The sequence below is a fragment of the Coenobita brevimanus genome, chromosome 62 (genome assembly GCF_032717465.1).
Source record: "Coenobita brevimanus isolate Jiangsu-jjx chromosome 62, ASM3271746v2, whole genome shotgun sequence".
NCBI lineage: Eukaryota > Metazoa > Arthropoda > Malacostraca > Decapoda > Coenobitidae > Coenobita > Coenobita brevimanus.
Window position 1 is genome coordinate 26,213,538 of NC_137015.1, and position 72,089 is coordinate 26,285,626.

The window sequence follows — 72,089 nt, forward strand, 5'->3', positions numbered from 1 at the left end:
TTCGGCCCCAGTCCAGAGGGCCAAACTCCAGCCCCGAGCCCTGGGAGTGCGGGTCCCTTTGCCACTCACAGCCCTGGACGAGAGATCCCTTGGCTCATGAATACGGCGGCCCCTGGCGGAACTCAGCCCCTTCAGTAGTGAGGCTGAGCTGTTCCCGCCGCCCTTGTACCTGACCGCCACCACGCCCAGTCCCGATAGTGAATGACAGTGAAAGTACAGTGAAAGTGATACAGTGAAGCGAGGGCAGAACAGTGAGTTGCTAAAAATACGGGAAGTCAGAAGTAAAACCTGTCAGTGTTAATGTAAAAGAAAGGTTGAATGGGTAAGGTAACCGTGAGACAGTGAACACAGCCGGCAGTGAATAAAGTGTCCGTTTGAATGAACGTAATCCCATCACAGTGACGTAGCCTCACGTTAAGATCAATCAGAGGCTCCTAGAACCAAAGTAATATTTAACTGCGTAACAGACAAACGAAGTAGACAGCCAAACAGTCACAACAGTGCCTCGGCCCCAGTGAACGGAACTCCACCTAACAGATAAAGTCTAGACTCCCTACGAGTGACAGTGCTTGATTCCTCTGCCCTAGGACTCCTGATCTTAGTTAACGTACTTTTCACTTTTGCCTGATCTTGTCCCAAGTAGTATCCTGCGTGATACTGCTACCCACGATCAAGACATAAGTTTTAAAATTGCCCAGAATATTTATTCTTGTGATATCTACCCGTTCCACTTGTAGAATTTAGCAATACACGTGTAAGATTGTTGCCTTGAGTTTTTTGTCCTGTCTCTCTCTTATTTTTCTAAGTTCCGGTCTAGAAAGAGAACCCAGCTACACACTAGGCGTTAGAGGGACCGGAAGCCGACCCTAAAACACCTACCATTACATTCTGAATGTTCTTTCTTGTTTGATATTTTGAGGGATGAACGAATGTATATTTTTCTTGGTACTCTGATGACAGCTTTCCTACTGTTGTGTTTTCTTGCTCCTGTTTTTGAAGTCTACCCATCACATTAATCCCCTCAATATCCACCTGCATAAAATAAAAAAAAGACCATCGAATTAAAGGGGTAAAAAAAAAAAAAAAAAAGCTATATTTGTTCACTCGTTCACCAGACTACAGGACAAATGCCTCGTCTCTGTTCTCTTGCCGTCAGCCATCCAAGATCAGTATTGCAAATGCCAGCAACAGTATTTTTAACTAGACCAACAAACATTTTAATCTTTTCACGGCACTTGTTATCTATGATGTAAATGCTGGTACGTCAGTCCTTGTTCAGACACAAGGTGATCTCAGGTGGGAAGCGTGGCATGATGTCAGTACAGTTGGGATCTCTTTGTTTCTTTACACTATCATAAAACTACCTCCACAGATCTCCCAGCCTTCCTTGGTGGGGTAGTCTGTTATTTTAAAGCCCCAACACACACACACACACACACACACACACACACACACACACACACCTAGAAATAATACTAAGCTACTCTTAAATGAACAACCTGATGAGCGTTATATTTGACAGGGAATCAAGAACACTCACAGTCAGCAATTTACCGCGCTTTTCTTGCAATTTTTGTCACATTCCCTGTTGTCATATAAGCAGTCACAATCGGTCACTCGGTCACAGCGTTCAGTCCCGTCGCACGTCTGGGGTTCCTAACTTATAAACAGCGACTGTGAGCCTCTTCGCTAATGCTGGTTAGTCAGTCAAGTGAGCAATGATATAGGTTCTGACGCTGTTTTAACTAGGAGAGTGTATATGAGTGAGATGAAGGAGGAGACAGGGAGGAGAAGTCCGAGGATGAGATGGTGGGATGGAGCAGAGAGGTATATGAGAGTGGGGTGGGGGGTTATGAGCTAGGAGGAGGGCAGCAAAATGGCAGGGAACAGCTCGACTGGCATTGTGATGTACGGACTGCCGGATTTAGATTTCAGGGATTAAATTTTTCGAGACGCTATAATCACAGAGGAGGCATTGGCTAGGTTAGGTTAGGTTAGGATTAAACTGGAGGTAGACTTGCTCGTGTGTCCAAATTTCAAAATATAACACTACCGCTACACAGCATTTCGAAAACTTTACTCCGTGAACTCTATATCCGGCAATCCGTAAAATCACAATGCAGCAGCTCGACATGGAGGCGATTTGTTAGTGGCCATCCATTACGGGACTGAGGCATCTGGCAGTAGATTGATGGATAGTCCATAGCATCTTTTGTACTTCATTCTGGGTACATCCAAGAGATTTTATTTAGCTTGTGGTAGGGTTACCGGACTGGGGTGGATAGATATCACCTTCATTAAACCCTTCACTACTACTGTAGGGCGTTCACCAGGTGTGAATAAAATCGTCAGGTAGCAGCGGGATACAAATAAGAACTACGTCCTCGGGCTGAAGAGATTAAGTATGTACTGAACTTAGCGACTGATTGTGTCCACTGTACACTTACCATCAATTTTTCCTTTACACTTCAGGGAATCCAAGATAATGAAACGCGACTCTGAACCTCATTAATTGCAATGGTAAATTAAACATAGACCTCACTTGTTTTTGACACAGATTCCAACTAGTGAACATAAGAGCTTCTAATCTCGAATGCACACTCAGTCGATGGTCCCTTTATGCATTTGGGGTTCCGACTTGAGGTTCAAAAACCGTATCTATTACTGGTAAGATAGGGAAAATCCCGTCAGTTTTAACGGAGATTTTATGGTGTAAAGAAATTACTACAATTGACCTTTGTTGTACATCCTTAAATAATAGTTCATTTGCTCAAGTATGGGTTTCGGACTCGTGGATGAAGACTGAACTTCTAGCGTTACTGTTTAGCAAAGAAAGATCTCACAATGTGTTGGCAGAATAAAGTGTAAAGAAATTTTTGGCTGCCTCCGAGCCCCTTAATTGTGACTTTCTTATTTTTTCTCCCTTTTTATAAGCAAACGTTTCGACACATGTGCAGGAGTGGAAAAGAAAATGAACTGCTTCTCTGCTGTTCTCGACTGTTCAGTCAGTCAACAGTCCCTCTGTGCATATGGATTTGCAACCTCATGGAACGAGACTCCGACTTCGAACATTACTGGTTGCTTAGGCAAATCCTTATTAGCTTTTGACGTATTCGAAACTGTATAAAGAAATTATTATCGAATTCAACTATACACCCACATTTAATAGTTCTTTTACACTTATTAACCACTTGATTTCTATAATATACCTGTTACATTCTTGCTAGCACGAAACAAAGTAATTCTCTTCGAGCCACCCCTATCGTAGTGAGGAGGTTAATGCAACCCGTGTCAAAATCACGGGTTTTAAAAGTCTCTTCTAAGCTGAATGAAATCGTCTGGAGACACCAAAATTACGAATGAAAAATTATACTGACTGGGGTTCATTATTAGTGTCTGTATGTCGTTCACCTTAACTAGACGGAGATTTTCGTTGTGCAGCCATTTTCCCATGGCTCCACCACTACGGTGGGCGCGCAGCACCCGTCTATACCTCATACCAATTAATCTGGCCAGGCATGTATGGCAACACTGTTCCTGCCGAGATTCTGATTGGCTGGAGGTGTTTGTTCGATTTCGTTGTTGCTTAAACCGATACTCTCTTTATTATCAGAGGTGATACTGAGTTTGTCGACAGTACAATCGCCAAAAGCAATAAGAAATCCGTTATATACTTAACAACAATGAAATTTGCGTAGGAAGATAGAAATATGAGTCAACAAAGTATTATAACAGTCCAAGTCAAGGTCAGCATTCGAACAATTCCATTAAATCTCTGACACTTCGTAATTATAACAAAAAATTAAGGAAACCTGCTTAATCTAAGCGTTGGTGTAACAAACATTAAAATTTTAAGATCAGTCCGTACTGTGATAATAGAGGAGATATAATCATATAGTTTTCCTTTAGCCTACTTTGATTTTTGCAATTTTTTCAAACCTCCCTCCCCGCACAACTCGTCTTTTCATTAGAATTTTTAATTATTCAGAGTCGTGGCACGATTTAAGAGTGCGGACTGATCTTGAAATTTAAATGTTTGTTACACCAACGCTTAGATTAAGCAGGTTTCCTTAATTTTTTGTTACATTATCGAGTGTCAGAGATTTAAAGGAACTGTTCGAATGCTGACCTTGACTTGGACTGTTATAATACTTTGTTGACTCATATTTCTATCTTCCTACGCAAATTTCATTGCTGTTAAGTATATAACGGATTTCTTATTGCTTTTGACGATTGTACTGTCGACAAACTCAGTATCACCTCTGATAATAAAGAGAGTATCGGTTTAAGCAGCAACGAAATCGAACAAACACCTCCAGCCAATCACAATCTCGGCAGGAACAGTGTTCCCATACATGCCTGGCCAGATTAATTGGTATGAGGTATAGCAACAAACACTCATCCTTTTTCTGTCCACCTCTCTAATGAAGGAGTTAACCGTTACTCTCAGTCGTTCATATATTCAACGGGTCAACTCTGGAACTGTCTCTGTGTGTATTTCCTACTGCCTATGATCTCCAGTCTTTCAAACGCAGTGTGCCCAGGCATCTCGAAATGAACGGATCTTAAATTTGTCTCTACTATCTTGTTTTTGTTTTATTCTTGGAGGGACAGTTTGAGGGCTCCTGCCCTTTGGCTCCTCCTTCTCTGCATAAGAAAAATAAAAGCTCAAAAGCAGAAAACGAGAATACGGCCAGTCTGCCACAGCATTTTTCGTGAACAAAATATTTTAATATTAACCTCATGTTATAGCTCAGCATTCAAGCTCGAGATAAGGCAGTTTTACGCCTATTTAAAGTGAACAGAGTATAGTAAGACAGGATCAGTTTTTTATACAGATAGGACATAATGAAAAAAAAAAAATGCTGAATGGCTGAATGATGTCATCGTGGTGAATAGGTAAATGACACTGATTCTAATTCCATCAGTCTGAAGGGGTGTCTCTGGGACTGAATAAAATCGTCTGACTGTAGCAAGTGTAAAAAGACGTAATCGTACTGAAGGGGTTAATAGCCGAGTCAGCTTCCAATCACCTTCTTCGTTAAATATTTTCTCCGCACTGTTTGTTACTTATTTCACTTAATCACCTGGAGCAGGAAGAAATAAATAGTTGCTCTTTCCATCACTCTCTTTATTTTGAAGACGTTGCCAACTACACAAAAAAATACCTAAGCATAATTTCATACATTAACGTATATATCTAAATAAATCAACAGGTACGTCAGTAGATGATTTTCAAAAAATGACCAATTGCGTGATGTACTTTACTGATTTCTAAGTTTGTCAGAAAATAATTTATGTCCATTTTTTTTTTTTTCTTGAAGATTATAATATTTTTTTGCGGCATATATTATGCTGTTTTTAGTACTAGCATCATGAAATTTTTACGTTACAGGAAAAAGGTAACTGTTGGCAATAGCCATCAACTATTTTCTTCAGAACATGCAATAAGCAGTTTCTTAAAACAGACGTCAGAAAATTTTATATATATATATATATATATATATATAGATATATATATATATATATATATATGAATACTTCCCCAGTATTCCCTGCTTGTCGTAAGAGGCGACTAAAAGGGACACTTTTATCTACATTCTTTTTGCTCTCTTTCTTTCCCTTGTACTTTGTCTGTCCAAACCCTCTGCATTTTACCTTCATTTAGTTAATTTCCTCTCTCCACTGTCTGGTTCCTGCGAGTCACTGGCATTGGCTCCAGGTTAAAAAAAAAATTTACTGCCTAAGAAATCTTGATGAACTCTGGTGACGAAGCAATGGCCCTCAGTTCCGTGCAGCCCTTAAGTGGGCAGGGGGTGCTAAGAATCCCACGGTGTAGAAATAAGTTCATAAATCCAAAAAGAACCTTAAGAATAGGAAACTGGAATGTTCGAACTCTCAATCAGGCTGGTAAAATGGAAGAACTTATTTCAGTGTTCAAGGAATACAAGATGGATATTTGTGCTCTTACAGAAACGAGGTTGCTTGGAGTTGATAAAATGAATTTGGAAGATGGTATTACTATGTTGGTTTCTGGTAGGAGTGATGGAAATCATTACCAAGGAGTAGGCTTACTGCTGAGTAGAGATGCTTGCAAGGCACTATGTGAGTTTGAACCAATTAATGAGCGCTTGCTTTATGCTCGCTTAAAATCTGACCATGGTAATATCAGTATGGTTGTAGGGTACGCTCCGACAAATGAGGCTGCTGATGAAATGAAGGATGACTTTTATGAGAAGCTGCAGGATGTAGTGAATAGAGTGGCAAGACATGATGTGTTAGTTTGCATTGGTGATTTTAATGCGATTGTTGGCAGTAGTAGGGATGGCTTTGAAGATTGTATGGGTAAGGAGGGTGTTGGTATAAGAAACGAAAATGGGGTGCGACTTGCAAGCTTTTGTTTGGCAAATGACCTTATCATTGGTGGAACTATCTTTGAGCATAGAAAAATACATAAGACTACTTGGATTTCACCATGTGGTAAATATTGTAACCAGATTGACCACACTGCAATTAGCAGAAGGCATAAAAGTTATTTGCAAGATGTTTGCGTAAGGAGGGGGGCAGATATAGGTAGTGATCATCAACTAGTTGTGTCAAAGATTAAAATAAAACTTAAGAGAAACGTTAATGGTAATTGTACAGGAGGTAATAATTATGATTTTGATGAGCTGAGAAGTGATGAGAGCACGAGGGAAACGTTTCGGTGCGAATGTAGAAACAGGTTTCTAGTCCTGCAGACTTTGATGGAATCTGAAGACAATGATATTAATCAAATGTGGAGAGAGGTAAAAGAGGTTTTGCATGAGAGTGCTAAGGTTACTATTAAGAAAAAGGGAAAAGCGAGAAGGAAAAAGTGGATGTCAGATGAAACATGGAATGTAATTCAGAAAAGGAAAGAGGCTAAGTTAAGAAGTGAAGAACATGTTGATGGCCAGGTAGTTGAAGTACTTAGAGCAAAGTACTGGAGTTTACATTCTGAAGTAAAAAGACTCGTTAGACGTGATAAGAGGAGACTATATGATGAAAAGGCGACAGAGACAGAAATTAAATTACGTAAAAATGACGGTCAGAGCACAAGAGTAGCGTATCAGGCCATAAAGGATTTAACTGGGACTGAAAGGAGAAGGAAGGAAATACCTGTACGAGATAGAAATGGTAATTTGATGACTAAAGATTTGGATATAAAAGGAAGATGGAAAGAGCACTTTGAATCTGTTCTAAATAGACCAATCCCAGCTGAAGAGGACATTTTGCCAGCCGAGAGAGATTTGCAGATGGAAACAGGGGATATAACTTTGGAAGAGGTAGCAAAATCTATAAAGGAGTTAAAGAATTTTAAGGCTCCAGGTGAGGATGGAATATTCCCTGAAATGCTTAAGGTGGAAAATGACGAGTTGATGAATGCGCTTTTGAAACTTTTTAATGTGGCTTGGGATAATGGTGGAATTCCAGAAGAGTGGAAAAATGGAGTGATTATAAAAAAAAGAAAAAAAAAAGGGAGATTTAAGTGTGTGTGGCAATTGGAGGGGGATAACTTTGACACCTGTAGTTGCAAAAGTCTTTTCCAAAATCTTGTTGAACAGAATAGAGCCAGTAATTGATAAAATTTTAAGAGAAGAACAAGCGGGATTTAGAAAGGGTCGAGGTTGTAATGATCAGATTTTTATTGTAAGGCATCTAATGCAACAAGCTAATGAGATGAAAATGCCACTTAACATGTGTTTTGTGGATTTTGAAAAGGCGTTTGATAGTGTTTCACGTGGAGCTATGTTGAAAATTATGAGAGTCTATGGTATACCAGAAAAGTTTGTAAATATTATTAGAAGCCTGCATGAAGGTACTTTTTGTAAGGTAATGGTGGGTGGTTCTTTGAGTGATCCATTTCAAGTTAGGTCGGGAGTGATTCAAGGAGGAGTTCTTTCGCCATTGTTGTTTGTTTTGGTTATGGATTATGTTATGAAAAAGGTTGTAAGGAGAACAGGTGCAGGAATTAACTGGACAGAAAATAAGAAGCTGATGGATTTGGACTATGCTGATGATATTGTACTGATTTGCGGAAGTATTTACGAGATGCAGAGGGTGCTCGATTGTCTGGTGGAGGAAGGAGAAAAAGTGGGATTGGTAATAAATTGTGGAAAGACTGAAATTATTAATATGAACGTGGAGAACCAAATCGATTGTGTAACTGGGAATAATGTGGTGAAGAATGTAGAAAACTTTAAATATCTGGGAACGATTGTATCATCTAATGGATCATTAAACAATGAAATTGAGGAGAGGATTAGACAGGCTTGGCGAGCTGTTGGAATGTTAAAATCTGTTTGGAATAATAATATGCTTTCGGTACATACTAAAGTGAAAATTTACAAGTCCATGGTTAGACCAATTTTAATTTACGGGCATGAGTCATGGTACAGTACAATTGCAACAGATCAGAAAGTATTAGGATTTGAGAATAAAATACTGAGAAGGATTCTTGGGGTAAAGTGGCAAGACAGAGTTACAAATGAAAGAGTAAGGGATATTACGAGAGTGGAACCAGTTAATGAATATGTGAGACTGTCTCGCTGGAAGTGGCTGGGGCACATATACAGAAAAGAAGGTTGTTTAATACAGGATGTGCCAGAGTGGATTGCTAGAGGAAGAAGAGGTAGAGGTAGGCCGAGGGAAACCTGGTTGAGGACAATGAAAAAAGAAGCAGGAGAGGAGTGTTGGTGGGACCTGAAGGAGATGGCAAGAGACAAATATTGGTGGAGAGAGTTCATTGAGGCCCTATGCATCCCGTGGGGTGCCACAGGAAATGACTGATATATATATATATATATATATATATATATATATATATATATATATATATATATATTTACGGAACAGAGAAAGATAATGTATACTTTAAGTGAGAATACTAATAATCACTACTGTCCCGTAAAGGTCCAGGTTCAAAATAAAAGAGTTAGGTAAAATTACAAGTTAAAGTTTAATGCTCAAACTAACAACAAATATTCAGGACTCATAAGGATAATGTAATAGCAAAAAACAGGTTAGATATATGGTTAACTGCAATAGCCTCTATTAACACGAAATTAGCATGAGTAAATTTATCTAAGTCAGCCCTGTTAAAATGAGATACCAGATAATACTCAGTGAATGCCAGATATATTATTACAGATACAAAATATTATTAATGATGGCTGACAATAAGAACCTTACATGAATTACAAAAACCTTACTAGGCCTAAGAATTAACCTTACGCTACACAGTACAAGAAAAAATGCAACAACAGTTATACTCAAATTACACACAGCTGCTAGATGGTTGGAGACTTCCTGAGCACTCACAATAATAATAATAACTGTACAGGGGAGGACAGAGATGTGAGCAAAATGAGGAGTAGATCTAAGTGGCCATAATGCAGAGACTGAGCTCATTATATAGGGGCCGGCAGAGCTTGATACAACTTGTAAGAAGGACGCGCAAATGAAGCCATGGGGACAAAGAGTTGACAATCCTGCTCTGAACAACAGAAAGAACGACTTACTCTACTATAATGGTAGAAGGGGGGACTGAGGCAGAACACGCTCGTGATCAAACATGCAGCATACTGTGCGTTAAAATTACACAAAGGATGATGAAATCATAGGCTATGTAACACCTCCCCACAAAGAAAAAGAAATTTACAAAGGAAATTTCTTATTACTCTAAAACAATCTGTCTAAAGTCTAGATAAGCAATCTGCAATAACATTTTCTTTCCCCTTGACATGTATGTCTAATGAATACTCCTGAAGAAGTAGACTCCATCTTGTCAATCTCTGATTTTTATCTTTAAACCTACTAAGGGATTTCAGTGGGTTATGATCGGTATAAATGACTATGGGGTCAAAACCAGAACACAAATAAAATGAAAAATGCTGTAAACCCAAAATCAAGGCCAAAAGCTCTTTCTCAATAGTTGAGTAGTTCTTTTGAGGTGGAGTGAACTTCTTACTGTAATAAGATACAGGGTGCTCAATACCCTGATCATCCTCTTGCAGCAAAACAGCCCCAGCTCCTGTATCACTTCCATCAACAGACATCTTAAAAGGCTTAGCAAAATTTGGAGTAGCGAGCACTGGCTGACTTAATAGGATAGCTTTAAGTTTGCTGAAAGAGGATTCACAGTTATCGGTCCAGACAAATTTAACTCCCTTTTTCAGTAGGTCTGTAAGTGGCGATACAAGAATAGAAAAGTTAAGAACAAATCTCCGGTAATAACCTACCATTCCCAAAAATCTTTGTAGCTCTTTCCTACTTTTAGGTCTGGGAACATCACTTATAACCTGAACCTTAGCTCCTGGTGGTGCAACATGTCCATCACCAATTACGTACCCAAGGTACTGAACTTTAGCTTGACCAAACTCACACTTTGATAAATTAGCTACAAGATTAGCCTGAACCAAACGCTCAAGAAATTTACTGACATGGCATAGGTGATCTTTCCAGTTGTCACTGAAGATTAGTACATCATCAATATAAACAACACACCCTGCCAAACCCTCTGTTACAACATTCATGAGCTTCTGAAATGTGGCTGGTGCATTCTTCATACCATATGGCATTACAGAACATGCAAAAGTCTTTCCTAGTGTTACAAAACATGAGATCTCCCTAGCACGTTCAGTCATAGGTACTTGCCAGTATCCCTTTAACAAATCAAACTTACTTATGTACCTAGCCTTTCCGATCTTGTCTATGCAATCTTCCATGCGAGGGAGAGGGTAAGTGTCTGTTTTGGTTATCTGATTAACACGTCTGTAATCGATGCAAAGCCGCTGTGACCCACCTGGCTTAGGGACTAGAGTGACAGGAGAACTCCACTCGCTCTGACAGGGCTCAATCATCTTGTGGTCCAACAGGTAGCCAAGCTCCTTCTGGATGAGAGGAACTTTCACTGGGTTCACACAGTAAGGAGGCTTTGCGTCTCCAACATCGACATCATGCATGAACACAGTGGTTCTTCCTGGAGTAGCACGGAACACTTGCGGGTACTCCTGCAGTAATGCCAAAAACTCCTGCCTTTCCTCGGGAGGTAGATGAGAAAGCTTAGTCTGGAGATCATTCATGATATCAGGATTCTTCCCCAAACTATCACTCAGGCTCATACTGCATGGGAGAGCTTCACTTGCAGACTCGGGTGGAACAGCTACAGTGCAGACTGGATTATTTTCGTCCCGCCTGTGATATAACTTTAGCATGTTGATGTGACATAGTTGCTTGTTCTTTCTACGATCTGGTGTGGCGATGACATAGTTGACATCACTGAGTTTCTTCTCCACGAAATAAGGACCACTAAACTTGGCTTGAAGAGGTTGCCCATGCACTGGTAGCAGAATCAAAACCTGATCTCCTGGCTGAAAGTGGCGTAACCTGGACTTCTTATCATACCAAGTCTTCATCTTCTCCTGAGCAGCTCCTAAATTCTCTCTCGCCAGCTGTAAAGCAGTGGACAGCCGTTCTTTGAACTTCATCACATACTCCAGCAGGTTGACGTCATCTTCCTCCAACAGCCAGCATTCCTTGAGTAGCTTAAGGGGTCCTCTTACTTCATGGCCAAACAGTAGTTCAAAAGGTGAGAAGCCCAGTGATTCATTTGGAGAGTCTCTTGCAGCAAATACAACGAATGGAAGACCTTTATCCCAGTCTTTCTGATGTTCCAAACAGTATTTCTTGAGCATCGATTTGAGTGTTTGATGATATCTCTCCAACGCTCCTTGAGTCTGGGGATGGTAAGCTGAAGACGTGATCTGGGTGATGCCCAACTCTTTCAGAGACTGCTTGAAAACATTTGACATGAAATTACTTCCCCGGTCTGACTGTACCTCCTTGGGCAGACCAAACTTTGTGAAGAACCCTAGCATTTCCTTAATCACGTTCTTTGCTGAGATATTTCTGAGTGGAATGGCTTCAGGACAACGAGTAGCCATATCAATCAGGGTCAACACATAAGAAAATCCTGAAGAAGTCTTAGGAAGAGGGCCCACAATATCCACCAACACACGGGTGAATGGCGCCTCAAAAGCAGGAATGGGAACTAGAGGTGCAACCTTTTCGGTCTGATTACACTTCCCCACAACTTGACAGGTGTGACAAGACTTACAATACCAGGAAACATCCCTGAAGATACCTGGCCAGTAGAAGTGTTTCAAAATGCGTGCCACAGTCTTCCTCACTCCAAGGTGTCCTGCCAAACTGGAATCATGAGCCACTCTAATGATATCCTGCCTACAAACACGAGGGATGACAACTTGATGTACAACCTCCCATTCACAGTCGGCTGATGCTGTTGGGGGTCTCCACTTCCTCATAAGTACTCCTGACTTTATATAATAACAAGTAGAAGCACCAGCTGACTCTTCCTCACTGCAAGCAGAGTTAGCTAGACCTTTCAACTCAGGGTCAGCAACCTGCAACTCAACCAACTCTTGACGAGACAAATTATCAACACTACGGGGTACTGCCTCATCTGGTGAGTGGTCCAAATTAGCAAGAAAAGTGTCAGCTAGGATAACATCATCATCATCATTATCCTCTAAGCCACCAGTACCTTTAGACTTAGCCCTAGTGACAGCACATGCAGGGAACACATCAGGGACATCACAATCCTGGGCCGCAGCCACTGGCTCACTAGACAACTGAGAAGCTGGACACACTTGACTTCCACCAATATCATTTCCAAGTAAGAAAGTTACACCTGACATTGGGAGTGTCTCAACCAACCCAACCATAACGGAACCATTAACAAAACCAGACTCTAAATTCACTCTGCACAGAGGGACAGAGAAGTAATTATTCCCTACACCTTGTAAGATTACAGTTTCATCAGAGGAAATAACATTAGAGCCTAAAACACTGGTCAGCATAAGGGATTGGCAAGCACCTGTATCACGATATATTTCAACTGATTTCCTGTCATTACTGTCCAGAGGACTGACAAAACCATCAGACAGGAAATTAGCACATGAACTCTTGACAGTGTCACCCACGTTACTGCTCAATAGAGGAGCTCCATCATGAGAATTTAAGTTACCCCTCAAAGCAGGTTCAGTTAACTCAGTTAAAGAATTATGGGAACTCTCAAGGGTGGACACTAGACCAATTGACTGAATATTTAAAGACTCCATTTTGTTCACATCACGCTGTCTCCTGAAACATTTCTCCGTAGTATGACCAAGCTTACTACAATAAGTACATTTATTTTTCTGAAATCTAGAGGTGAAGCTGGTATTTACTTCCTGAGAAATATCATCTTTATTCTCTTTCCTGTTACCTGTACTCTGAGTAGAGGCAACGTACTTACTCTCAGCTTTCCCTTTTCCTCTAGAATATCTCTTGTGAGTGAGAACATATTCATCAGCTAAAACTGCAGCATCAGACAAATTATCTATTCTTTTCTCATCAAGATATAGGCATACATCTTTATAAATACACCTTTTGAAGTCCTCCAGCAAAATCATCTGCTTAAATTTACCAAAATCAGAATCCACATTCTTAGAATTTAACCACTGCTCTAACAGATCTTCTTTGATTTTTGCATACTCAACATGGGATTGCTTATCTTGCTTGTAAGTTGTCCTAAATTTTACTCTATAGGCTTCAGGAACAAGCTCATAGGCCTTAAGAATCAAGCTCTTAACTACATCATAATTATCAGATTGATCCTGAGGCAAAGATGCATAAGTTACTTGAGCTTTACCGGTGAGAACAGTTTGAAGGAGTACTGGCCAATACTTTTTGGGCCAATTAAAACCTGTAGCTACCCTCTCAAACAACTGAAAATACTTTGTTAAATCAGATTCATTAAAAGGAGGGACAAGTTTAACATTTTTAGCCACATCAAAATCATCAGAGCTAGATGATCCAGTTCCACCTTGTTTCATGCGATACTCATGGTCTGCCTGAATCCTGGCAAGTTCAATTTCTGCCTGTATCTGTGCCTCCTGAATACAAGCCTGAGACTCCGCCTCCTTAGCCTGAGACTCAGCCTCCTTAGCACGTGCTTGAAATTCAGCCCCCTTAACACGAACCTCCTGCGGGGCTAGCTGTAACTTAGCTAATTCAATCTGCATTTGCTCATTTGGAGGAGTTACATTAAACAAGCTTTTATTAATCATGCCAACAATTTGATCTTTAAAATGATGAGAGTGAACTGCAATTCCCAATTGTTGAGCAACAAGCTTAAGTTCATTCTTTGTTCTGTTTTCTACATCACACACTGTTTGCACACTTGACAAAAAATCTTTGGCTTCATCGAGCGTAGTAATAGTAGACATCATGAATAAATCACAGTCACAAAATATCAAGCAATATCCTTATGATAATATCCTGAATATCCTGATAAGGGGTCGCCAAATTTATGTTACGGAACAGAGAAAGATAATGTACACTTTAAGTGAGAATACTAATAATCACTACTGTCTCGTAAAGGTCCAGGTTCAAAATAAAAGAGTTAGGTAAAATTACAAGTTAAAGTTTAATGCACAAACTAACAACAAAACATTCAGGACTCAAAAGGATAATGTGATGGCAAAAAACAGGTTAGATATATGGTTAACTGCAATAGCCTCTATTAACACGAAATTAGCATGAGTAAATTTATCTAAGTCAGCCCTGTTAAAATGAGATACCAGATAATACTCAGTGAATGCCAGATATATTATTACAGATACAAAATATTATTAATGATGGCTGACAATAAGAACCTTACATGAATTACAAAAACCTTACTAGGCCTAAGAATTAACCTTACGCTACACAGTACAAGAAAAAATGCAACAACAGTTATACTCAAATTACACACAGCTGCTAGATGGTTGGAGACTTCCTGAGCACTCACAATAATAATAATAACTGTACAGGGGAGGACAGAGATGTGAGCAAAATGAGGAGTAGATCTAAGTGGCCATAATGCAGAGACTGAGCTCATTATATAGGGGCCGGCAGAGCTTGATACAACTTGGAAGAAGGACGCGCAAATGAAGCCATGGGGACAAAGAGTTGACAATCCTGCTTTGAACAACAGAAAGAACGACTTACTCTACTATAACGGTAGAAGGGGGGACTGAGGCAGAACACGCTCGTGATCAAACATGCAGCATACTGTGCGTTAAAATTACACAAAGGATGATGAAATCATAGGTTATGTAACAATATATATATATATATATATATATATATATATATATATATATATATATATATATATATATATATATATATAACAGGTAGCAGAAAAATCAGAGGAACAGGTAGGACAAGCTGTTAGTTAATGTCTTTAAGAGGTTGGCATATTAGGTGCATTTTAGAGACAGGAAATTTTGAGCCGCAAGACGGATATTTTTAGTGGAAGGACTGTACGCTATTATCGTAGGGGAAGGCTATTCTCTGGCTCCTCTTTCTTACGAATTATTATAAACATTAGCCAATTGTACCTTAATATTTTTCCGCATGCCAATTAATTTTTTTTTAATACCGATTTATGCTATAAGATCTGAATCAACACGGATACACAAAAAACAGTAAAGCACTAGCAAGGGGGAGGTGCAAAGGAGCTTATAGAGTGCACGAAAATGTGACTTCAGGAATATTGTCAATCATACAGGGGCGGATCCAGTATTAAGCAAAAGGGGGAGGGGATCCAGATTATCAGGGAAGTAGCCGAGATTATTAATTGTGACGGTGGCCAGAGGAGTGTCAGTGGCACTGGTAGGATATATGTGCTTATATTCGGAATTTAAACCAAGAACATCTACAGTAAGTTGGCTGAGACGCAACATCTTTTCTGCTGAATAAAAAAGGAAACAAGTTATTAATCTAAAATAGGTTTTATAAAACAACATAGTGATTTTAATTTTAAAAAATCTTGTATTGTGTAAACAATGCCCACAAGAGTAGTTCTTAGCTCCGTTATGGTTGTAACGGAAAATAATCAAATGTCAACGATTATTCAGTCCGAAAAACAGTTCAAAATGACTATGTTTACAGTAATACAAAGCACTATGTTAATTTGTATCCGATTAATGCCCCATATATAAACGTTTCCCCCGATTATTGGTCTGGTTATTATTTTGGGTGATGGAGGGGGGGGGACTGAGGCCATGGTCCTCCTTACAACTCCCTTGGTTCCATTTTTTTTTTTTTATCTATTCCGTGGTGAAAATCATGAATTCAGAAAATTAATATGAATGGAATTAGACCTACACATATAGCATTTTTTTTTTTTTAAGCCAAAGAACTACTGAGCTCTCGCCAGAGACTTAGATATACTATATACGGTATATATATATATATAATATATATATATATATATATATATATATATATATATATATATATATATATATATATATATATATATATATATATATATATATATATATATATATATATATATATATATATATATAATCTCTAAATTACCTGTCGACAACACTGTGACAGCCGTAAGCTTAAAGCTAATGTAGCGCCTTTCCTAAAGCCCCAATATCAAAACGGTGTGCTAAAAGTTTAAATAGGGAAAGGTTTCCCTCAATTTGTAGGAGTTGTTGCAAAACTTTCAACGGCAAGCATGCTATGACTTTTGCAAGCCCTATATTTAATTATTCGAAACGGTGTAGCCCTGTACCTGTAGAAAACTTGAAAAATTTAAATAATTTTAAGAAAAAAAATATTTTAATATGCTCATAATATAAAGCAGGTGTACAGTGCAAATGAATTATTTGTTACTAAAACCAGCGGGCTGTACCTTACTGGGTAAAAGGACAAGGGCAAACAGAGGCTCTAACCTCAGCGCCTTCCATGGAGTTGCGACAACTGCGTTCCCGTTCCAGATCGCTCAGATCACGTGACCCTTGCCCACAGGCACCATGTTGCTTCCAAGTGACGCGGGCAGTAGGGGAGGGCAAATTGAATGTCCACGGTTTTTGCTTTTAGTTGTGATTAATTGGATTTTCTCATTAGATAAGCCTCGCTGTGTTGCCTGGGGATGATGATGTAGGCTACAGATTACCCAGAAATACTCAAAGAAAAAGGATTGGGAAATACGAGTCCGGTGGGAAAACTGGGCAGCAAATGATGTCATTTGTGTTTGGTAAGTTTAAATTTGTATTTTACGAAAGATATTGCTTGTAATACTAACATTTGATCCCTGAAACACTTCTTTATCATAGAAATTCAATAATCTTTAGGATATCCCCGGCATTCTTGTACGTTATGGTCATACTCGTATGTTTAAAGTAGAGGGACAATCAGTGGAGCGCATCTCTCCAACAAGGGCAACGTGATTTCCAAACCACTTTTCATAATAGGTTAGGTTTTCTCATCACTGATTAGGGTTTCACAAATAATGTTTTTCGGATCCAGAATCTGTAATACAATCCGTATCGGCCCCAAAGGTTAATCGATTGTTCCTTGAGACATGGCTACTTACCCACCAAATTTGGTCCAAATCTCTCTCTCAGTTTTTCAGTAATCCTGCTAACAAACAACCAAACAGGGGTGAAAACATATTCTCCTAGTCGGAGAGGACAAAATGTGGTATGCCACACCTGCCGACTCCACCAGTGACACGAGATTTGACTGATAAGCTTATTGATTCAATAACATCTGCTTCATAATTCAGCAATAATTCACATTATTTGTGTTTTCGAGAGACTGTCAAGAATTTGCTAGGAATTCATGTTCTCCCAATAATGGTATTAAAGAATTGCACTAGCTTGGTATATCAAAAAAAAAAAAAAAAAAAAAAAAAGCTGTAAGAATCATGAACATTTTTTTTTTTTTTTAATGTGATGAAAGACAAAATATCTTATTCCACTGCTTTTGGGAGATAAATATGAGTTACTCCATACGTCATCGTAGAAAACAAAACTTCTTAATACATAGAAAATGAAATTGATAAAAACTTTGAGGGCAAAACTAAAAGTTTGTAGATCGTCACACCCATACAGACATCCTCCAATGTTTTCATGTTATGAGAAAGGTACTAAAGCGCAAACACTTTTGGTTATATTACCCAGTGTTAGAAGGATATTACAATGGGTGTTGAATTTAGAATCATTAGTGTTCAGGGCAGTTTTTTTTCGATAGTTACATCCAACTTCGTCATTCTCTACACATATTCCTATTAATAAGCACTGTCATAAACAGTGTGAACAATCATAAAATTATATATATAACGCCAAAAATGTCAAAACTCATCATATTATTCAGTAATGAAAATGAGATAAAAATGATGGATATAAATTCAGCGGACATCAGAGTGATTGTGCGAGCGTTGGGAACTGGGTTGGGAGGCAATGGTGCCTTGCCGCAAGCCCGCAACTCTTTCTGTAGCGCTCAGATCTGATTCCCTCACTAATCCTGACTCCTTGCGTTCATTGCGCATGCGCAGCCGGCTGCCAGACGTACGACTCAATCGCAGCAGAAGCCCTGCAGAGAGAAGAACTAGCGGGATGATTGGTTATTTCGTACGTCAGTGGACTCGGGAATTTTGCCAACTAAATCCGTGCTGATTACACAGTTCAGTCCCATAAGTTTTACCACTTACTCTTACTTGCCATTATCAGGTCTCTTTCTCCTCTGAACCGTGTACGATGTGCCTAATTCGGTGGGCCAAAAATAAGTTAAGGACGAATCCTCAGTAAACAAAAGTAGTTGCGTGTTGAGGAAGACAGATTACCCACTGATATTTTCATTTTGATTGTAGTTATGCCTCTATTAAAGCTATTACAAGAGATTTACATGGCTTACATGTAGTTTCTTCGAAATTATGTGTGAATGTAATCAGTGGTTTCGAGATGGTTAAGTCATTGCCAACGATAACGAAGTCGCATAAGCTGTTGATCATGGTGAAGCATAGGTAGAAATGTTAATATATACGAAATAACAAACAGGTTACATATAGTATATATTTAAATGGAATTCCAAGAGATTTTGTTCAGACACCATTTGACTATATTCAGTGACTATAATTGTGGGAAACTTCCAGAAACCACGAGATATTGCACTGTTAATAAAGCATAATAACCAGTGTGTTTTCTTGTCATTGGCTGCCATCCCTCCAACTCACACACCCCATTTCATATATTTCTCTCCATTCCATCCCTCCAGCTCATCCTTGGTATCTCCTCTCATACCCTCCAAGTCAGACTCTCAACTGACTTCTTACCTTGGCCAAAACATATTATTTGTATTATCTAAAATGCCAGCCACCGGACCTCCCACCTCGCCACCCCCCACCCCACCACCGGGCCGCTACCACACAACCACTTCAGGAGGACACAACGGTGGGGCTAGTGACCCAGGTCAAGAGGGTCACTGGGACACTACTGTCCTGAGCCCCTGTTCCCCGCAACTGCCCCAACACCAGGTGACTGGAGAAAGTCAACTACCTTGCGGGCGGGACAACAATCGTCAGAATTGGGGTGGGACTGAACCAGATTCAGTCCCACGTAACACCGTATTGACGGCTATTGTTACACCCTCTAGGGCAGGAGGCCCAAGGCTACGGCCTAAAAGAGTGTACCAGGGTAGAGAGACCCAAGGCTACGGCCTTAGTACACTCCGGAGAGAGTTGCCCCAGTGGATCCCTCTCCTGGTGTTCTATCCTACGGGAGCAACACCGAGCCGACGGTCCCTATACGTGGCGGGGAAGGAGCGGCCCTGTACGCCCTTCAGTTGCTTCTCATCGGGAAGATCGGCTCCCAGCTATGGCCAAAGTATGTATCAGGGTAGAGACCCCTGCTATCGAACGTGCAGCTTTTCCCTACTACAGGAGCAACATCGTGACGGTCCCTATACGTGGCGGGGAAGGAGCGGCCATGTACGCCCTTCAGTTGCTCCTTGTAAGGCGGGTAGGCATACGGCCCCGGCCAAAGCACGTACCAGGGTAGAGAAGCCCCTGAAGGTAGCCTCAGTACGTACCGGAGAGAGTGTGGCCCCTGTGCCCCCTACTCCTGCTTTTCCCATCCTACGGGAGCAACACCACGCCGACGGTCCCTATACGTGGTGGGGAAGGAGCAGCCATGTATGCCCTTCAGTTGCTCCTTGTACGACGGGTAGGCTCACGGCCACAGCCAAAATATGTACCAGGGTAAGGCGACCCAAGGCTCCGGAGAGGACACGGGCTACATTAGTCCTTCTCCTGCCTCATCCCCCTGTGGGAGCCCTTCATCACCACCCGGGAATGTTGCCCTAGAGGTGTCGCTAGAGTGGTGGCAAGTCCCGATATTGGACCTACCTCCTATGCCTGGGAGATCCTTGTTCCTGCCCGAGACCTGACGGAGAAGTTGCTGCAGCCCAGCCCTGTCATCGCCTCTCCCCACAGGTGCCTGCAGTCCCAGGACCCCCAGGCCAGACCCACAGGCTCCCAACAAGGGTGACTCAGGCTCCCTCACCCCACGGAGCCTGAGACGACAGGCCCGATTCCTCCAGCTGTTCGGCCCCAGTCCCGAGGGCCACCTCTCAGGTCAAGGCCCCCAGACAGGAGGGCCTCCCTGCACCCCACTGACGAGGCTCCGACTCGAGGGCCACCTCTCAGGTCGAGACCCCCAGACAGGAGGGCCTCCCTGCATCTCACCGACGAGTGTGACCCGGGCAGTGACTCCCCTGTGGGTGATACGTTGCCCTCTGCAGGCCAGGTCCCCCTAGGGTTCTCCCCTCACACCCCTGTTACGGAGTGAACATTACCCAGGAGATACATGTAAATAGTGACGCCCCTTGTGCCAAGAACAAACCAGGGGAAATAACAGTGAACAGTGACTGAGTGAAGACCAGTGTAAAACCAGTGACAGTTACTATTAGTCCAAAAGAACTCAGTGCCTGGCAGGACAGAGAATGAACATTAACGTAATTATATGAGTCCCCCAGTAAAAGAACTTTCTGTGACTGAATAGAGACTAGGGTGCACGGGCAAATCAAAAGCCTGTGTGTAAGTGTCGCCGCAACTAAGTGACTGTGTCAATTGTCGAGATCCGCACCCTGTGTTATTTATAGTAGTATTTCCCCCACGGACTTCCAATCTTGCTTATTCCCTTTGTTGTCGACTTAGTGTATATCCTGCCTAAAAGTGACATATGGATAATCTATCTATCTATCTATCTATTGCTAGACGCCTCAATCCCGTTTGGGGTGGCCACAAACAAATCGCCTCCAAGTCGCCCTATCCCCCGCCATTTCGCTGCCCTGCTCCCAACTCACACACCCCCCTCTCTCATATACCTCTCCACCCCATCCCTCCATCTCATCCTCAGGCTCCCCCTCCCTCTTCCCCCCTCCACGGATAATAACATATATAATTCAGGACATCAATGTATGTGCATTGTACTGTGTACTAAGTGTGACTGTATCTCGTGGTGTTGAAGGTTAACTCTGTGTCCCTGTCCCCTGTATCTCATATATCACTCTGTGTTTTATTGTAACGGTTAGAATTAAGGCAATAGATGTGTTAAGATATACTGCTTGGTTTTTATGTCCTGTTCCTTTGTGGGTGCTTTACTTCTGGTCTGGAAAGAGGACCCCGCTTCAGTCGCTAGTGTTTTTAAGACGAGAAGTCGACCTAAAAACACCAGCATAACACTATCATTTTCATTTACATATTTTTTGTTGCAGGTAAAAACAGCAACAGTTATACGTTTGGAAGGCCTCTTTATTTAAATTGAATTGAATAGGTAAGAACCATTCTGATATACCAGAAGTAGGTTAGTTAAATAGATGTAGAGTTTAAGTTGAAATTCATGGTTAAACACTAATACTAATTATAATTTTTTGCGGTGGTTGCATTTTATATACAATGCCTGCCGCCGGACCTCCCACCTCGCCACCCCCCACCCCACCACCGGGCCGCTACCACACCACCACCCCAGGAGGACACAACGGTGGGGCTAGTGACCCAGGTCAAGAGGGTCACTGGGACACTACTGTCCTGAGCCCCTGTTCCCCGCAACTGCCCCAACACCAGGTGACCGGAGAAAGTCAACTACCTTGCGGGCAGGACAACCATCGTCAGAATTGGGGTCGGACTGAACAATATTCAGTCCCAGGTAACACGGTGTTGACGGCTATTGTTACACCCTCAAGGGCAGGAGGCCCAAGGCTACGGCCTAAAGAGTGTACCAGGGTAGAGAGACCCTTGGCTACAGCCTTAGTACACTCCGGAGAGAAAGTGTTGCCCCTGTGCATCCCTCTCTTGCTGTTCTATCCTACGGGAGCAACACCATGCCAACGGCCCCTATATGTGGCGGGGAATGAGTGGCCACTGTATGCCCTTCAGTTCCTTCTCGTCGGGAAGATCAGCTCCCGGCTACAGCCAAAGTACGTACCAGGGTAGAGAGGCCCTTGGCTATCGTACGTGCAGCTTTTCTCTACTTCGGGAGCAACACCGCGCCGACGGCCCCTGTACGTGACGGGGAAGGAGCGGCCACTGTATGCCCTTCAGTTGCTCCTTGTAAGGCGGGTAGGTTTACGGCCCCAGCCAAAGCACGTACCAGGGCAAAGAGGCCCTTGAAGATAGCATCAGTACGTACTGGAGTGTGGCCCCTGTGCCCCCTACTCCTGCTTTTCCCTACTACGGGAGCAACACCATGCCGACGGCCCCTATACGTGGCGGGGAAGGAGCGGCCACTGTACGCCCTTCAGTTGCTCCTTGTATGACGGGTAGGCTCACGGCCACAGCCAAAGTATGTACCAGGGTAAGGCGACCCAAGGCTCCGGCCTCAGGATGTACCGGAGAGGACATGGGCTACGTGAATCCTTCTCCTGCCTTTTTCCCCTGTGGGAGCCCTTTGTCACCACCCAGGAGTGTTGCCCCGGAGGTGTCGCTAGAGTGGTGGCAAGTCCCGATACCAGACCTACCTCCTACGCCTGGGAGATCCTTGTTCCTGCCTGAGACCCGACGGAAAAGTTGCCACAGCCCAGCCCTGTCGGCGCCTCTCCCCATAGGCGCCTGCAGTCCCAGGATCCCCAGGCCAGACCCACAGGCTCCCGACAAGGGCAACCCAGGCTCCCTCACCCCACAATGCCAGAGATGACAGGCTTGACTCCTCCAGCTGTTCGGCCCCAGTCCCGAAGGTCACCTCTCAGGTCGAGGCCACCAGACAGGAGGGCCTCCCTGCACCCCACCGACGAGGCTCCGACTCGAGGGCCACCTCTCAGGTCGAGGCCCCCAGACAGGAGGGCCTCCCTGCACCTCACCGACTAGTGGGACCCGGGCAGTGACTCCCCTGCGGGTAGTATATTGCCCTCTGCAGGCCGGGTCCCCCTAGGGTTCTCCCCTCACGCCCCTGCTACGGAGTGAACATTACCCAAGAGATACAGGTAAATAGTGACGCCCCTTGTGCCGAGAACAAACTAGGGGAAATAACAGTGAACAGTGACCGAGTGAAGACCAGTGTAAAACCAGTGACAGTTACTATTAGTCCAAAAGAACTCAGTGCCCGGCAGGACAGAGAATGAACGTTAACGTAATTGTATGAGTCTCCCACTAAAAGAACTTTCTGTGACTGAATAGAGACTAGGGTGCACGGGCAAATCAAAAGCCTGTGTGTAAGTGTCGCCGCGACTAAGTGACTGTGTCAAGTCGCGATCCGCACCCAGTGTTATTTATAGTAGTATTTCCCCCACGGACTTATAATCTTGTTTATTCCCTTTGTTTTCGACTAAGTGTATATCCTGCCTAAAAGTGACATACGGGTATTAACATATATAATTCAGGACATCAATGTATGTGCGTTGTATTGTGTACTAAACGTGACTGTATCTTGTGGTGTTGAAGGTTAACTCTGTGTCCCTGTCTCCTGTATCTCAAATATCACTCTTTGTTTTATTGTAACGGTTAGAATTAAGGCAATAGATGTATTAAGATATACTGCCTGGTTTTTATGTCCTGTTCTTTTGTGGGTGCTTTACTTCCGGTCCGGAAAGAGGACCCCGCTTCAGTCGCTAGTGTTATTAGGACGAGAAGTCGACCTAAAAACACCAGCATAACATTATAAATGAACTATAAGCCATTCTTTGTTTCACCTAAAACAGTACTCTGCTGGTAGCACTGCCGAACTTCAATCTTTCAGCATAGACTATTTACTTCTGGCCAACAATTTAACAACACCAAATAAGTATTGGTGATTTGATATGGTAAGGCACACCACTGCTTACGTTTAGATTAAATGAAGGTCCAAAGAGTTTAATGAATGAAGGCAGGAGCTGCAGGAGACAGGGAAGAACATACAAGAGTGAAAAAAAAAAATAATTCAGAGGAATACATTGAGAAGGGAGAAAAAGTGAGCAGATGGAGAAAACACTTTAATGAATTGCTGAACAAAGAGAATGAAAGTAATGCGAGTATAAATGGCTGGGAGAAGGAGGGAGGTGAGAAGACAGGAAGAAATCAGTAAGATGGAAGTTGTGGAAGCAATGAAGAAAGTCAAAATGTGGAAAGCCCCAGGAATTGATGGAATGTGTGGTGAAATGCTGATGCACTGGGGAAAAGATAGTAGTAGAATGGATGTGGAAGATGTGCAGATTACCCTGGGAGGAAGGTAGAGTCCTGGAAGATTGGAAGTCAGGTATAATTATTCCCTTGTACAAAGGGAAAGGGGAAAAAGAAGTGTGTGGTAATCATAGGGGGATTTGTCTTCTTAGTGTAAAAGGAAAAGTGTATGGTAGGATACTTATTGACAGAGTTAGGGAAATAACTGAGGAATTAGTTGGAGAAGAACAGGGAAGCTTCAGGAAGGGAAGAGGTTGTGTAGATCAAATATTCATTCTTAGATCTTTAGTGGAAAAGTTTCTAGAGACGGGAAAGAGGTTGTATGTGGCCTTCATGGATTTGGAGAAAGCATATGACAGGGTGGATAGACAAGGGTTGTGAAAAGTATTAAGAATAGCCTATATGGAGTAGACGGGAAGTTGTTGAATGCTGTGATGAGTATGTATGAGGGTGCTAAGGCTGCAGTGTGTGTGGATAGTAAACTGAGTGTTTTTCTGTTTGAAAGTTGAGTTGAAACAGGGATATGTCATGTCTCCATAGTTGTTCAATTTGTATATGGATGGGGTTATAAAAGAGATACAAGGTAGGGCAGTGGATGTTGGAGTGGCCCTCATGAGACAGGGCAGTGTTTGGAAACTCCCTGTACTGTTGTCTGCAGATGATACTGTGTTGTTAAGTGAAGACGAAGGGAAGCTGCAAGGCTTGATGGATGAGTTTGGGAGAGTGTGTAAGACTCTCTTTCTCTCTCTCTCTCTCTCTCATGAGAGTTGGTATCACAATACAGTCATGTAATAACTTTTTCACCTCCATGCTCACTTCCCTGTTTCTTATCACTGCCTTCAAGGAACCAGCAACCTTTCTTCCTTGTTGTACCCCTTCAAGCACTTCGCCCTTCAAACTTCCATCCATACTCATCATACCACCCAAGTACTTAAACGTACTCACATTTTGCATTTCCTCATCATCCAACCTCACTGTACATTCATTGACTTCACCTCCTCCCTACATTCACCTTTAGATCCCGTTTCTTACACACTCTCCCAAACTCATCCACCAAGCCTTGCAGGTCTCCTTCGTCTTCACTTAACAACACAGTATCATCTGCAAACAACAGTACAGGGAGTTTCCAAACACTGCCCTGTCTCATGAGGGCCACTCCAACATCCACTGCCCTACCTTGTATCTCTTTTATAACCCCATCCATATACAAATTGAGCAACCATGGAGACATGACACATCCCTGTTTCAACCCAACCTTCAAATAGAATGCAGTTCACTATCCACACACACTGCAGCCTTAGCACCCTCATACATACTCTTCACAGCATTCAACAACTTCCCATCTACTCCATACAGGTTATTCGTAATACTTTCCACAACCCTTGTCTATCCACCCTGTCATATGCTCTCTCCAAATCCATGAAGGCCACATACAACTTCTTTCCCTTCTCTAGAAATTTTTCCACTAAAGATCTAAGAATGAATATTTGATCTACACAACCTCTTCCCTTCCTGAAGCCTCCCTGTTCTCCAACTAATTCCTCTGTTATTTCCCTAACTCTGTCAATAAGTATCCTACCATACACTTTTCCTATTACACTAAGAAGACAAATCCCCCTATGATTACCACACTTCTTTTTCCCCTTTCCCTTTGTACAAGGGAATAATTATACCTGACTTCCAATCTTCCAGGACTCTACTTTCCTCCCAGGGCAATCTGCACATCTTCCACATCCATTCTACTACTATCTGTCCCCCATGCTTCAGCATTTCATCACACACTCCATCAATTCCTGGGGCTTTCCCCTTTTTGACTTTCTTCATTGCTTCCACAACTTCCATCTTACTGATTTCTTCCTGTCTTCTCACCTCCCTCCTTCTCCCAGCCATTTATACTCGCATTACTTTCATTCTCTATGTTCAGCAATTCATTAAAGTGTTCTCTTCATCTGCTCACCTTTTCTCCCTTCTCAGTGTATTCCTCTGAATGGTTAATCAGAATCACTGGACAGTCAGTAATTTTATTCCTCTAAAATAATAATAATGCTTTCTTACACTGTCAAATTTGATTCTCAGATACAGCTCCTAAAGCTCATGCCAAGCACTGTTTGTTTACCATCGCCAAGGAAAGAGATGTATCATCTGCAAATAATTACATTATTTATCAAGCAACACTTCCATTTACTTCAAAACTCTTGTCTGTTTCCTTCCACTTTTTTTTTTTTCACTCTTGTATGTTCTTCCCTGTCTCCTGCAGCTCCTGCCTTCATTCATTAGACTCATTGGACCTTCATTTAATCTAAAAGTAAGCAGTGGTGTGCCTTACCATATCAAATCACCAATACTTATTTGGTGTTGTTAAAATGTTGGCCAGAAGTGAATAGTCTATGCTGAAAGGTTGAAGTTCGGCAGTGCTACCAGCAGAGTACTGCTTTAGGTGAAACAACGAATGACTTATAGTTCATTTATAAAATGCGACCACCACAAAAAAATTATAATTAGTATTAGTGTTTAACAATGAATTTCAACTTAAACTCCACATCTGTTTAATGCTTTTTTCCTCCACCCTTGTTTCTATGTCTTTCTTTACTTTCACCATTTCAGCATACGTGGTTTCCACATCATTTTTGTAGCTTTGCACAGCTTCATTCACCTGTGTTATCTTCTCCTCAATATCACTTTTTTGGTCTATCAGACTGCTTACTTGCCTAATTGTCTCTGTATCGTTTTTGAACTCTTCCATAACACTTTCGTGATTGACTACTGTACTTGCCATTTCACTCATTTTCTTCCTAAGTGTACTCAATTCCACTGTTAGTTCACTGATGGTTGTGTCTTTCTTGTTGGCCTCCCTTCCTAGTTTTTCTATTTTATCCTTTTGCAAGTGCATCTGCTTCTTAATTTCATCGATTTCATTTTTGAAAGCCATTTCTAGTTTGTGTACACATTCAACCAGTCTATTGTGAGTCTCCACTTCAACCAGTTCTTGGTAGAAATCATCATCTTGCTTTCTACCTTTATCCCTTTTCATTTCCAAATTTGCATTACTAAAGTATGTGTCCATTTTGCAGTACTAAAAGCACTAAGAACATGTACTTACATTCCCCGTGCAGCTGTAGTCTAAACAAACCTCAGCTGACTGAGCGCATTCTATCGCCTCTTGGTTCTCTTTTCTGTTTGAACAAATCATGTTTAAACTTCTTATTATTTTTTTTTCCTTTAATAATGAAAAATCATTTAGTCTAACCTGGTACAGAGCTTGACTCATATAAAGATACTAATTTAGGTAATGCCACTGGCCGTGCTGGTTCGGTACGGAGTGCCGACGTCGCACGTCTGCTATCTCTGACTCCCACTGTGTGTGTGTGTGTGTGTGGAGAAAGAAAGAGAAACCAGGCTTCCATCTCTCTCTCTCTCTCTCTCTCTCTCTCTCTCTCTCCACACTGTATACTTACATGGTCATATATACCCATCCATCCATCCATCCATACACACAGAAAGTTATAGATAGATAACAGATAATAGATAAATAGATAGATAATAGATAGATTAATAGCTAGATAGATAACTATTTTGATTTTACATCTGAAGAGTGTTTAACTGAGACAAGAACTGCTTCTCCATATCTAAGCACAATTTCAATATGTGGTTATAGTTAAATAATTTGAAGAACATATTGCATTATACAAAAAAAAATATATAATGGATTTCCTACTGCTGTTTGCCTTCCTCTATACTCCATTGTGTATTATATCATTTTAACTTCAACTTGGCCATCTTGAATTCTAAGCTGTTACAAGAGATTAACACTAGAATATGATGCCAGTCAAGAAGAAGTGCTATGGAAGGAATGAAGGGTGTGAAATAAACTATAAAATAATCAAACAAATCTGGGCCAAATTAGAGTAAAACGACTAAAATTTGCTTAATTGCTCATCATTACCTAACACATCACGGGTATGCAGCCGTGTGATGTGTCCGGTTCAGAGAAGATGGACACCCCTGTCCTGCATAGTCCCGGGTCACCCTTGGGCAAAGTGTAGCACCTGTTAGCCCACCAAAAAGGTACTAGCTGCATGGTTACCATCGTCCCGGGAGGTACTACCATGGCAGTGACGTGGTAGCTGGCCATGTACAGCACTCCAAGGAGGGGAACTCAAACACATTTACCAAGCAGTCAAAGTCTGGGCTGACACTCTATTCATACATATCTCCTACACACAGCTGGCCTTGCACAACACTCCCAGGCGGGGAACTCAACCACATTTACTAGGTAGACAAAGTCTGGGTGACACTACCACTCATACATATTCTACACACAGCTCATCCTCTTGGGGAATGCCTCCTTCATTTTACCTGCACCTTGCGGTGTGGAAGGACCCTGTTCCCACCCTGGCCAGGAGCTGTCTGCCACATGAATGTTTTGCTTGATTGTGGTCGATGGGTCTGCTAGGCCACACAACATCAACATCTATACACCACTACCACTACTACTGATATGGGGAAGGAAGGAGGGAGGGTGGGGAGTTGGGAAGGAAGGGGGGATGGTGTAATATGAGAGAAGTAAATAGAAAATAATAGAATTTAGGCAAATCTCATTCAGTAAGATCAGGAAAAACTAGTCTCTCTCTCTCTCTCTCTCTCTCTCTCTCTCTCTCTCTCTCTCACACACACACACACACACACACACACACACAAGAATGACATAACATAACAGTTACTTTTTGGCGAATTATTTTACCTACTCCATGTTATTATTACCTCGTATGTTATGTATATCTTTTAAATACCTTCATTATTTGCTTTAATAAGATATAGAAGAAAATTAGGGTGTAATATATATATTAAATTGCTAAGGACGAGGTTTTACGGAATATCCACAAATACCGTTCTTTTTCTTCTTCTCTTCTCATTATCCACCATCATCATCACCACCACCATTACCACCAGCATCACCACCTCCACCATTACCACCATCATTACCACCACCATTACAACCATCATCACCACCTCCACCATTACCACCACCACCACCATTACCACCATCATGATCACCACCGCCATTACCACCTTCATCGTTCTCCTCTTCCTCCTCCCACTCCCCTTCCTTCTCATCACCATCATCTTTCCCGTATGTCAAATGAGGAACTATTGCTCTCAGTCAGTTTTTCCTTCTTCCTATGGGCTCCAGCCTTTTAACCAGTACCGTGCTAGGAAAAAAAAAAAATGAGACCTCTCAATGCTGGCCAATTTTTTTTTTCTTCTGGCCTAATGGGTTTAATACATCAATATAAGATCCCTGGCACTAATAAAGGTAATCACTAATGTCATATGGTTGAATCGGGTCAGGTTGGTGCCACTCAACCTCTGAAATCTTCAAGGTTGCAGACAGAGGAGAGTGGCACTGAGCCCGTAAAGACTCACTCGCCTCCTGTGCTCCAAAATCAATGTTGTAAGAGTAGCAGAGAAATGTCTGAAGTTTGTAAGGTACAATATTATCTTCCATTTTACTTTGGTTGCTTGCAATGACTTCTCAGTGCTGCAGGACCTAGATCTACGTCACCAGTGTTTTTGAAGGGGACGTAAATCTACATCACCGGTGTTTTTGAAGGGGACGTAGATCTACGTCACCAGTGTTTTTGAAGGGGACGTAGATCTACGTCACCGGTGTTTTTGAAGGGGACGTAGATCTACGTCACCAGTGTTTTTGAAGGGGACGTAGATTTATGTCTATGTCACCGGTGTTTTTGAAGGGGACGTAGATCTACGTCACCGGTGTTTTTGAAGGGGACGTAGATCTACGTCACCGGTGTTTTTGAAGGGGACGTAAATCTACGTCGCAAGTGTGGTACGGGTTAAACTCTCTACCAGACAACATGGAAGGAGTAAGAGAGCTGTTGCTGTCTGGATATCTGTCTATAATACCAGTCAGTAATACCCACACGACACCACACCACCACACAAGACAATACCACACTAGTCAGTAATACCCACAGCACACCACACCACCACACACGACAATACCACACCAGTCAGTAATGCCCACACCACACCACACCACCACACAGGACAATACCACACCAGTCAGTAGTACCCAAACCAAACCACACCACCACACAGGACAATGCCACACCAGTCAGCAATACTCACACCACACCACCACACGGGATAATACCACACCAGTCAATAACAGTCATGCCACACCATGCAGGATAACACCATACCAGACAATATACTCACACCACACCACCACACAGGACAATACCACATTAATCAATAATAGCCACACCACACCACAACACAGGATAATACCACACCAGTCAGTAATACCCGCAGCACACCACAAAACACAGGATAATGAGACATGGTATTTCACTCTCTGAATATTATCTTTGGAGAGAGAGAGAGAGAGAGAGAGAGAGAGAGAACAGCATCATTTTCCTTTTTTTTGACTCTTTCATGTAATCCATATCATATCAAAGTGATTTTTTTAAGCGCAGGAGGGAATTTTGGAAAGGGGGGAGGAGATAGAGCCCTCATTAACGACTTCAAATTGCTTGTCATGAAGAAGTGCTATGGGAGGGATGTAGAGCCATAGCACTGTCGTATTCTGCCACTGAGCTGCGTGAAATAAGGTGCAAAAGGCCAAAAATCTAGGCCAAACTAAGGTGAAAGGATCATATTTGTCTTTGTTTTTGTTGTTAGTTTCTTGTTATTGGTTTTATTGTTGTTTGTTTCTTGTTCTTTACTTTGTTGTTTTTGTAGTTGTTGTGGTGGTACTGTTGTTCTTGTTCTTGTTTATTTGTCATTCTTGTTGTTCTGTTATTATTGTTTTTGTTGGTGTTCTTTTCGTTCTTGTTGAGGATAATGGAGCCGAGTTCTTGCTTACAACTGCCATACTGCGCGACGACCACTGGGGGCTTCACGACGACCTTTACCACTACTCACACCACCGATGCTGGGGTCACCTCGAGTTGTACTGGTCGTCTTCATTGTCGTTGTGGTCGTGGTGGGCTTCCCGGACAAACTCTTCCTCCTGCGGCAGTAGCAGAAACACCAACCGTCTGGTTGCAAGACGCAGCAGGAAGGGTTACCACACGGGGACTGCTCCTCACCTGTTATGAGTTAGAGAGTAAAAATAATTGTAGTAGTGATGTTAATAGTAGTAGTGATAGTGATAATAGTAGTAATGATAATAGTAGTAGTGATGTTGATAATAGTAGTGATGATAATACTGTAGTAAAAGTGATGATAATAGCAGTAGTGATAATAATAGATACCAGTAATAGTGATGATAATAGTGGTAGTGGTGATAATAATAGCAGTAGCTATAATAATAATAGCAGTAGTGATAATGATAATAGGATAATAATTGTAGTAGTAATCATAATAATATAATAATATAGTAGTAATCATATAATATAATCATAATCATAATAATATAATCATAATCATAATAATAATAATAATAGCAGTACCGGTAGTGATAATAATTATACTGAAGTGTCTGAGGAGTATGTGTGGAGTGACTCGTATGGATCGAGTGCGAAATGATGAATTGCGAAGGAGAATTGGAGTTGTTCGGGAAATGGCTGGTAGAGTTGAGCAGAGGGTGTTGCGATGGTTTGGGCATATGGAGAGAATGGGTAATGAGCGATTGGTGAAAAAGATAACTAGAGCTGATGTGAGAGGTGTAAGGCTGAGAGGAAGACCACGAATAGGGTGGATGGACGGTGTTAAGAGAGCGCTGGATGCGAGAGGGATGTCTGTTGAACAAGGAAGAGTGGCTGTGCGTGACAGAAATAAATGGAGAGAAATTGTGAATGAATAAGTGATGACACAGCCCTGAGGGGATATTCTCCTGCATTTGGTCTGATCAGCTAGTCAGGTCAGGTGCGGGTAAGGGGATGGGTCTGTTATGATGTGGCAGGGGTAAACCAGCTCTGCCGTCGGGCCCTGCTGCGGATGTCACTGATTGCATTGCGCAGTTGACCCTTGTGCGGTGTGGTGTGGTGAGGATCTGTCCCTTCTCCTCTTTGGGGCTAAGATGCGAATGAATGTGTTTGAATGGATGAGTAAATGGTGAGTGTGTCGTCCTGTCTCGGCTACCCCCCCTTTCCTTGGGGGAACCAGCCTAGGTATATAGATAGAGATAGATAGATAGTTATAATGATAGTAGTAGTGATAATGATGAAAGGAGCTGTGATAATAACAATAGTAGTGACGATAATAATAGTAGTAGTGGTAGTAGTAGTGAAAACAGTAATAATAGCTGTAATGATAATAATAGTAGTACTGATGATAATAGTAGTAGTAGTAATGATAATAATAACAGCAGTAGCGCTCATAATAATAGCAGTGATAATAGCAGTAGTGATAATGAAAATGGTAGTAGTAGTGACAATAACTGTAGTAGTGATGGTAATAATTGTAGTGATGATAATAATAATCAAAGTGATACTAATAATAGCAGTAGTGATCATAATAATAGTCATGGTAATAATAATGGTAGTGATGATAACAGTAGCAGTGATAATGGCAATAGTAGTAGTAATGATAATAATAGTAGTGGGTGAAAATGATATTAAAAATGATAATAATAATTACAACTGTAGTGAGTGATAATAATAATGATAATAGAAGCAGTAGTACTACTAATAATAATGTTGACAGCAATAATAGCAGGCCTTTACCAAGAACGTACCCCAGTCATGCGGTTAAGAATATAGAGATATGCACTAATAGTTATGTCAACTCATATATATATATATATATATATATATATATATATATATATATATATATATATATATATATATATATTATATATATATATATGGTGAGGAATTGGAAAATGTGAGTACGTTTAAGTACTTGGGTAGTGTGATGAGTAAGGATGGAGGTTTGGAGGGTGAAGTGCTTGAAAGGGTACAGCAGGGAAGAAAGGTTGCTGGTTCTTTGAAAGCAGTGATAAGAAACAGGGAAGTGAGCATGGAAGTGAAAAAGTTACCACATGATAATATTGTGATACCAACTCTAACGTATGGAAGTGAAGCTTGGACGTTGTTGGAAGGACACAAGTCAAGAGTGAGGGTAGTGGAGATGAGTTATTTAAGAGAAGCCTGTGGAATCACATGGAGAGACAGGCTGACGAATGAGGATATAAAGGAGCATTGTGGTGTGGATGTGGATGTGATAGGAAGCGTTATGAGGAACACACTGAGGTGGTTTGGCCATGTGGAGAGAATGGAGGGTGTAAGACTGACGAAGAGTGTGCATATGAGTGAGGTGGAGGGGGGAAGAGGGAGGGGGAGGCCAAGGATGAGATGGAGGGATGGAGTGGAGAGGTATATGAGAGAGGGGGGTGTGAGTTGGGAGCAGGGCAGTGAAATGGCGGGGGACAGGGTGACTTGGAGGCGATTAGCTTGTGGCCACCCCAAACGGGATTGAGGCGTCTGGCAATATATATATATATATATATATATATATATATAGTATATATATATATATATATATATATATATATATATATATATATATATATCTATCTATACAGTATATATATATATATATATATATATATATATATATTCATATATATATACAGTATATATATACAGTATATATATATATATATATATATATATATAGATAGATAGATAGATATAGATAGATATATATATATATATATATATATATATATATATATACTGTATATATATATATACAGTATATATATATATATATATATATATATATATATATATATATATATATATATATATATATATATATACGTGTGTGTGTGTGTGTGTGTGTGTGTGTGTGTGACTCTCGGTTCTTGCAGTAGGAGTTAAAGATGAATACAGGGAGCTGATATTAATTTATTATCTTTAGAGAAAATCTAAGTTGTGCAGGGTGTGTCCTACAGAGACTTAATGTACTAAGTAAGTCTAGTTGGACCCCTCTTCTTGTTCACTCTCTCCACTACCTGTCAGTTCCATAGCTAGCCTCCATCTGAGCTCTGCTTCCTAAATTCTGGTGTAGCAGGGGTCGTGTCACGTGTGTTACACTGTTGTTGGAATGTTCTAGAAACCTGTGTGTGAGTATGTGTGTATGTGTGTGTATGGTCACAAGGCATTGTTCGTATGCTATCTCGCTGACACACTACCTATATCATCCCCTGACTTGCTGCTTCCAGTGTATTGTCAACATTTCCTCAGTTACACTTGCAAGATCATTTCCCATTCCCAGGCTTGCCTGCTGCTCTGTCTATCTATCTATCTATCTATCTATCTATGTATCATGTTTTCTATAATTAATTGTATTTATAATATGGAGTCCTAACATTGCTCAGTCACGCCACTGGAGGTCCTCCGACAGTAATTATCATTTACATATACTAATCTATTAGTACATAATATTGATTATAATATTGTATACATATAGTATTCATAGTAAGTTGCAATGATCTAGTAATATTACATTTTAAACAAGTTGTATACATATTTGAATAAATGCACTAAAGGTAAACTATTTAACTGTAATACAGTATGTACTGTGCATGGGTTATTGTAGTGAAATGTATACATGCAAGAAAAAAAATAGTTTAAAATTAAGATTATAGTAAGAGTTATTAATATTTCATTTAAAGATAATGCTAATGGTGTGCCATACTTCTATATCATGGGTCATTCTTCTTTGTATTATATATATATAATTAATACTATTTACAAAATATGTACACTTCATTCAGGAGGGTTAACTTGGATGTTATCTCTACCCCCACTAAATACTGACTCCTAATTAGCAATTCTTGCATGCATTCTGTGCATTGCGAACAGCAGTACTGCTAATACAATGAAGATTATACAGACAGTAGGTGCTGGGCTATACACATAAAATGGGTTGAACATACTCAAACTCAAATCTTCCCAGGGCTTCATTGTTTCATTGATCAGTTGCATAGTTTCTAACTTAGGTGAAGTCAACTTAATACTTGTGCTCATGTTTAAGTCCATATCATGCAGTGGGTGGAAATGTTTGTGTGTATGATTGAGGATGGCGTAGTGATTGATGGTGGATAAAGTGGACATGGATGGTGTAAATACCGCACAGTAGTCTGGTACTATGTATAATCCTGAGGCTGAAGTATGAGATGGTAGTATATCTGGACAGACTATGTAAACTGATGTGTTATGAGTGAAATAAAAAACTGTGAGTGTCCGATGCGTTGATGGTGTACAAGCTTATCTGGAGCAAAAGTGAAGTTGCAATGAATATGAATATTGTTATTTCTGATGATAGCTATTTCACAAGGGACTGTATCAGTAGGCTGAAACGTGAAAATGTACGCAGGACGAAGATGAACAGCAAGTAAGGATGTGCGGCACTTTCGTTCAATTCTTGATTCACTTGCGAAAGTGACAGTGTTCCGTCTCTTGGAGACCATGATGAGTTCGGTGTCTGTGTTGATGTTGATGATGACCAAAGTGTTGTTATTTTTAGAGGGGAAGGGGTGTATTTGGTTTAATGTAAACAGGTCTTCAGTTATGAATGGTACATGAACTACTATTGATGTTGGTGTTAGTGTTGCTTCTAAACATGGATAATATTGCATGAATTGCCTACTTCGGAACAAAGGCTTCAATTTATGTTTATGTATGCCTTGACTAATTATCTGACGTAGCTCATGAACTGGGAGTAAGTCAATTGTGATCTTGCCATCACCAGCATTCGAAATTCCTTGCATAAGTGCCCTGTAACGAACTCTAGTGTTGTCTAATTGTAGTAGAATTGTGTCAATATGTTCTGTGATGATGGAGAAATGTTGGAAAAGTGTTATGTTACCTTCCATTTCATTTATTTTATCTACACTTTCGAGAGCTATGTTTTCTGCCTTTTTCAGATTTTTCACAATTGTCTTCATTGCTGAGTTATGTCCTGTGATGAATTTATCTTGGTATGTTGGTACCTGAGCTATTTTACTAAATTTGTTGTTTATTTCTTTAAGGTCATCCTCTGTAGCCAATCCAAAGATGTTCCCGAGAACTGCGCCACCCACGTCGAACAAACCGCGCTTTTGGCGAGTACGTGTGATGTTGTTCCTGTCGCTCAATACCTCCGTTTCATAAGGTGGGAGATCTTGGATCATGATGAGCATAGTTGACTTTGCCTGTTCTATTTTCCATTTCGTTAACTTCACTATTTCATTCACTTTCTTTGTGTTATGTGCTTATGAAACATAGCCTCCTATCATGAAGTCCAGGGTTCGCATAGGTTTCGCGATATTTTCTAGATAAGAAGGTAATTCATACAAGTAATCCAGACTTATTTCAGTACTTATGACGTCTTTTACGATTGAAGTCGTGGCCGTTGGAGCTATGAGGCATCCTTGTCGTACTATGTGTTGGGGGTCTAAGTGCGCATAAATCCTCTTGCTATGTAGAGGAGAATCCATAGCATAAGTCCCTTCATCGCTACCTACCGAAAAAAAAAAAAAATCTATTAATTTCCTAATATGGTCATGCTGTGGTCGATGATAGTGATGACGTGCGTTACGGTTGATTGTTATTTCATTTATAGAAGGAGTTTAAATCTATATTTAATTCTCGTAAATGATGTACAGTAGATTTTATTAGAACAGTTGCACCTATGTTTGATTGTTTGGTATATGACCTTAATTTCTTTTTGTAATCATTGTTGTTTTCTTGCTTGGTTTCTTGAGTTACGTTCGCCTGTTTGGTTGTATCCGATCCTGAATAATTATTGGATAGTTCCCTTGAAACTCGTTTTAAATGGTCAATATGAACTTGTTTCTCTTCGCCACTTGACAGTGACTTAATTAAAACTTTGTTTGCTTTTATGTTAATTACTCTGTATGGGCCCTCAAATTTGGGGGATAAATTATTGTCTCTTGTATGAATGATACCATAAACAATGTCTCCTAAGCTGATAGGTGAATCTCTTGCCTTCTTGTTAAATGCCTCCGTCATTTCTTCCTTGGACATCGTTAATTGTTTTTTGACTCTTTTGTGTATGTCCTGGAATTCACGTAAACGGAGTTTAGAGTAATCATCGTAATTGTATATGGGCAGACTGTCACCTTCTAGGAGCTCATATGGTAGTTTTTTTATCTGTCCCATATATAGTGAAATGTGGTGTGTTACCTATGAATTTATTTATAGATCCATTAATTGAGGCTTCTACTCTGGGAATCCAATCATCCCAGCTTGCATAATTTTCACTGAGAATGTGTCGTAGCACATCTAATACTTTTTTGTTTTGTCTCTCTACTAACCCATTAGATGCTGGGTGATAGGCTAAAACGTTAACCTTTTTGATATTGTATTGTTTACATATTTCTTGTAAGATATCAGAAATAAATTCTCCTCCATTATCACTTATTAGTACCTTTGGGGTAGTAAAGCGACATATTACATTATCTGTTATTGCCTTTGCTATTGTCTCTGCTGTTTTATCTTTACTTGAAGCTAAAATGACATAACGGGAAAAATGATCCGTTGCTACGAATAGGTATTGGTTATTATTATATGATAATGGCATCTTGAGTAAATCAACCGCGACAACGTCCCATGGTTGTTGTGGTACAGGGTAATTACCCATCGGTGCTGGTGTGATTGGGTATCCTTTGTGTTTTGCACATGATTCGCATCTGTCTATATGATTGTTTATATCTTTTCGTAATGAAGGCCAGTAATATAACAGCTGGGCCTGTTTGAATGTCCTATCCTTTCCAGGATGTCCTGCATGTGGGCTATCGTGTATCGTTCGTAATACTTGGGGTATCATGTCATTAGGTGCTGCCAACTGGTTAGTATTTCTTTGGCTTTTTGGTTGCATTGTGAATTGTTCGAGTGGTACATGCAGTTTGAGTAATTGTATGTCATCTCCACTTTCTAACTTGTATATAACTTTAAACCATATTGGGTCAAGTCTTTGTGCTTTTGCGATATCCTCGTGGTTTGGGATATTTCCTTTGAGATCTAATGCCGCGACCTGAACTGTGTTCAGATTCCTAGATAATGCGTCAGCTACTATGTTCATTTTACCTTGTATATAATGAATTTGTACATTGTAGTTTTCAACTGTACATTTCCATCTTGCTCTCCTCCCAGAAAGGAGTTTTTCTTTAAACATACCCACCAGTGGTTTATGGTCGGTGAATAAGTGGATTTCGTAACCATATACCAAATCTCGAAACTTTTGTAATGCAAAAACCACTGCAAGTGCCTCTAAGTCTGTAGTGCAATAATTTTTCTCTGCACCTTTTGTTTGTCTGCTGGCAAATGCAATTGGTTGATTCTTTCCTCTTTTATCTTCCTGCATCAGTACAGCCCCTTATCCTTTAACTGATGCATCTGTACAAATAAGAAATGATTTTGTGTAATCCGGATATGCTAAACAAGGTGCATTTATTAGTTTAATTTGTAGATTGTTAAATGCCTTTTTTTGTTCTTCCCATTGGAATATAGCATCTTTTTTGAGTAGTTGGAACAGAGGAAAGGCTATGTGAGAGAACTGTGGTACGAATGACCTATAGTACCCAGCTAGACCTAAAAATTGTCTAACTTCGTCAGTCGTAGTGGGTTTAGGAAAATATCTCACTGCCTGTATTTTGTCATCGGTGGTGTGAATACCAGTAGAACTTAATTTGTGGCCTAAGAAATTTATTTCCTTAAAGCAAAATTTGCATTTAAAAAGCTTAATTTTTAAACCAGCATCACTAAGCTTTTGTAAGAGTAAGTCTAATTTCCTGAGATGATCCGTAATATTTTTCGTTGCGATTATAATATCGTCAAGATAAACAAATATTCCTTGTCCTAAAATTCCGGACAATACGTAATTCATAAGACGCTGGCATGTGCCCGGGGGTGTCCTCAGTCGCATCAGCATCCTTGTATATTGGTAGTGTCCTCTATTTGTGGAAAAGGCAGTGTATTTACGTGACTCCTCTTCAACCGGTATTTGATAATAGCCATTTGCTAGATCGATTGTTGAAAACATATTATTTTCCGGTCTAATATTCTGTAAAATGTCGCTTGCAATGGCATGGGAAATCGATCTGGGATTGTGTGATTTAGTTTACAGTAATCTACTACCGCACGCATTTCTCCATTTCGTTTGGGCACGAAGAATAATGGAGCATTCCACGGGGAGACTGAAGGTTCAATAATTCCAAGTTTTAACATTTCATCGACATATTGATTTGCAAGTGTATGTTGGGAGTGTGGGATGCGGTAGGCTGGTAGGAAAATTGGTGGCGTTTCTGGGTGCACATTAATCTTGTGATTAATCAGGTTAGTACACCCTAATTGTTCTCCGGGTAATGCTACGGTGTCCCTGTGTGTTTCCAGCAGGGTTAACAAATCATTTTCTTCACCAAATTCACCTGAGTGAATTAAATTTTCTTTTATGCTTTCTTTATCCATAGATTTTATCTCACTTGTCACTCCAGCTATAACTACTTCCTTCACAGGGGCGGGACATTTTTCAATATTAACTATGCAAGTCCCCTTTTTCAACTGAACTTCCCCATTCATGTGATTAATTATGAATATCTGAGTTTGCCCTTCGTCGTTCATCTGACATAATGCGTTTTCTACTGACAATTCCTTTACTTTACATAATTCTTCTAAGACAAGAACAGTACTATTCCGTAATTTGCTCTTTATGGTAACTTTCATATAGGAATTAGGTGGTATAACTAAAACATTGGTGAGATGAGCGGGAAAGAATGATAAATCAGTACTGTTATCTGGGTCTCTAATTCTGGAGGCTGGGGCTGGTGGTGGGAGTGGATCTATACACTCATCTGTTTGTGTATGTTTGTTTAAACTTTTAATATTACCAATTCTTTTTGGTTCTCTTTTACTAATCGGTGAGGGCTCTGATGGTATTTCCTCTATGAATTCATTGTCAAAGTCTATTCCATTCATTTGTGGGAGTAAAGTTATGTTCTCTGCTCTCATGCATCTTAAGCCCAGTAACATTTGAGCTTTAATTGCTAAGTTTTCAACGATATAGAATAATGCAGAGAATGGTCTTGTAGTCTCTGTGAAACTGATATTTAACCTTATCATACCTTTTACTGTAATTTTTTTTCCATCTGCCGTATGTAAATCTAAATCAGCTTCTTCCAGAAAAGTTACTTTCTTCTCATTTTTAAGAATTCTATTTATTTCTTCTTGTGTTATTAAGTTCACTGGAGAGCCTGTGTCTAAAAATAAGGAAACGTTTTGATCCTCACATACAGCTGGTATCAAGATACACTCATTTCCCAACATGCCTCCTATGTGAATTTTAGACTTGCTTTTCTTTACGTTTGTTCGTTTTTTGTCATGACTTGGTCTTCCCCCGATTTGAACATAGACACAATTTATTCTACTGTTTTGCAGTTACTGGTCCAGTGCCGTTGGCATCTATGATGCCTACAGTAAAGACCAAATCCTTGTGTCTTGTGTCTATCCTCTTTTGTTTTGATAAAGCATTCATTCCTTGTGTGTCCTGGTTTTGCACAATAATGACATACAATGGACCTATCTCTTGACTGTGACCTACGAGGTGACTTCCCATATGTAGTGTTGTTTGTGGCGCGAGATCTGCTCGGGCTGCGCGAAAACTTACGAAACTGCCTCTAGCCTGGTGTTTGTGATCGAACCCTCGACACGTTTAGTTGTTTGCTCTGCCTGCTTTCGGGTCGCGATCGATTTTGTTCTCTGTTTTGGGTCGGTGTTGATGTTTTCACCGCTGATACTGTCTCAGGTACTCTCATTCTACTAGAATGTGCGGGTGTGTCGACCATACCTGCTTTACTGCACTGCATCTCTACCTCGTTCATTAAGTCTAGTAAGCACATGCCTGGGGTGTATGCTATCGTCTTGGCGATCTTAAGGGTTCTATCAGGTAATTTACACAAGGCAGCTACATAACCAATGATGTCCACGACGAGGTCTGGGGACATCTTTCCATCATCTGTTATCCAATTTGAGTTTTCCAAAGTAACTAACAATGTTCTTTTGATTGTGGAGACATCAGCAGTTATTTCACTGAGCACATGGTTTGTAGTGTGCTCCCTTACAAGACCTACAATCTTATGTAATTCTGGAATTATACCTGGCAAGAAGTTCATACCTCCAGAAAATTTCTTCAAAAATTCAGTTTTAAATTCATCATATGTCCTAGCCTTGAGGAGCTTATCTGATCTCAGTAAATTGCTTGCTGGACATCTTTCCTGGCTTATGCAAGACGAAAAAAAGGCAATTTTCTCTTGTTCATCGAGGATGTGTCGCTTGATAAAGATTTGTTCGCACTGACTGACCAATGAAATGACGTCAATACGATCTTTTTCTGTGCCAGAAAATTTTGGGGCAGTTTTATCTTCATGGTAAACATAAACATGAGGTGGGGATGTTTGATCCGCGGTATTTGTTGCGTTCTTCATTTTCACTGTTTGCTCTGTTAATTTAACTTGGACTTGTTTATCGTTGTGTGAGGGAATGGTGGAATAGGTTTGGCCGGAACGGTGAACCCTGTTAAGTATATTAGCATACGTGTGCAAGTCAGCGACAAAGTCCTCACTTGCTACGTCAGAGGGGGTTTCTCACTCATCACCTAGAACTGACGTATTTGTTTCTTGATCTTTAGTTTGTGTTGAGTTTTGTACAATGGGTATGTTGCCTTGGTGCTGTCCTAATTGTGAATCCGTTGTTAGATCTGATTGTGTTTCATCTGGTATTAACGTGGGTGGTGGCGAAAATATCCCCGTCATTAAGGTATGGTGTTATGAAATACGCCTTTTGTTTATGTCCTAACTAAATAGATGAGTAAATGAGTTGTAAGAAATGATAGATAGTGTGTGTATAAGTGTATATATAGAAATAAGTTAAGGAGTTGAAAATACCTAATTTTAGCACTGAGAAGAAATGAGTAAGTATAATTTCAGCCACTTGATACAGTTCGGAGAGGCGTGTCGATGCAACTGTCGATATCGGAAGAAAAATGTAGGGTTGATTGAAGATCTTTTGATAATTCTAAGGCTGTGTTGATGGACGATATTACTCAGGAAATTCCATGGCCTGGTGCTTTGTGGTGGTTAACAGCTGGCACAGGCAAACCTCAGCATAGAACGTCGAATTTCCAACTCAATACTGTGGAAATAAATGAGTATGAGTAGGAGCTATGTGAATAATGAGTAATGAGTAGTGGGTGAGAAGTGCCAGGTGTCAGTCACACGTTGATTGGCGTGGCCTTATGTCAGCAAACTCGCGTGGTGATGTCATCTCAGCAGATACACATGGTGACATCGGCTTCCCACACTGGTAGCTGTGATGAGTAACTGAGTAGTGATGCATAACCTGGGTGATGAAAGGTGAGTAAGATGCGTTATAAATGTGGCTCTGGTGTTGTGCTGTGTGTCTTGACCTCTGCATCAGCGATGGAGGTAGGCAGGAGAGAGTGTTAGGGTTTTGTGTGCTTGTTGCTTTGGTCTTTCTTTTTCTTTACTTGCTTTGTTTTTTATTCTTCTTGCTGCTGCTTGAAGTTACGTGAAGATTATAGAGTTGTTTTGTAGACTTGTAGCCTCATAGGCTTGTAGGCTCATAGGCTGTATTTTGTAGGAATTCACTGTAGAACTGAAGCTAATCTTGTAGAGTCTCACCTGCTTTTGTAGAAATTCACTGTAGATTCGTAGAAGAGGTCCGTACGTTCGCTGCCAACCAAATGTGACTCTCGGTTCTTGTAGTAGGAGTTAAAAATGAATACAGGGAGTTGATCTTAATTTATTATCTTCAGAGAAAATCTAAGTTGAGCAGGGTGTGTCTTAAAGAGACTTAATATACTAAGTAAGTCTAGTTGCACCCCTCTTCTTGTTCACTCTCTCCACTACCTGTCGGTTCTATAGCTAGCCTCCTTCTGAGCTCAGCTTCCTAAATTCTGGTGTAGCAGGGGTCGTGTCACGTGTGTTACACTGTTGTTGGAATGTTCTAGAAACCTGTGTGTGAGTATGTGTGTATGTGTGTGTATGGTCACTAGGCATTGTTCGTATGCTATCTCGCTAACACACTACCTATATCATCCCCTGACTTGCTGCTTCCAGTGTATTGTCAACATTTCCTCAGTTACACTTGCAAGATCATTTCCCGTTCCTAGGGTTGCCTGGTGCTCTGTCTGTCTATCTATCTATCTATCTATCTATCTATTTATCATGTTTTCTATAATTAATTGTATTTATAATATGGAGTCCTAACATATATATATATGTAGCACCAGTCGAGAAGGGCAGTACTCCCGAGGTGGATGGAAAGCTGATGACAGGGAGTGCTGGAGTTCCCGTTTCATCAGCCCTCAGGACTAGTTCCTGACCATCCCCCTTTGCTGAACTTTTTCAGTGTCTCAGTTACACAGAGAGTAGGCCAGCATGATCTCCAACACAAATTTCTCTAACTATCTACACCAAACTACATGCACAGTACACACTACACTTCCCTTTCCAAAATGTAAAAAATTATGGCGTCTCTTCACCGAGCCTCGGAGTCCCCAGGGGGGGGGGGACCATAAATGCCCCCACCATCCGCCACTCTCCCGGTGACTACTCGAGGTGCCTGGAACCACCGTCTGACTCACTTCTTCTTCATTTCTGCAACATTCGCGGCCTTTCCTCTAACTTTCGCTCTGTTGAGCACCACCTCTCCTCCTCTAAACCTCACCTTCTTTTTCTAACCGAGACTCAGCTGTCTGAGGCAACTGACAGCAAACCCTTTTCTGTATCCTCCTACTTTCTCTATACTCATTTCAAAGCCAAAGGTGGCTGTTGTGTATGTATATGCAAAGACTTATCTTGCTCTCGTGTTCCTGAACTCGATTCTTCTGAATTCTCTACACTCTGGCTTCGGCTTTCCTGTCATTCTCTGACTAAATATATCTGTGCTGTTTACTTATCCCCTAATTCTACTGACAATCAAAAATTCTTCGACTATCTTACTTTTGTGATGGAACACATTCTATCCATTTCTCCTTTCTCAGAAATCTCCATTCTAGGAGATTTCTATGTTCACCACCACCTTTGGCTCTCCTCTCCTTTCACTGATCCACCTGGTGAACAAGCCTACATCCTTTCTATCCTTAATGACCTAGAGCAGCTTGTACAGCACCCTACCCGTATCCCTGACCGCCTTGGAGAGAGCTCCAACATACTTGACCTCTTCCTCACAACTAATCCTTCTGCTTACTCTGTTAATCTTTTCTCTCCCTTGGGGTCCTCCGATCACAACCTTATCACCTTAACCTGTCCTATCACTCCGGTACGGCATGTGGACCCTCCAGGGAAATGTCGTCTGTGGCATTTTGGAGCCGCGGACTGGGAGGCCCTCAGGCAGTACTTCTTTGATTTTCCCTGGAATGATTATTGCTTCCATGGCCGTGAGCCATCTGAGTGTGCCTTGCACATTACGGAGGTTATTCTCTCAGGCATGGAAGCTTACATTCCTTTCTCATATCCTTTGACTAACGCAAGAAAGGCTTGGTTTAATCACACTTGTTCTTATGCTGTCCGCAACAAGGAGAGGGCCTACAAAAGGTACCGGAGCCAACCCACCCCTGAATCACATCATCTTTACGTTTCTGCCCGGAATCGTGCTAAGTCTGTTCTTTGCTCTGCTAAAAATAATTTCATACGTACTAAATGCTCTCAACTCTCAAACTCGAATTCTTCCCACTCCTTCTGGCACCTTGCCAAAAACCTTTCTAACAACTTTACCTCATCATCCTTCCCTCCTCTTTTCTACTCTGATGCTGTTCCTCCATCACTTCCCCCCTCTGACTTCCTCATGGCTGACATTAAAATTTCTTCAGCTGATGTACTTTCTGCCATCACTGGCCTCAGTACTAACAAGGCATATGGGCCTGATGGGGTCCCTCCTGTTGTTCTCAAGAACTGTGCTTCTGTGCTTACACCCTGCCTAGGTAAACTCTTTCGCCTTTGTCTGTCAACTTGTACCTTTCCTTCTTGCTGGAAGTTTGCTCTCATTCAGCCAGTCCCAAAGAAGGGTGACCACTCCCAACCCTCCAACTATCGTCCAATTGCTTTAACGTCCTGTATTTCAAAAGTTTTCGAGTCAATTCTCAATAGAAAAATTTTAAGGCATCTTTCCTATCACAACCTTCTTTCCGATCGTCAGTACAGGTTCCGTCAGGGACGCTCCATTGGCGATCTTCTCACCTACCTTTCAGACACCTGGTCATCCTCCTTTCGGGACTTTGGCGAAAGCTTTGCCATTGCACTTGACATCTCAAAGGCTTTCGATCGAGTCTGGCATAAATCTTTAATTTCCAAACTGCCCTCCTACGGTTTCTATCCTTCTATCTGTGCCTTCATCGCTAGCTTCCTTTCTGGTCGTTCTATAGCCACTGTTGTAGACGACCATCGTTCTTCTCCTAGATCTGTCACGAGTGGTGTTCCTCATAGCTCTGTCCTATCACCAACTCTCTTCCTTTTATTCATCAATGATCTTCTAAGCTGTACATCTAACCCTATCCACTCATACGCTGATGACTCCACCCTTCACCTTTCCATTCAGTTCCTGCAACGCCCATCTCAACAGTTACTTCAACAAACAAGGGATGAGGCTATGGCACACCTAATGTCTGACTTGACTCGTATCTCTGACTGGGGTAAAAATAATATGGTTGTTTTTAATGCATCTAAGACTCGGTTCTTACACCTATCAACCCGACAAAATCTTCCACAGGTATACCCACTAATGTTTAATAATATTCAGCTTAATCCTGCATCATCCTTGAACATGCTTGGGGTTTCATTTACTCGGGACTTATCTTGGAAAGATCATATTACATCTCTTGTAAAATCTGCTTCCAAGAGATTGGGTGTGCTTAGCCGACTCCGCTCTTTCTTAACCCCGGCACAATTGTTGACTCTATACAGGGGTTTTATCCGCCCCTGTGTGGAGTACAACTCTCATGTGTGGGGAGGCTCCCCACATACAGGTCTTCTCAATAGGGTGGAGTCAAAGGCTTTTCGTCTCATTAACTCTCCTCCTCTTACTGACTCCCTTCAACCTCTGTCCCTTCGCCGCACTGTTGCATCTTTATCTCTTTTCTATCGCTACTTTAATGGTCACTGCTCCTCTGAACTGTCTGCTTGCATTCCTCCACCTCTACGACGGGCGCGTAGCACCCGTCTGGCAGCAAACTCTCATCCCTTTTCTGTCCAACTCTATAATGCAAGAGTTAACCGTTACTCCCAGTCTTTCATTTATGCTACAGGTCAACTCTGGAACTGTCTCCCTCTGTCTGTATTTCCTGCTGCCTATGATCTCCAGTCTTTCAAACGCAGTGTGTCCAGGTATCTCAAAATGATCGGATCTTGATTTTGGCTCTTTATTGTATTTTGTTTTTCTCTTCGAGGGAACTGTTTCTGCGGGCTCATGGCCTTGGGTTCCTTCTTCTTTGAATAAAATATAGATATATATATATATATATATATATATATATATATATATATATATGTATATATATATATATATATATATATATATATATATATATATATATATATATATATATATATATATATATGGGCATAAACTAGGAGTCGTACGTATCTTATCCGTCCCTGCCCAGGAAGGGCTCAGAGATTGATAGGCTATTGCTGTTACTCGGTTTATCTGCCTGTTTCTTTGTCTGTCTTTCTGTTAACAGCGTTACGTGAAAACTAGTGGTGTAATTTTAATTAAAATTACAGGGATGGTGGCCTACTATCATCTGAACACGTGATTAAATTTTGGGCCAAACTGGGCCAAGCCCCAGGCTATGGGCCCCCCCAAATGTAAAGAAAATCGTTTTTTTTTTTTTTTTTTCACTATAACTCCTTTCAAATTCGTCACATCGACATGAAACCTAAACCTAAAGGTGCATCTTTCAAATTTGCATCCTACAACATGCTTCATTACATCAGGGGGGTTACCCCAGTTAGCAGTAGGAGGGGCAATGTCAGGAGGGTCGGGCCTAAAATTTCAAATGGGCTAAAAATTGTCAATTTTCGCCCGATTTACTCCAAACTTTATGTGACATCTTTGACTAGATGATCCTGTTGTGTTTATACGTCAGCACTAAAATGACTGCCGCGCACGGGTTTGCTGTGCCTTGGCACCACTTCTTGTTCTTTAAGACGATGATCCAGCAAGTAGTTTCCAAGATACAGCTGTTTACAGATTAGTTTCCTTGTATGGATATAGCTCGTAAAATATTTACACTGGAAATTTCATATAATGACATAAACCAGGGCTTATACTCTATCTTTCTGTAAGACATGATAAGAATCCAGCAAGAAGTTTCCAAATAATAACATTGGAAAGTGCTCGGAGAGTGCATACCTCTGCCAATACCATTGGCATTAAAAAAGGATCCGGATCCGGATTAGTGGATATAGGATCCAGATCCGCCCCCAAATTTAATCAGTTTGTTTTTGGTCCATGGCACATCTTTCCATAAAATTTCATTGAAATTCACTGTGAACTTTTGGAGATATTGTGCGGGATACTCCGGACCCTGATCTGCCCCAATATTTAATAATTCTTCCTTGGCCCATGGCCCACCCTTCCACAAAAGTTAATCAAAATCCGCTCATAACTTTTTGAGTAATCCTGCTAACAGACAGACAGACACTCAAATCACCTAACCAACGTGGGGCAAAACATGACCTCCTTGGCGGAGGTAACAAGAATTATATGGTCATAGCTCGTGAAGTGCAGACAATATTAGACAATATGGCAATATTACCTATACGGGCATCAACTACGACACTTACACTATCTTCCTGTGTGATAGGAAGATAATCCTCATGGTAGTTTACGAGAAACAGGCCCAGACTGAAAGACGGACGGACAGGGGCGATTCCTATATCCCCACCATATAGAATAATGATGACGATAAAAATAATGATAGTGATAATAATAATGATAGTAGTAGTAGTAGTAGTAGTAGACAGGTAGCTTTAGCCAGAGTCTCTTGTGCCCCACCCCCTTGGCCTCGCCCACTCACCCATAGGCCTGAGTGGGAGTTCTGGGAGGTGAGGAAAGCCAGTCTTGCTGTGCCAGCATCCGATAAACATGTCAGGCACTCTTGCTAATCGAAGCAACAAAAGTTTTACTTAACCCCTTAACTGCAATTATATCTTTTCCATTTAACTAGGAAATATGTTTTGTAGGAAAGGATGTTGGAAAAAGGTACCAAAGAACGTCATCCCTGAAAGGTTTGTAAAGTAACGAAAGTTCCCTCTATGAAAATAAAAAAGATACATTCTACAAAGAACTTAGTGTTTTTAATTTTTTCCTTATATTTGGTATAAACACACACACACACACACACACACACACACAAAATTCCCCCTATAAGATTTCAATGACTTCACGTGTATAGAAACAAATTTCTTATACAGCACTGTTGGTGGAAACAGTCATTAGCATACTTGCCTTGAAACTTTTGTCAGGGAGACAACACCCACGTACTCTCTCTTGTTATAAATATTGAGGAAAAGCAAACTTGGCTGTAAATCAGGTGGGCTATATTTTATTTCTAATATTATCCTGACTTATCTCTCATTACTGCTGTCTCCCCCCTGATTGAAAATTTGGGGGGACATTTCCCTCCTTGCCCCCCTTGGATGACGCCCATGTGTCCATTATTGGAATATACAAATACATATACTGTAATCGTTTTGTTATAGCCTAAAGACAGTATTATGATGAGACAGGTGGAATACAATTTATGTAAGCTACAGTGCTGAGTAGGCGAAGCAAGTGACATTTCGTTTTCCTACTTTTGTGTTCGGTCCCACTAATTTTAAGGAAATTAATGAAGGAAATAAATAAAGGAAATTACGCTATGGTTATGATACTGTGGTAACTTACCAGACATGACAGATACCTGACATAATATGTTTAACAGTAACAGCGGCACAGCTGCGACGTGTTATTGCCAAGCTCCGAACTTTCTTGGCGCCAAAATTAAGCTGTAGTCGTGGGAGGAGTCGGGATAGTTCTTTTCAAACTGATTTTGATTCAGTTAGCAAATTTTAGTGTTTCCTTTGTCATACAGAAATGAATTCAAAGTAAAAGTAAATAATATGATACTATTTCTTGGTAAGGCTCGTTATTTTTTCAATAATAAGAGTAATTATCCCTTCATTTCTGCAACATAACTCGGCCTTTCCTCTAACTTTCTCTCTGTTGAACATAACCTCTCCTACTCTAAACTTCACCTTCTCTTCCATACCGAGACTCAGCTGTCTGAGGCAACTGACAGCAAACCCTTTTTGTCGTATCCGCCTCCTTTCTCTATACTCATTTCAAAGCCAAAGGTGGCTGTTGTGTATATGTAAGCAACGACTTCGCTTGCTTTCGTGTTCTTGAACTTGATTCTTCTGAATTCTCTACTCTCTGGCTTCGGCTCTCCTGTCATTCTCTGGCTAAATATATCTGTGCTGTTTACTTATCACCTAATTCTACTGACTGTCAAAAATTGTTTGACTATCTTACTTCTACGATGGAACACATTTCTCCTTTCTCTGAAATCTCCATTCTAGGAGATTTCAATGTCCATCACTATCTTTAGCTCTCCCCTGCTTTCACTGATCCACATAGTGAACAAGCCTTAATGACTTAGAGCAGCTTGTACAGCAAGCTACCCGTATCCCTTACTGCCTTGGAGTGACCTCCAACATACTTGACCTGTTCTTTACAACTAATCCTTCAGCTTATGCTGTTAATCTTTCCTCTACATTGGGCTTCACTGATCACAACCTTATTACCTTAACCTGTCTTTTCGCTCCAGTACGCCATGTGGACCCTCCAAAGAAACATCATCTGTGGAAGTTCGGAGCTGCGGACTGGGAGGCCGTCAGGCAGTACATCTTTGATTTTCCCTGGAATAATTCTTGCTTCCATGGCAGGGAGCCATCTGAGTGTGCCTTGCGCTTTACAGAGGTTATTCTCTTGAGCATGGAAGCATACATTCCTTTCTCATAACCGTTGACTAATGCAAGAAAGCCTTGGTTTAATCACACTTGTTCTAATGCTGTCCACAAGAAGTCCTATAAAAGGTACCAGAGCCAACCCACCCCTGAATTACATCTTTTTTTATGTTTCTGCCCGGAATCGCGCTAAGTTTGTTCTTCGCTTTGCTAAAAATAATTTCATCCGTACTATATGCTCTCAATTCTCCAACTCGAATTCTTCCCGCTTCTTGTGGCACCTTGCCAAAAACCTTTCTAATGACTTTACTTCATCATTTTTACCTCCTCTTTTCTACTCTGATGGTCTGTAGCTATTTCTTCTACTGATAAAGCAGATCTCTTTGCTCAGACTTTCTCCTCCAATTCCACCTTAGATGATTCTGGTACTGTTCCTCCATCACTTCCTCCCTCTGACTTCCTCATTGCTGACATTAAAATATCTTCAGCTGATGTATTTTCTGTCATCACTGGCCTCAATATTAACAAGGCATATAGGCCTGATGGGGTCCCTCCTGTTGTCCTCAAGAATTGTGCTTCTGTGCTTACACCCTGCCTAGGTAAACGCTTTCGGCTTTGTCTTTCAATTTGTACCTTTCCTTCTTGCTGGAAGTTTGCTCTCATTCAGCCAGTCCAAAGAGGGGTGACCATTCCCAACCCTCTAACTATCGTCCAGTTGCTTTAACATCCTGTGCCTGAAAAGGTTTCAAATCTATTCTTAACAAAAAAAAATATTAAGGCATCTTTCCTATCACAGCCTTGTTTCTGATCGTCAGTATTGGCCGTCAGAGACACTCCACTGGAGATCGTCTCACCAACCTTTCAGACGCCCGGTCATCCTCCTTCCGGGACTTTGGTGAAAACTTTGCCATCGCACTTGACATCTCAAAGGCTTTCAGTTGAAACTGGCATAAATCTTTAATTTCCAAGCTGCCCTCTTACGGTTTCTATCCTTCTATCTGTGCATTCATCTACAGCTTCCTTTCTGGTCGTTCTATAGTCGCTATTGTAGACGGCCATCGTTTTTCTCCTAGATCTGTCATGAGTGGTGTTCCTCAGAGCTCTGTCCTATCACCAACTCTCTTCGTTTTATTCATCAATGATCTTCTAAGCTGTACATTAATAAGTTAAAACCGCAAAAATCGCCTGGTCCGGACGATATATATGCAAAAATTATAAAAGAAACCAAAGAAGAATTATGTCAGCCACTTTTAACATTATTTAATGACTCTTTAATTTCAGAAGAAGTTCCAGAGGCGTGGAAGACCGCAAACGTAGTGCCCATCTTTAAAAAGGGTGATAAATCCGCTGTGTCGAATTATCGTCCAATAAGTCTAACGTCAATAGTAGGAAAAATGTTAGAGCCAATTTTGGCAAATAATATTAGAGAACACTTAGAAAGATTTAATCTTACAAACGAAAGTCAGCACGGATTCAGCCAAGGACGGTCCTGCCTCACAAACTTGTCTTTCTACTCGGAGGTATATGAGGCAGTGGATAGCGATAAAGCTTACGATGTTATTTATCTGGACTTTAATAAAGCTTTTGATAGGGTCCCACACGAAAGGCTAGTTAGAAAGGTTCGAGCACACGGTATAGACGGCGATATCTTAAAATGGATAGAATCCTCGCTGAAAGGACGAAAGCAGAGAGTATTAATAAATGGAACTATGTCGGATTGGGGATTAGTAACTAACGGTGTACCCCAGGGTTCTGTACTCGGGCCCTTATTATTTACTATATATATAAATGACCTAGACTTAGGAGTCACTAGCAGCATCAGCAAATTTGCCGACGATACGAAATTAGGGCGTATCATTAACTCGACTGACGATTGCTATAACATACAAAAGAACCTCAGTATATTGTCCAAATGGTCTAAAACTTGGCAAAATGGAATTTAACGTTGAAAAATGTAAAGTACTTAACGTAGACAAGACCACTGGAGATACTAAATACAGCTTAGATAACAAAGAAATCAGCAAATCGAATGCGAGAGAGATCAAGGAGTTATGGTTAGTAACGACCTTAAACCAAGACAACAGTGTATTAAAGCGAGAAATAAAGCAAATAGAGTCCTAGGATTTATTTCGAGAAGCGTGAGCAACAGGTCATCAAAAGTAATACTGCAACTTTATCTAGCATTAGTAAGGCCACAATTAGACTATGCAGTACAGTTTTGGTGTCCTTACTTTAGAATGGATATTAACTCGTTAGAAAATGTACAGACAAGAATGACAAAAATGATACATAATGTTCGGAACCTGTCGTATGAAGACAGACTGAAATGAGTAAGTCTGCACTCGCTAGAAAGGCGTCGAGTAAGGGGAGACTTAATTGAGGTTTAAGTGGATGAAGGGTATAAATATGGGAGATATTAGGAAGGTACTTAAAGTGAGCATACAAGATAGAACTAGAGGTAATGGTTTTAAACTAGAAAAATTCCGTTTCAATAAGGAAATAGGTAGAAATTGGTTTGGTAATCGAGTAGTAGACGAATGGAATAAGCTACCTAGTAAAGTGGTTGCTGCCTCTTCCATTGAGAGTTTCAAGCAAAGGCTAGATAAACATGACAAATAAGGGGTGGATATAGATTAAAAAAAATCTTATAACCAATACTAATTCATACTTTTTCCTTTTCAGGTTACACCACGATAGTCTCTATTCTCCTTTCACACATTCTTATAAAATGTCCACGCCAGTTTTTCTATACTGCATGGTGTTCTTTCTGACTTTTTCCTGCCGGCTTCGGCTGGAGGATTTGGAGGGCGGGGAAGAGCCTTCTTTTTTGCTCTCCTTATCTCATTCTAGTAGTTCAGTTACTCTTCTAGGAACTGCCTAGCATGGGCCAACCGGCCTCTCTTCTTCTGTTCTTCTGTTCTATCCACTCGTATGCTGATGATTCCACCCTTAACCTTTCCATTCGGTTCCCGCAATGTCCATCCCGGCAGTTACTTCAGCAAACAAGGGATGAGGCTATTGCATACCTAATGTCTGACTTGGTTCGTATCTCTGACTGGGTTAAAAAGAATCATGTTTTTAATGCATCAGAGACTCAGTTTTTACACCTATCAACCCGACAGAATCTTCCACAGGAGTGCCCACTAATGTTTAATATTATCCCTCTTAAGCTTGCATCATCCTTGAACATGCTTGGGGTTTCATTCACTCGGGATTTATCTTGGAAAGATCATATTACCTTTCTTGTAAAATCAGCTTCCAAGAGATTAGGTGTGCTAAGTCAGCTCCATACCTTCTGTACCCCTGCACAGTTATTTACTTTATACACGGGTTTTATTCGCCCCTGTGTAGAGTACAACTTTCATGTATGGCGAGGCTCACAAACATACAGCTCTTCTCAACAGAGTGGAGTCAAAGGCTTTTTGTCTCATTAACTCTCCACCTATTACTGGCTCCCTTCAACCTCTGTCTCTTCGCCGCACCGTTGCCTCTTTATCTCTTTTCTATCGCTACTTCAATGGTCACTGCTCCTTCGAATTGTCTGCTTGCATCCCTCCACCTCTACGATGGTTGCGTTGCACCCGTCTAGCAACAAACTCTCATCCCTTTTCTGTCCAACTCTCTAATGCAAGAGTTAACCATTACTCCCAGTCCTTCATTTATGCAACAGGTCAGCTCTGGAACTGTTTCCCTCTGTCTGCATTTCCTACTTCCTATGATCTCCAGTCTTTCAAACGCAGTGTGTCCAAGCATCTCGAAATGAAGAGATCTTGAATTTGGTTCAGTTTTGTATTAATTTTTTTTTCTTGGAAGGAATTGTTTTGCAGGCTCCTAGCCTTTGGTTCCTTCTTACTTGTATAAAAAAAAGGCCAATCAGCAACGGTAAAGCGGGAAGAGGGCAGGGCATTAGTAGTGGGCAGGGCACAAGAGACTGGCTAACGCTACTCGTAGAGCAGTAGTAGTAGTAGTAGTAGTAGTAGTAAAAATAATGATAATAATAATAATAAGAATAAAGTGAAAAATACTGCGAAACAATCAATTATAAGAAGAATAATGACACTGACAGAAAAAAAAGGAAATAAATGTGTGTGTGTGTGTGTGTGTGAAAACAAGTAATAATATACATGACATTATTTTTAGTGGCATAGCGGGCGTCGTAACTGCTCTTCTTTAGCGATGTATTAAACGGGATGTGTGCACCCAGGATCTATGACATGTTACGGGGAGAGCTACAGTATTACACAGGGGCACGACACTCTGGGGTGATTGAGGTTTCCACAGGGGCTATAGCACTAGGGATGGGACACGAGTGTTGCAGTGCTGGTGGCGCCACTGGTAGGCGCTGGGGTGTGTAGAGGGCTAGGTGGCGCCACTGGTGGGCGCCGGGGTGCGTAGAGGGCTAGGTCGCAGGTAAACACAGGTGGCAGCCCAGAGTGAGAGGTGGGCTGTCAGGGGTGCACTCCTGACAGGGGCACAAGTCTCGGGCGGCGTGGTCGAGAGTCCAGGGTAACCTGGTGGGCAGTGTGGTGGGCAGCCCTTTCCTAGTGGGGACCCTGGGAGTGTGGTGGCCCTCTGAACTGTGGCTGAACAGGGTTAAAAGACACGCTGCACAGCGCCTGCCCTTGGCCGTGGTGGGAGTCCTAGAGGAGGGTCCGAGCTGGCTCAGGCCTGGGGTTGGCTGCGGGCCACCCCTCAGAGTCCGAGGGCTGCAGTCTCGCCAAGAGGAGAAAGCTGTCAGGGGTTGGCTGTGGCAGCCCACCTTAGGGGAGTCCATCAGCTGCTGGGGATGTTGGGGGCTGGGCTGCAGGGACAGGACACCCAATCTCACAATGGGTCTGCTCCAGGTACTCTCCTATGGGGGCCCTGTTGGGGAACAGTCTTCACCCTTTGTAGAGGAGGGGGAACAGGAGGGGCATCTCACTCATCCTCTGGAGTGGTGGGCTGAGCCAGAGACTGAGCCCTCATAGGGAGCCTCCGGGGTAATGGAGGAGGGATGACTGGTGGTCTGCCCCTCAGCCTGGTGAGTCTGGTGGACCCTACTGGAACTCCATTCCTGGCCAGAGGAAGAAGGTCCAGGGGACACTCCTTCTACCTGGCAGGTCCAAGGGTTACTACCCAGGCTCCCTCCTGGGGTAGTGGACGAAGGAGATCCGGGGGACACTCCTCCAAGCTGACAGGTCCGGGGAATACTGTTGGGGTACCACTTGTCCCGGAGACAGTAGGAGGGGAAAGTCCGGTGGACTTTCTGGCTTCTGCGGCAGGTCTGATGCACTCTACTGTCCTCCTGCTGCCGGGGGAAAAGTGCAGCTGGGGGACAACTGGTGGTCTCTCCCCTGGTGGCAGGTCCGGTGGATACTACCACTGGCCCGCTACCCTCATGAGGACTGCAGGCGAAGGTCGTCTGGCTGATGGTCCGAGACGCCTGCTCCCAAAGGTTGGTGGCAGAAGGAGAGCCAGTGGACGCTCCTTCTACAGTAGATCCAGTGGATACTACTGTGCTGCTGCTCCCCTGGGGTAAAGTAGGTCTATGAGCACCAGACGTTGCTCTTCCTCTTTTGGAGGCAGGTCTGGTGGACTCTGCCACCGAGGGCCTACTTGGGACTATCTTAGGGCAAGTCCTACCCCGATTCTAGCGAGCGCTATCCCGATCAGAGGGTAATGCACCTGGTTGATGCACTTCCTGTGGGTCTGGCTGCGTAGAAGAGGGGCATAAGGTAGCTAAGGATATGAGCAGGTTAGCGCGGGACAGCTATAAGCCTCCCCATCGCCTTCTCTTGGGTTGGGTATCACCTCCTCATGTCCTCCTCCTGGGGTGGTGGTGTCGGGATCGCTCAGTCGGGTGGGTACTTCAATTACTATTATTATATTTTTGGCATAAAACATCTCTGCACAACTGAGGGTTATTTATATTGTTTAGCGGTGAAACAGGTTGCACTAATGCAAGAGCATATCGATTTGCAATGATCAGAATAAACCGCTGAAGAAAATGTGCAACGAAATCGCAATTTAAAATTCCACATCGACATACGGAACTTTGCATCTATAAGACACGAGAGGACATCGATGTGCGGAAAGAATACAGTAATACGCTAGTGAGGAGCTATAACGAAATTTCAAAACGCACTTATCACGAATCTCAAAAAGAAAAAAAAGTCATAAATCACCGTACCTGAGCTCAGAGCAGGAAGAACAGCCAGCAGAATGCAGAGCAGAGCGAAAGGAGCCATGGCGTTTATCCACCTCGGTGTCAGGGTCCACAGTCCACACTGGCTTCCCACACCCACCACACTTGGGTCGTCTGGCCCAGCAGCCACAAGTGTGGTAAGGGGGCGGAGCTAGTGACGTCATAATAGCTAGTCAATCAGGACACAGATGGGACTGTCATATACTGCTATATAGAGAATTACTGTTAATATTTATCCGATGTTAATAAAAGTATAAATAATAAAACAAAAATTCCTTTATTTATTTTTACCAAGTGTTTAGTCTGCTAAAAAAAAAAAAAAAAACTTAACAAGTTCCCAGGAAAAAAGTCATTTTCAAAATGTGTTACTACAGAGCTCAGTGGGGGTGAAGACACCTCTCTTTATACACACCGATAAATTACCCCTTTATATTGAAAATTGTGTGTATTACGAAGATGCAGCAGTTTATGCCCCACTTAGACCCTATTAACGTGTGTGTGTGTGTGCGTGTGTGTGTGTGTGTGTGTGTGTGTGTGTGTGTGTGTGTTACTTTGATAGTGTGTTGTGTGTAGATTTGAGGGGTGTTATGAACGTGTGTGTGTGTGTGTGTGTGTGTGTGTGTGTGTGTTGCCACGTGAGAGAGAGGGAGGGATGGGAGGAAAAATAAACTTCTTTCCTCCATGTCCTTCATCTTCCGTTACATCCCCCCCTTGCATCTCTCTCTCTCTCTCTCTCTCTCTCTCTCTCTCTCTCTCTCTCTCTCTCTCTCTCTCTCTCTCTCTCTCTCTCAAGTTAAAGTGAAAAGATTAGATAGAGGATGATAGCGGAGGTAGAGAGCAATCATCATCATTCTTTGTTTTTATCCTCTTCCTCCTCATCATCGTCACCATCATCATCATCATCGTCATCATTATCTTCACACTCATTAACATCATCATCATCACAACCATTATCATGATCATAATCATTATCATTATCATCACCACCATCCTCCTCCTCCTCCTCATCATCATCATCACCATGATCATAATCATTATCATTATCATCACCACCATCCTCCTCCTCCTCATCATCATCATCATCATCATCATCACAACCATTATCATTATCATCACCACCATCCTCCTCCTCCTCCTGCTCATCATCATCATCATCACAACTACATCTTCCACAGGGACGAATTCTGTATTGGACCCGCCAGCCAGCTTGACCCAACAGACGGCACTCCCATCTCTCCTCCCCCCAGCCACCGGAACTAGACCTGTCCCCACCATGAGACGGTTCAGGACCACAGTATTGACACTCCTAGGCTCCAAAGGGAACGAAATGGCCGCAGATGGAACAAAAATGGCGTCAGCGGGAATACAGGACCTAGAGCTGTTCCGAACGTGAAACTACTACCACTACCACTGCTACTGCTATTATTATTATTACTATACCCTTTCTCAGGAAACATGAGGGAGAGAATTTTACAAAGCCTTTGCCAAAATCGGAACCCGAGTGACCGTGTGAAGGATTAAGTGGTCCCCTCGGGATTCTGGACCTTCCTCCTTCCCTCTTCCATTTTGTTTCCTCTACACACACACACACACACACACACACACACGACGCTTAAATAATAAATCAATGTGTAGCCTTTATTTATCTACCAGTGCCCAGATATCGGTCCATATGAGGAGGGATGGAGGATGGGAGTGGCCCGGGTCGGAATGGGGGGAGGGTTAGGGTAAGGAAGCCAGTGAAGTACCCATGAAAGATGAACATAAGAACATAAGAACATAAGAAGAGAGGATAACTGCAGTAGGCCGGTTGGCCCATGCTAGGCAGCTCCTAGAAGAGTAACTGAACTACTAGAATGAGATAAGGATAGCAAAGAAGAAGGCTCTCCCCCGTCCTCCAAACCCTCCAGCCGAAGCCGGCAGGAAAAAGTCAGAAAGAACACCACGCCGTATAGAAAAACTGGCGTGGACATTTTACAGGAAAGTGTGAAAGGAGAATAGAGACTATCTTAGTGTAACCTGAAAAGAAAATTTATTTTTGAATTAGTATTGGTTATGATATTTTCCTTATTCTATATCCACCCCTTATTTGTCATATGCTTATCTAGCCTATGCTTGAAACTCTCAATGGAAGAGGCAGCAACTACTTTACTAGGTAGCTTATTCCATTCGTCTACTACTCTATTACCGAACCAATTTCTACCGATTTCCTTTCTGAAACGGAATTTTTCTAGTTTGAAACCATTATTTCTAGTTCTATCCTGTATGCTCACTTTAAGTACCTTGCTAATATCTCCCTTATTTATACCAATCATCCACTTAAAAACCTCAATTAAGTCTCCCCTTACTCTACGCCTCTCTAGCGAATGCAGACTTAGTCTTTTCAGTCTGTCTTCATATGACAGGTTCCGGACGTCATGTATCATTTTAGTCATTCTTCTCTGTACATTTTCTAACGAATTAATATCCATTCTATAGTAAGGACACCAAAATTGTACTGCGTAGTCTAAATGTGGCCTTACTAATGCTAGATAAAGTTTCAGTATTACTTTAGATGATCTATTGCTCACGCTTCTCGAAATAAATCCTAGGACCGTATTTGCTTTATTTCTCGCATTAATGCACTGTTGCCTAGGTTTAAGGTCGTTACTAATCATAACTCCTAGATCTCTCTCGCATTCCGATTTGCTAATTTCTTTGTTATCTAAGCTGTATTTAGTATCTCCAATGGTCTTGCCTACGTTAAGTACTTTACATTTTTCAACGTTAAATTCCATTTGCCAAGTTTTAGACCATTTGGACAATGTATCGAGGTCTTTTTGTAAGTAATGGCAATCGTCAGTCGAGTTAATGATACGTCCTATTTTTGTATCGTCGGCAATTTGCTGATTCTACTATTGACTCCTAAGTCTAGATCATTTATATATATGATAAATAATTATTTTATTTTATTTTATTGTTTTATTACTATTCTTTATGAAAAAACATAAACTGATTTACAATAGTATTACTGATCGAAGGATCAACAGTGGCATTTCCTTTATAAATATTCATTATATTCTAAAATTTACATTGAAAATACAATCTCTCTCTCTCTCTCTCTCTCTCTCTCTCTCTCTCTCTCTCTCTCTCTCTATCTCTATCTATCTATCTATCTATCTATCTATCTATCACTCGATATTCATGTCTCCCTCATCTAAACCTTCTTCTTCACTGGTGGAATCCCCCTCCCCCCATCCCGTTAATCCGATCCCTCATCTTCCCTAGGCTACTCAGCTATCACTATGAAAACACACACACACACACACACACACACACACACACACACACACACATAAACTGCTCGTGCCAAAGAAATATCACGTCGTTCCATCAGAATTTGTCGTCCTTTATCTGATTTCTTGAAAGCATATCCATTCTTTCTCAGGAGTCTGTGAAGGCTTGCTCTTGATCCCTTAAATTTAATATCCTCCTTTACCTTCGCTAAAATGTGATCCAAATTCGGAACTTCACCTCTCTCATAAAATGATGCGACAATTCTGCGAAGACATACAGTATCAAACGCGTCCATGCTGTCCACCATGTGCGACATCACAATACAGCACAACACAATGTGCGACACAACAACACAACACAACGTGCGTCACCACAACACAACGTGCGTCACCACAACACAACGTGTGACACCACGACACAACACAACACAACGTGCGACATCACAATACAACACAACACAATGTGCGACACCACACCACAACATAACACAACACAACAGAACGTGCGACACAACACAACACAACGCGTGACACCACAACACAACACAGCACAACGTGCGACATCACAATACAACACAACACAACGTGCGACACCACACCACAACATAACACAACACAACACAACACAACACAACACAACATAACACAACACAACATAACACAACACAACACAACATAACACAACATAACACAACACAACACAACACAACACAACACAACGTGCGACATCACAGCACAACACAACACAACGTGCGACATCACAATACAACACAACACAACGTGCGACACCACACCACAACCAGGCTTGGGTTCGAGTACATTTTTCTGTACTCGAGTTCAAGTACGATTACATTACGGTATCACGAATCCAAGTACAAGTACAAGTACTCCGTTTTATAGCTGAACACGAGTGCAAGTACGAGTACATTTGTGCTGTACTCGAATCCAAGTACGAGTACATTTTACTGATATAACCTCAATTGCTTTCAGCAGTTTATTGTATGTATGTAGGTATATAATGTCCAGGCAGCTGTTTTTCGCTCCTTGCAATTAGTACCAAGGTGCTAACATAATAAAAGTAGCTTATCAGGAGTTAGTGGGCGTGGCTGTACACCACTTGACCTCATTGACTCACCAACCCAGGCCACCTGGCCTCTCCAAGGACACACCATTGTTACCCTCACCACTTTTATATATCATGGTTGTACTCGAAAGTACTCGTAAAATTGTCGAGTACTTTGAGTCTGAGTACAAATACAAGTACAAGTACTACAGAAATTTTAAACCCAAGTACAAGTACAAGTACATTATATTGTGTACTTAAGTACGAGTACGAGTACGAGTCCATGTACTCAGACCCAAGCCTGACCACAACATAACACAACACAACACAACATAACACAACACAACACAACGTGCGACACCACAGCACAACACAACACAAAGTGCGACACCACAACTGAACACAACACAGCGTGCGACACCACGACACAACACAACACAACACAACACAACACAGCGTACAACATCAATACAACACAACACAACGTGCGACACCACACCACAACATAACACAACACAACACAACACAACGTGCGACACCACACCACAACACAACACAACACAACACAACACAACGTGCGACACAACAACACAACACAACACAACGTGCGACACAACAACACAACACAACACAACGTGCTACATCACAACACAACACAACACCACACCACACCAACACATAACATAAATGCACCAAGCTATATTGCTTATAAAGGTATCAATATTTTGATGACATGTATAATAAGTACGTACCTTGTAAGTCCGTTGATGAAATGAGAATATGGATATCCAGCTCTGATTGAACTTACAGATTCTTGATGACAGGCGAATCAAGCTCAAAAAAAAAAAAAGTAAAATAAAAGGAATAATATGCTATTAAATCTAAATATACAACGAATAACTGGTCCAATATTTTTCGTTTATTTTTAGCGCTTTGTAACTCAAAAAAAAACAAAAGTTGCATCCAAAAACAGGAACCACAGTTCATATTGACCTGTGAGCATAGCGGGTCACTTATACCCATTCATTCATTGTGTGTGTGTGTGTGTGTGTGTGTGTGTGTGTGTGTGTGTGTGCCTCTTGCCCTCAGGCCTTGTCCCTGGCCAGCCTGTATTCCCACAGGTCGTTAAATCAGATGCCTTTGGCCTTTGACAGTGACTCTGGAGTAAAATAGACGATATTCTACCCTCGTCTTTCCTGAGACAGACTATACCACCATCACCACCACCACCACTACTATAGTCGCGACAGCGAGAGGTGGCGGAGAAGCACCTCCGTCAGGGAGGAGTGAGGAAAAGGCTTTCCTTCTCTCGTCCCTGTTTGGTCTACGGTGATGGGCAGAGTGGGGAGGTGTGAGAGCGCTTATATTTCCCTCATAGTACCGTCACCAAAGTGATCGCCATGGTTGGAAGCTTCATTTATTGCTACAGCAGTTAATATATGTACACAGACTATTACCTATGGTATATCACAATACATACAAGTGTGCATGTTGATATTCTAGAATATGAAAGTCCAGCCAAAAACATTTAAGGAGTAAAACATTAGAAAGGACAGGATAATACTCACCATAAACCAAAATCAGGGAAGGAGAGAGAGAGAGAGAGAGAGAGAGCAGAATACAGAAAAAGAAACACGTGTGCTTTGAGGAAGTGGTAATGACAAGATCAGGTCCACCGGGACATACTTGTCACTCTCTAAGCCCCTTTCTTCTCTCCCCTACCCAGTCGCTACGGAGGGCGTACATGCATGCATTCAGACATACATTTATACATACAGTATATACATGTATCATATATATATATATATATATATATATATATATATATATATATATATATATACAGTACAGAGAGAGAGAGAGAGAGAGAGAGAGAGAGAGAGAGAGAGAGAGAGAGAGAGACAGAGAGAGAGAGAGAGAGAGAGAGAGAGAGAATAAACTGGCTTAAACCAATACGAACAGGAGCATCGCTCATTGTGAAAACATTGTTCACCTGTGTCAAGATTTTTTTTTTTTAATCGATTGAACGCAGGTATGCTAAGTTTATATTTTAGAATAAAGGATTAGAAAGGCCATATAATATACATCCCAAGCCAAAAGCAATGCATTCCGTCGGACAAACAGACAAAGCAGCTGGAAGGTGAGGTGAAGAGTCATGATGCAAAATACGGAGGAAACAAAGGCAAACATTCTCTGAGGCTCACACTGCGCCCACGTCCCTGGGGATTGTCATGGAGGGCTGAAGGGAATCACAGGTCACAAGATCCACCTGTCCATACTTGCCACCCCTTAACCCTTTCTTACCTATGTTGCTCTCTCTCTCTCTCTCTCTCTCCCTCTCTCTCGAAACACACCACAACAAAATGTAAGCAAAAACATATATATATATATATATATATATATATATATATATATATATATATATATATATATATATATATATATATATATATATATATATATATACACGTGGAGGGATTGCATATACCGGTAATGACTTTATTGACGTGGAACAAAGTGTACAAGTCCTGGAGTATGATAGTGAGAGAGGGACGCGCGCGCACACATACACACACACGCACACACACCGCTCGCTGGTGCAGTGGTAACGTTCTCGCTTGCCAACTGGTGGACGGGAGTTCGTGCCTCGCTCAGGTTGCGAAAAGTTTCACTGACGAAGTGGGTGGTTACTGTCCCCCTTGAGCAAGGGGACGGGGGTGTGCGTGTGTGAAGGTCACAGCCTTGCCCCTAGATCGGACAATATGAGCTCTCAGCTCCCTTCCGGGAGGGTAAAAGCTGACGATCATTTCCATCAAGTGATCCTGACCGACCCGGTGAATTACACACACACACACCAGAATATATTGTCCATTGAGAATTAGCCTCCCTCCTCAGGTCACACACACTCTTGGCTGCCTTTCATTTTAACTTCCTTCTTTCTTATGTATTATGAAACTTATCTCTACATCAAATCCTTTATCAATACTCCTCTTATGTTTCCTTTTTTCGCTCGCTCGCTTGATCGAGAGAGAGAGAGAGAGAGAGAGAGAGAGAGAGAGAGAGAGAGAGAGAGAGAGAGAGAGAGAGAGACATACAGACAGACAGACAGACAGACAGACAGACAGACAGAGACAGACATACATACAGACAGACAGACAGACAGAGATGGGTTGAAGGGGGGAGGCTGATGCAGTACATTTAAGGTTATTAAATACGGCGATGAATTACGGATGACTTGATGAGCCTTATAATGGGATATTGACTGCATAAGTACAGCATGATAAATACAGTATTTTCCTTTGTATTTCAAGACCATGAAAAAAGAGATTATAAAATATAATGAAAACACATCACAACAAAATGTTAGAAAAAACGTACATATATATATATATATATATCTATATATATATATATATATATATATATATATATATATATATATATATATATAGAGAGAGAGAGAGAGAGAGAGAGAGAGAGAGAGAGAGAGTGTAGCACCAGGCAGGTGAAGATGTCTTTCCAGATTAGACGGTACACCTGTACTGACTACTGGTCATCAAATGGACTCCTAACCTCACTCACGCACCTCCCACCCCACCATCCACCAATCACAGACATTTCAGAGTCACCTCTCGCTGTCGCGACTTTTTTTTTATACTACTACTACTATAGTCGCGACAGCGAGAGGTGGCGGAGAAGCTCATCCCACTCTCTTCCCACTGGAATGTCTGTGATTGGTGGATGGTGGGGTGTGAGGTGCGTGAGTGAGGTTAGGAGTCCATTTGATGACCAGTACAGGTGTACCGTCTAATCTGGAAAGACATCTTCATCTGCCTGGTGCTACTCTCTCTCTCTCTCTCTCTCTCTCTCTCTCTCTCTCTCTCTCTCTATGTTTGTATGTATGTATGTATGTACGTTTTTTCTAACATTTTGTTGTGATGTGTTTTCATTATATTTTATAATCTCTTTTTTCATGGTCTTGAAATACAAAGAAAAATACTGTATTTATCATGCTGTATTTATGCAGTCAATATCCCATTATAAGGCTCATCAAGTCATCCGTAATTCATCGCCGTATTTAATAACCTTAAATATACTGCATCAGCCTCCCCCCTTCAACCCATCTCTGTCTGTCTGTCTGTCTGTATGTATGTCTGTCAGTCTGTATCTCTCTCTCTCTCTCTCTCTCTCTCTCTCGAGCGAGCGAGCGAGCGAGCGAGCGAGCGAAAAAAGGAAACATAAGAGGAGTATTGATAAAGGATTTGATGTAGAGATAAGTAGATAAGTTTCATAATACATAAGGATGAAGGAAGTTAAAATGAAAGGCAGCCAAGAGTGTGTGTGACCTGAGGAGGAAGGCTAATTCTCAAGGGACAATATATTCTGGTGAGTGTGTGTGTGCGTGTGTGTGTGTGCGTGTGCGTGTGTGTGTGTTGTGTGTGTGTGTGCGCGTGTGTGCGCGCGCCCCTCTCTCACTATCATACTCCCAGAAAAGAGGAAGAAAAACAAAAGGGAGAAAAGAAGAAGGAGAAAGGATAAGTAGAAAATAGAGGATAGAATAATACACGACATTGGTACAAACAGACAAGGTGATTTAAAAGACAAAGGAAATGAGTGGTGTTTGGAAATGGAGGAAGAGAAAATGAAGACTGAGAAGAGAGCTTAAAAACAGAAGAAAGAAACAAAGAAGTAGATACCGGTATATTAGGTAAATAAATTATTTTCTTCTAAATATCTACTTTGAATATAATAACCGACACGGATTGTTGACGATGATGATGATGATGTTGATAGCAGTAGTGGTAATGAGGATGATAATATTGACTTATAAATATCAATGAATCTACATCTCTGAAATCAACTTTACTAGTCTTGAAACTTACACAGAAGAAAACTAGCATCCCTAATACCTTGCACTTCCTTTCCACAACACAACCGTTGTTTTTATTTATCCTCCTCCTCCTCCCCCCTCCCCCTCCCACCCTCCTCCACTCCTCCTCCTCTTCCTCCTCCCCCTCCCCCCTCCCACCCTCCTCCACTCCTCCTCCTCCTCCTCCCCCCTCCCCCCTCCCTCCCTCCTCCACTCCTCCTCCTCCTCCCCCCCTCCCCCCTCCCACCCTCCTCCACTCCTCCTCCTCCTCCTCCCTGCATGAAGACAATATTGCAGTATCGTCAACCTCTCCCATGATGCACCTTCGACAACATCAACAGTTGCCTCCTCTATGGGCATCCACTTCCTTCACTCTCTCCACAAACAACGCCGTGTGGTCTGATACGTCATCCTAAGGCGGGGTGTCATGATTGGTCTGCCTAAAATGAGTTCAGGGTGGTTTGGGCATCTTTAGGTGTCGGATGAAGAGAAATTCATAGGGTTCAGTTTTCTCGATCCCCATAAACCTTGTTTTGGGGCAAATCCAATATGGCCACTGTCTCAGTCAGGGAATCTGTTATCTCAACAACTTTTGAGTCGGTGTTGATAATCTTGGTTTAGTTTATAGGGTTTTTGAGGATGCAGAGTTGATTGGTAACATTTTCAAACTAATTCGAAATCAAGGTCAAGGTTATTTTGAGCCATGAAATGACTAAAATAGTTTTTGTATTGTCTTTATGACTGGGCTTACTTGACATGTCTGTCTAATGATTAGTATCCCAGTGTCCCTGGTTCATTTGCAGAACATTCCTATCAATTTCAAGTCAGGATTGCCCTACACCATTGCTCAAACATTGTTATGTGATTAATTTTTATTATATATTTCTTTTCAGACCCATGATGCGACTCTCCTGTAGTGCTGCTCTTCACTAACCGTGCTGACCTACTATCCTTGGGACCCATCGCAATGTAAATTATCATGGATGGAGAAAACGTTTCAAAAACTTGCATTGCTTGCAATGGAAAGGGTAATTTAGTAGCAAATCTTAGTTCGAACAATATCCAAGAACTGTTCAATGCTGCCACTGAGAGAGCTGAGTTATGTGAATTGAGGTTTAAACCAATGGTAGATGCATTTTCCAGCCAAAAACCTGCACAACTTTCTGTGGTGCGTTACCACAGTGAATGTCGCAAGCCCATAGTCAACAAGGTGAACATCAAACGCACCAGAAACAAGCGTCGTCACGTGGTCGTCCATCTTTATCTACAGAAAGCAGCATTGAAAGAGACAGACCAAAAAGAATCAAATGTTTTCTTCCTAAAGGTAGAGTATGCTTTTTTTTGCAGCATGTTCATTCTGTTCCCCGACATCTACAGACCTCATGCACAGAGTTTACTGTGATATTCGAGATCAGGTATTACAAAACATGAAGGATACTACAGTGGACGGTGCTGTTCGAGCCTGTGTATCACATCTTTTAGGAGGAGGGTAGTGCTTCGGCACTGGAGAAGTACTATCGCATGGAGTGCCTGCACAGTGCTCATTGTACCTGTTCAAGTCAATATGGTATCAAGGATGAAACCATGATCCGCAAAATCTGTGATAATAAGCTACTTACTGTATGTCAGTGACGGCCAGCTTGTCAGGTGATGGTGTGGTGTTGAACAGGAACCAAATCAATGATGATTACACCGATGTTGAGGGAGCATCACATGGAATACAAGTGGCATTTCAAGAAGTGCCTAAAGGATTTAAGCCAGAAAAGTATCCTCGATGTTGACTTCATGAAACCAGTGACCAGAGAATTGGAGAGTGTTATGTTGTCAAGGTGTGTGAGTAGAGCTGTGGCTTTTGCCACACAAAGCCAAGACGATCCAGTGATCGTTTCTTTACTTGACGTTTCAAGCCGATTGAGAAGGGAAATTCTCGAAAGTAATGCATGGACATTCACAGGGGACCTGGAGTCATTTGAGAATTCTCCTTTGCTCCAGTTTTCCTTGAACCAGCTTTTGTTTGGAAACACTAACACTGTAGGTGAGTGGCGAGAAGGTGAAAAGAAGAGATATTGGATGTCTTCTCTAATGTAACTTGCAATACTTTGGTGATAGAAACTCCGTGTACAAACAGCTAGATAAGGAGTTTATTACAAGCTCACAGTAAAATAGTCTGCCCTTCTCGGCTGTCTGATATCAACTGATGCAATAACGCCGTCTTCAGGCGTGGGAAAGCATGCTGACCTAGCAAATTTAGTGGGGGCATGTATGCATTGGGGAGGGACATATATACATCGGGGGTAGACATACTGTGGAGGGGGTACACTACATTTGGTGGCAGCGGTGGGATACGAACCCACGCCTCCGAAGAGACTGGTGAGATGCAAATGCAGGGAATGGTGGCGGTCAGGCAGCGGGCAGACAGTGAGAAGTGGCACCATGGGGGCAGGAGCTATAATGAGTTCGGAACAGGTGCTGGGAACAGGTGCAACAGGTGCGTAGGTCGGCGACGGTGACACGTGCGGTCAGGAACAAGGCGTATGGGTGCGGTTGTTTGAGAGGTGAGCACTGGTGAGAAAAATGGTACACTCGAAAAGCACAGCCAAGGTATAGAGGCACGGAGGAGGGGCGAGGCTGGCAGATGCGAGTCGTCGTGTATCTTGTTGTATCACAAAAAATCCAAGGAGGCGGTCAGAATGTGATGGTTCAAAACACCGCTGCTACCAAATGTAACTTGCAATACTTTGGTGATAGAAACTCCGTGTACAAACAGCTGGATAAGGAGTTTATTACAAGCTCACAGTAAAATAGTCTGCCCTTCTCGGCTGTCTGATATCAACTGATGCAATAACGCCGTCTTCAGGCATGGGAAAGCATGCTGACCTAGCAAATTTAGTGGGGGCATGTATGCATTGGGGGGGGACATATATACATCGGGGGTAGACATATTGTGGAGGGGGTACACTAAAGTGCTCATCCAGAACACAGGGACAGATAGGCAGGTGAATCACAAACCAAAAAGTGATAAAGGTTTCAAGCACTGTATTGAAACACCCCTTTCCACTGGGGTCTCCCTTACTGTGTATGCTCGAGCCAGGGACAAAACTCTAGTGTCTATCCTCTCCTCGTTGATCCTAGGCACTGGCTATGAGACGTATACAGAACACATCAGGTCTGAGTGTGTGCTTGACAGACTTCTTAAAAAAAAATGTCATTTTTCCTTCACGGTAGATAATATTGGTATACTGGAGGACACACTCTATGCTCAAAACACATTTCATGGTGTTATCATGGTCCTCAACCAGCCAGATGATCAAACTTCTCTACCAGTACAGCCACCTCTTACCATCTCGAGCAAAATCTCCAAGCAAACCACCGAAAGTAGAATTCACATACCTCGAGGAACCAACAACTGTTCTCAAACCCATCACATTTTCAGAGTACACATACGGTCCAAGGTCTCATCTACTTAAATACAATATGTACACTCACACCTGGATGCTAGTAAAGTACCTAGTTAATGCTAGACAAACAGATACTGACGCCACTGATTAGAGAGATAAATCTTTGGCTGCATCTTCTTCGACATCTGATCCACCTATAGTGATGTCCGAGTCTCCCCCCAGTGCTGAATCCCCATAGATGGGAGAGAGGACGCCTTCCTTAGATTTAGAACCACCAAACGAGTTGTTCTCCTCACACTTAGGATTACAAGTTGATCTCTTCACCGAGTCTTAGCCCATGTCTTCAGCAGAAATGGAAGACCCACCAGAAGTGAATGGAAACATTATGAAGCTGCATAGAAGAAAAGGGAAAGTGGCAGTGGAACTCACGAAGCAATGTGTGATGCCAACTTGGGCTGCAACAAAATCCTTGCTACTCCCACATCAAGGTGGAGAACTGCATCCTAAGATCAACTCAGAGGTGGTTGCACCACTCTCCAAGACCCCACCTACTGACTTAGCAACATTGTGCACTGTGCTCAAACTCACTCATAATATCTCCGCCATCGTTGTTGGTCCAGAGCGGCGAACACTTATCACACTAGACCTTGATCCCTTCAGTAAAGCACAGCAGATCCAGATTAAAAAAAAAAAAAAAAAAAAAAAAAATGGATTCTCAAAGCTGGCAGCCTTCATATATGTTCTGCAACCCTTTATGCCACTGCAAAACAGCTGAAGTAAAAAAGGTACGGATACTGTCACAGTGGAGACGGATGTCTATTCCGCTGCAATTCTTCAAAGCATTTATGGTGGTAAAACATTCAGGCTGAGTTCACATTATGATGTATGTAGCCATCATGATGATGGAGTTTGATGTGATTCATGGTTAGCTGCCCACAGGACCAGGTAGCATTCAGTGTGTTGAGTTGAAAAAAACTGCATGACCGAAGCCCAGATATGGTCAAGGCCTTCCAAGACATAGAGAGCTACTATGTGGAGCACATTGAGAAGGCTCAGAAGGATGATTCTGGTGGAATTGCTCATTTCCTTGATGTGTGCCTTGAGCAAGTTGAAAGTCTCCTACCATTCCTCAGTGCATGCCACCAGGGCGACTGGGAGGCCTGGCTTACAGCTCTTGACAATCAGATCAAATACTTCTTTGCTGCAGACTTAGTCAGCTATGCATGGCTGATGCCAGTTCATCTAGCCCAGATGAACGAGCCCGAGAAAGAAGACCCTATCACTTTGGAATATCTCATTGTTGGCAACTTTGCCGTTAGCAATTCAGAGATCCCATTCACAGGCCTCTTTGATTATCAAAATTTCGAGCAGAAAATAAAAGATTTCTATTGTCTCGGTGGTTGTTTTGGTTTGACGCAAGATGAGGCAGCCTTTCCATGTGACTCTATATTTGATTCGTATTGTCAAGAACTTCCTGGGAAGTTTCCCTTCAACAACATCCAGTACACCCCACACAGAACATTACCAACTGTCACGAAATGCTGGTGAAAGACTAAGCCAGAATGCACTGACGCTGCAAGATTGCTCGGAATTACACTGCTAAGGGAACCCCTATATTATGGGCACGGCTTTGAAGAGCAGTGTCTGTTCAGCTTTAATTCCTGACGACTTAAAAACACATTCTAATATACCAGACATGGGTGAAGCTGCAAATGAACTCTTTGTAGAAGAGCATCATCCTTCGAAGTCAACAGTATCAGTGTGGGACCCTATGACTAAACTCAGACTGAAAAACTTTTCAAACTGAATGGCTAAAACTCTAGTCAGGGTTGGGGAAAAGGTCATCAATCTCCGTGAGGAGCTCCGGCTACTTGAAAGATGCCTTGTTATCCAGCAGTCCCGCCCAGAGCTCGTCCCCTAGTTAGAAAAAAATGATAGGAGATTGGCAGTCATTCCTCGCTCTCTCATTGCTGTTGATGGGTCACTTCTCTTTCCTGCAGACAAGTCAAGCCTATTTCATCAAAATGAAGTCAAGAAACCGTCGCACACAACTGTGTCTGCATTAGCTGATCACACTCCAGTATCCAGATCAGAAGACCAGATGATACACTCTACATTAAATGACCATGAACCAGCTCCGATGCCCAATAATATCCTTAAACAGCTACCATGAGTCCACGTAGTGGATACCATGGCTATTGTGCAAAGCCTCAAGAAGACCCCTGCCATGAATGAAATAATTCATCTCAAAGCTAAACTTGAGAAGAGAATCGGACGCATGCTGAATGACTACACAGAGGGGAGAATTTTCTTTGACCAATACCTTAAAGGAAGTCTGAATGAGAAGACGAGTTCTAAGAGAGCCAAATCATGTACTGCTGGGAGAACTGTTTATCAGGTTCGTGATAAAATGTAAATCAGCACGAAATCACTCAAGGAGCTACTGTCATCAGTTGAAACAAAGCAAGGACTCATCCAGCATCTCACTTAGGCCTTGTTGAAATCTTTCCATGGACAGCAGCAGAAGCTTGTAGTGATCTACAATAACACTGCCAAGGCCAACATCCTTCACACCATATCCGACGAGGTTCGAGAACATAACCATGAGGAGGCTGACACTCATTCCACTACATGTTATCAATTCCATCAGGGACTGCACATGGTGTGATGTCTATGTATGGTCACCTGATACTGTCGTGTTCGTCCTGCTTATAGACGTCGCTGCCAATGAACATTTAGGGGTTGGGGCTAAGCTCATGTTCATCATT

General features: G+C 41.7%; 1 long non-coding RNA gene across 1 annotated transcript; it reads right to left on the reverse strand.

Annotated features, from left to right (window-relative positions):
- Positions 1 to 26,530: 26,530 nt before the first annotated feature.
- LOC145404052 (uncharacterized) lies at positions 26,531 to 56,801 on the reverse strand. The gene is made up of 2 exons (XR_013898106.1): positions 56,701 to 56,801; positions 26,531 to 31,638 (listed from the first exon to the last, which is right to left on the reverse strand). It is a non-coding gene; the product is annotated as an uncharacterized LOC145404052 (long non-coding RNA).
- Between the last annotated feature and the right edge of the window lie 15,288 nt (positions 56,802 to 72,089).